At 42.1% G+C, this 63,913-nt stretch overlaps 1 protein-coding gene across 4 annotated transcripts; it reads left to right on the plus strand.

The window, feature by feature from the left end:
* Positions 1–37,533: 37,533 nt before the first annotated feature.
* On the plus strand, positions 37,534–44,488 carry LOC148869463 (zinc finger BED domain-containing protein RICESLEEPER 2-like). 4 transcript variants are annotated; one of them, XM_088973366.1, is made up of 3 exons: positions 37,550–37,765; positions 39,968–40,059; positions 42,336–44,488. In XM_088973366.1, exon 3 carries the CDS (start codon positions 42,353–42,355, stop codon positions 44,378–44,380), a length of 2,028 nt encoding a protein of 675 aa, XP_088829492.1. In that variant the 5' UTR covers positions 37,550–37,765; positions 39,968–40,059; positions 42,336–42,352; the 3' UTR covers positions 44,381–44,488. The 4 variants fall into 4 exon arrangements, with proteins under 4 accessions (XP_088829493.1, XP_088829492.1, XP_088829494.1 ...); XM_088973368.1 differs by having other exon boundaries at positions 37,551–37,765; positions 42,366–44,488; XM_088973367.1 differs by lacking the exon at positions 39,968–40,059 and having other exon boundaries at positions 37,534–37,765.
* The last annotated feature ends 19,425 nt before the right edge of the window (positions 44,489–63,913 follow it).

Here is a 63,913-nt window from a genome sequence, read left to right on the forward strand (position 1 = left end):
TGCATGCATACATGCATGTACATGCAGCACATACGTGCAAAAACACTTATACGCACAATGATTAGATTAATATGGTAATTAAGCAAACTGTTGGCATTGGCATGCTTTAATTAACCATGTATATATTCTAATGGAATAAGGAGGCTGTTAGGGGGTAAAACCTCATATAATAAGGACCTTTCTTGATTGATTTGAGGTCCCAGCAATGGCTACTAGCTAGACTCATCCCCCAAATAGCACCGGAGATGTCACCGAAAGAAGGGTACCATGACATCCAAAATAGGATGGTGGTGTGTAACACACTAAGCTGCTTTACTTTCCTTTCCATATTTTCATGGCACAAGGGCATCTACTAGTTTGCTTTTTCTTCCCTTTCTTTCTCCAAAAGTAGATATATGGATGCAATCAAACCTGATATCTAAACTTTTTGACCTGAATGATGTAAAATAGTTAAATGGACATGCTTTATTTAGGTTGTGTTTGGATAAGCTCCACGATTTATGCTTCTAAATCTCAAAAGCATAAAGGTTTTAAGTGCTCTAATACATGTTTTGCCTTCAGATTAATTATTCTTACCATTACCAAACGCTCAAAACACTTTTTGACTCAATTTTGTTTTCAACCGCCCCTTGCTCAAAAGCAAAAGCTTATCCAAATGGAGCCTTAATTAATTAACTTGCCTCAACTTTGAATCTTCGTATTAGTCTAAGAAGAAATTAAGATAGATTAATCATAAGCTATAATGTCACTGATAATCACGGATTTAAACAACCCCTAAAGTAAAGCTGAAGGCAACAACAATTAAAGAATATCCACCATCACCGTCATACTTAAATGAAAGAAGAATTGCAGTCAAGGAATTCTCAGCAATATTCGACACTCAGGAAAGTAGATAGAATCTTGCTTTTCTGCCTTGAACAGCGACTTAAATTACAAGTATGGAATCTGCCCAGTAAACAATAGAACTTGGTACGAAGAAGAGGAAGAAGAAGAAGAAGAAGAAGCATCCGTGATCCGACTAATATCTTTCCAGTCATAACATTAAACACAAAATTGTATAACCCATTTAGTTTTCTGGCCGAACACGACGTCACAATGGGTAGGATGTTGAGTGAAGAGATACGACTGCTGGTTGGACAGCCAGATACCCAAAGTTGTTGGCAATTAAGATGCTCACAACCAGATATCCCACAAGAACATTGATTCATTCCTTTGGGAGAAGTAGTAAGTTCGCGCATGTAAAGCTGTAGCTTATGTGGACTTGTACAGGAGTCATCTACTCCTATAAATGATTTTGTCAACTCTCTCCTTCTCAGTACATGTTGGTCTGGTTGTTAATTTGGGTCATTTAAACTGCTTTGTCATAAATACAGTTACTGCTACAACCATCCAAGGAGAAAGGATGAACAACTAGGATCTGATGCAGAGAACTTACTCTTCGACTAGACCAAACCTATGTCTCCTGCGCTTTATCCTCGGCCTTACACAACTCATCTGTCGTTGTCCCTACAGAGACTTGAGTGGGGTAAGTGATGGGTCTTTATTTCTTTTTTTTTTCCCTGGGTGGATCAAGAAAGGTTAGCTTCACTCTCTAAAGCTTTTTCTCTGCAATAAGGTTTCCACTTTCCATGTGGTTATGCCTTCTGAAGGATAAAATAACAGTGGTGCATATTTTGTTATTCACTTGTATAGATACTTGCTTCTTCTGATAAAGGCTTCACCTAACTTTTGTAGCCTTCATTTTAGCGACCTGTACAAAAGCTTGTGGAAACCAAATTTTGGTGGAACCCCAAATGACAAAAGGCAAAACATTCAAGTAACTACATAACAAGCAATGTGGTCCATATAATAAAGCAATAATTGGATCAGTTCATCCCCATTAGCCAGTTTGTCTGTGGATCATATGCAGTCAGGTTCCTGGAAATGACTCTGAAGGTTGTTAGTTTGTCGACTGACTGATATAGATGGTGCTTTACAGACATCCATTTAGGTCCATGAGAAGTTGAGAACTCAGACAGCAATAATTGGATGCATCTTATTGTAGTTAGAGCTTACAGCTTCTTATATGGAGTTTCAATAATTATTTGCAGAAAGAAATACAGAAATAATTGCAACTCACCACAGAGAAAAGAAAAACACAAAAACATAGATCACAGATTGAAGTGTCCAGGATCCCCGAAATCAAGGAAAGAAGAGGACAATCATTTTTACTGGATTCCCATTTTGTGGTAGACAGTTCTGCAATAGAAAGGCTAAACTCCATTTCTTTTTCTCAAAAATATCCATGCAAGATTTTACAGTATCAACTCACAACTCATGCATCACAGCTTCCCAGATACCCAGATTGATTGATGGGGGGTCTGTCATATCTCCTGCTCATACATCAGATGTTGGTTTTTATTTGGCAATGGGTTATCTTGCTTGGTATGAAATTATGAGTTGGATTCTTCAAGTATAGAAAATACTGGGTAATTGTTATTTTATCAATCCATACAGAAGGATAATCAAGAAATACAGAGTGATGGGTCCACCATATCTGATCAGATGATTTAAATCCAGAAGTTATTTACCCTTACCAGTAGTGGAATCTAATGCTTGGAAGATATAAAATATATCCAATCAGCTGACAAAGGTAAAAAGATGTTCAGAGAAGCAATTCATCAAACCTTTTAGAACGACAAGCTTCAAGCCTTCAACATCAGAAAAATAATATTCCTCATGAACCCTAACTATTCAATGAATATACTTCTGCATGAACATCATTTTTTTTGGTAGTATATTGATTGAAGAGAGAATGGAACATATTATTTAGAGAGAGAGAGAGAGACAATCCTACATAATGAAATGAAATTGCACCACTCATTGCTTAATAGAACATATATAGAATAGAACTTCAGAAGAAAAATAACACGCGAGATTAAAATATCATAACAGCCTAATTATCTGACAGCAAACATCAAATGAAAGGACTAAATTTACTCATATTAGACAACAAGGCCATTAAATTAGGGGGGAAAGAGTAAAAACTGAAAGCAAATAAACTAATGGATGAATAAACAAGTTACATATCATTACAGAAAATCGTTTACATCAATCTAGGTTTTCTGAGTTCTCCAAAATTAATACAAAACGATCCGTCTATAGCTAAATTTCCCTAGAAAATTAAATCACCCTTCCATATCCATATCCCAGATCATAAAAACCTTATCTTATTTGACTTTTGACAATTATGAAACAATTTGGGTCTTTTGAGTTCCCTTGATTAAACTATGAATTATGGGCTATTATCCAGTAATTCCTTATCAATTGCCTAACCAGAAAGGAAGGAAAAAGGAAACCATTAACAGTGATGCATCAAGCACTTTTGCACTGCAACTAGAATTATAAGCAGAGAAGTCTGCATTTAGAGCCAAGCCCCATCAGATTTGACTACTTTGTAACAAAAAATGAAAAGAAAAGAATGAAGGAAACCAAACGACCATGGGCAACAATACCATGTTAATTAAGTAGGATTATAACAGAAAACCTGAACAAATTTTGCAACAAAGACAAAAGTGAAACATCATGAACACAAGTTTATGCAACGAACCCACAAGTGAAACATCAGATCCAAAGTGTATCATCGCTGATTCAATTGTAAAGATTAAAAAAAAAAAAAAACTTCATTAACAAGAAAGAAAGCCATCGAATTCCTTAGCAGCCATGTAACATAAACCAAATTCTAACAAGCACAACACGAATTTATTAAAGTTAGTAGAATTCTAGGAGAAAAATTACTTGAACAGCCAAAGAACTGATGGATTCATTAGCAGTACAGCGAGTGCAAAGAGATAGATAATTCCAGTCTTAGAGACTAGTTCATGCAAATGAAGAAGTGAAGAAACTAAGCCGAGTTTTGGGTTTGATGGTACCAATTAAGGCAATGAGTGTGTTCGGGTTTGATAACAAAGGCAAGAGACAACGAGCATCCAGAGAGTAGAGAGTCCAGAGTTCAGAGTCCAGACCCTATCCGTATCTTCCCACAGCTTTATTGAACCGCAGTAGCCATGCATAGCCCCACTTTGTTACGCTAGGTAGCTTGTTAGCAGGATACTGATCATGCAGTTCAAGAAAGCTGTGGAAAAGTACAAACAGGATCATCTGTTAAAGTGTGCAAACACCACACTAGAGGTTAGATCTTCTCATCTCCATCTTCTCATCTCCCTCCAACCCTAAAAGAAGAGATGATAATGATGATGATGATGATTATGGCGATGATGGCAAGACAGAGAGAGAGAGAAAGAGAGAGAGAGAGAGGTGGTTGATGGGGTGAGAAGAGGAAGAGGAAGAGAAGGAGATGTAGGTTGAGAGGTGGGTTGAAGCAAGTATTTATAGGAGAATTGAGAAGGTTTCGAAACCCAATCCCGAGAAGAATATCAGGCCCAAAAACTGAACCACCCACCTTTTTTCTACCCCTTCTCGCACCAATTAAAAAAGTTGAAGACTTTTTGTTTTTGGACTCATCAACCCAGAAAAATAAATAAAAGAATGGTAAGATCACAGACATCGGTGGGGCTTTGATGCAGCCTGCCGGATCCAACGATGGTGGTAGCCCTTGTGGGGCACATGGGTTGGTCCCACATCAGATCTGTCAAATTATTTTTTGTGTTCGTTAAGTGGCGACTGACTGGTGGATTCTGATCTCTTTCTCTTTCTCTTTCTCATCATCAGCTTTCTCTCACTCACAGTCACTGATCACTCTTCACTCCCTCCCTTCTCTCTCTCAAACCCTAAATTAAAATTAAGATTAAAATTAAATTAACCTCAAACTCAAATGATTCAAAAATTAAGTTCGGCACATGCTCGCATGTGACAGACGGTGACCCACCGTCGGAGCGGGTGATCTACTACATAGACCCCGTTTTTCCCGGACGGAGGTCGCGTTGTCGGGTTGGTGTGGCGGACATTTCTACTTGTACGATGCTCTCTTACCCAAGCAAAGGAAGAGAGAAGAAGGAAGCAAGGGGGAGAGGGGTGCGCAGGTTAAGCCTCTGCGCCTTGGGATTTAGTGGGTTGCCCCATTAAATTTAGCTGGCAAACACCAATCAAGCCAATCCCTTTCACTAGCTAGCCTTAAGCATTATTACTAATTAAAATTCTTCTCTCTCTCTCTCTCTAAACACACATGCCCGACACCATTGAAGGGGTTTGTCAATTTGATTTAACCCACAACTTTGTCTTTAGTTCTTGTTCATGTTCCTTAATTGCTTCTCCTTTTTTACCCGACCCGTCAACCCATTTTAGGTTTAACCGGGTCCCCTTCTTCAGGTTGAGTGGATTTTGGTTGAGACCCTGTTGTTGCTAAGGTATGTGCCATGAATTTATATCAAAATTGTGTGAGTTTTAAGGGTTTACGTTTCATTGGATTCTGGAAGTTGAAAGGATCATCAGATGGGATTGTATGATTGGGTGACAAGGATTAATGGGCATTCATTAATTGTGCATATTTCTTTTGTGTAGACAGCTAAGTTTTGTACAAACTTCATTTCTGTGTGGTACAAGCATGCTTGTTGTCTCATTGAATCACAACAGGTCAGTGAATTCCTTTCACCTGAAGAAGAGAATAAACACTGTTTTCTAATGCTGATAGTGTGCAATTCACAAACTTCATTTATTTTCTTAATTTCTAACTGTAATGTTGGGTTTATTCTATTAAATATACAAGTGATTAATCAATTAACTGAAAAACTACATGGGAGATTGATCTCCAATTCTCAGTATGTTGGATTTCACAGTGGCACAACATGTGCATGTTTTATCTTATAAATCATGATAAAAAAAAAGAACATTATTTTATTAAGTGGTTAGGAATAAGAGCTGGCAGGTACTAATTAGGGTTTTAAATATTGCAGTTTTAGAACATGTCCAACATGATTGAAGTTTGTCAATGGATCTAACTGTTTAATGTTGTCCTTTTTCATTGTTCTTCCAAATCATCTTAATTATCTTTCTTTTTTAATTTCTTTCTCTATTTAAGAACCTTGATGACTTAAATAATAAAATTAGGGTTCTAAGGAAAGGTAAATCCTGTTTATGAGATCTGCTACACTACCCTAAAGTCACATGAATATTATGGTATTGAGATTAAATGTGTTGAACACATGAACCACTAATTAACTACTGTTCATGTGTAACATTGAGGATCTGTACCACCAAGGTACTCCATCTGTAGTGCAACTGCCCTTTAATGTATCATTTGTTTAATGCCCATCTGCCCAAGAGAAAAAAAAAAGAAAAAAAAATAGCTTGGTCAGCCTGTTTTTTTTTTTTTTTACCCTTTTGAATGCTCAAGGCTAATTTCATTCAAAATCTCAGTACCCATCTCCCTACAAATTAAATTGTTTCTCCCTTATATGTACACAGGATATGTTAAATTACTAGTGGCACATGGAAGTGCTAAACAGGAATGATCATGGCAAATTGTTGGATGAGTTTCCCCTAATTAGCCACAATAGTTTGTGAAGGAAAAATATCAATCTACAACAGAAAAATAAATAAATAAAGTATTTGATAATGTTGCTACAGCCAAATCTGGGTGAGAGGATGTGGCAACCACACAGAGAGAAAGAGAGAGAGAGAGAAGAAGGTGACTAATCCTTTCTCCTTTCATCCATGTTGTCCTTTTTTGTTTGTGTTGAGCAGTCTCTTCACCGCCTAAATTATGATGTTCATTTTAGCATTGAAAATTTGCAATGGTGACAACAATGAGATATAAGTGAGATGTAGTAGTTTGATGGTGATATTGAAACCACTATTTCAATTCACTTCAACAGAAAAAAAAAAGCTTATTATTTTCACCTTCATTTTCACTCTATTTATAGACTAGATTTTTATAAGGGACCATACATATTCTAATAAACACAAAACCAGGAAAAAAAAAAGAGCTTCCTGTACTGGTGAATATATATATTTTTCCCATATGATAAGATTATTCTGTGCTCATACCACTGATATAAATAAAAAACAAACCCAGACATACTCAATAAAGTTATTTTGTTTTAACCCTAGATGAAAAATTAAGGATATTTGGGTCATCTATAGACATAAAGCAAGGATACTCGCCCTAGTTTTTCACCTGATCAATAAACTAATAACATAGAGGTAAATACAAAACTCAAAAGAATACATAGATATATGAAAAAATATCTAAATCACGCAGGGGCTGTGTAAAATTCCCAAATAAATAAACAAAAACCCCTTATTTATACACATAGCTTAATTTACATATGTGGGGATCCGGGTTAGGGCGGACGGAGTGACATCGGGCGGGTCGGTAGGAGTTGCCACCTAATTTTTACACAAAAATTAGGAAAAAAAGGGAGAAATAGAGAAAATGTGGTTAGAATGATTTTGGAAAACACTTTAGTTTAAAAGAGGGGAATTTTAGTCCAAAATCATCTAATTGACTCTAAATCCAGTCTTTATCCAGGCTAGGTAAGAGATTAGACCATGAGCGTGGAATGAGTTAGATACCACACCCACCCGTAATCAAAATTCTGGTCTCTATTTCATTCTTTTATTCCTTAGGATTTAAATTTTACATGTCTATGTGTAATTCGGATTAGTTGAATGTGATGGCTGTTCAGCAGGCCATCAAACCAATGATAATGATCCACACCAATACGTAATAAATTTATGAGCCTCACTATGAAAGGTGCAAATCCCAGAGCCCACTGAGCAACCATAGCATTCAACTAATCCTTTGGGTGTGAAACAACATGATATGCAAGCAATTATAATCATTAGTTCTAGGTGGATGCATGAGCAATAAAGAATTATCCATGATGAGTTAGTGATAAAACATGGAAACAAACAATTAAAAGACTAATTTTAAAGCCGAAAGGACTTCCTATTTATTGGATCTTATTTATACTTAAGAACCCTATGAGTATGAGCCAATGAAAGGCTTATCCTAGTAGTACTACCTTAAAACTACTATAACAAGGAAATTAATAAGTTAGTTAAATTAAGTAAGTTAATATTGCATTAGACAAGAAAAAGGAAGACTGTATAGAACGAAAATGACCAAGAGCAAATAAGATGATGGAAAAGGCGTAAGGATCTACCTGAAGTGGAAAAGACATAAGCTTCTTTAGCAACTTAGCAACCTGGCGATCCAGACATGTTGACCATGAACTCTAAAGTCTTAAAAACCTCAACGATCATCCAAATTCAAAAGGTGATTATACTCGCTTTATGTGAACTTTCAACTATGAAAGAGTACTCTTAGTATATGCTTGGTTTTGTAGCGTTTATTGAAAAAACTTCGTTACATCAGTGCCACATAGGTGTTGGTTTTTATTGCATATGAAATCATTATTTAGTTTTTCACCATTTATCAAATAAATACTAAAAAACAGAAACACTTTGACTTCTGTGCATCAGGTATTTGGGAAAATGTCAAATTCATGTTTTCCCCAATGCACGGGAATTTGATGAAATGAGATGATGATGTGGTGTATTTTATCTGTGGTGGAAAGCAACTTTATGGGGTATTACTTGAAACGCCCATAAAATGCCCAACCAAATAGAAAAAGGCAAAAAAACATTTAAAATAGCATTTTTCAGATAAATATTTATCTAAAAAATGTCTGTCAAGAAACTCCCACGGAACCAAAAATAACGCTAAACTCACCACACAGGGAGAATTTACTTCTCCAAGTAAATAATGCTAAACTCAGCCACTCGAGTGGTTGGGTCTCTCCAATGGAGAACGAGCTTCCACTGACTTGTTCATTTCTTCTTTGAGCTTGACACCTCAAGGCTCCCCAAAACGAATTCACATCATCTGTCCCTTGGTACAGAAGATTTTCTATACCAGATTATTATTGGTCTGGTACAGAAAATGTGAACTCCCCCAAAACCCCTTATTTATAGGATTGGAGGACCAAGGTCCCGAGAAAAACAAAACAAAAAAACTTGAATTCAAAATGAAGTGGAATGAGATCAAAAGTATCATTAGGTCTCTGCTCAAAAAGCTACACTGTAAATGACCAACATACCCCTGATGGTAATACCTACTACTACACATACTAATGCCGTTTTTTATTGTACTATGAATAAGTTTGCATTGATGCAAAACTATGGCAGTGCAAATGACTTGAGTGTAAATTCTAATCTATTGTTTTAAATTTTAGTTTATTTTGTTTTAAATTCTGATCTATTGTTTTCATTTGCACTTTCATGCATTTGTACAAGAGTAAATAAAATTGTACTGCAACCAAACGCAGCCTAAGGTTCTGTTTGGAAAAATTACAAATACAATATATAACGTGCAAAACCTTGTATTTTGCATTATTTTATATATATTTGTACTCTTTCCAAATTAAGCCTAAAAGGAGAGCCAAAATGGAGTGTCTAAACCATATTACGATCCTAAGGCTGTGTTTGGTTGCAAGGCAAATAAATTATTTGCATCGATGCAAAACTACGGCAGCACAAATGATTTGAGTGTAAATTCCAACCTATTTTATTTGATTGCAATGCAAATGAAGCAAATTAAGGCATAAAGGAGAATAAAGTAAAACCCAAAACAAAAAATTAAACGAGAATTTGTATTTTTTTCATCTGCACTCCCACACATTTGTACTAGAGCAAATAAAATTGCTCTGCAACCAAACACAGCCTAATAAACAATAAGCCATTTAGCACAAGTTTTAGGGATAAATGGACACATACCCAACTTTAACCACTGGTATTAGCTAGTTCTTATTTCACCATTCATACATCGCATGGATTACTTGATCACTCAATATTTTTCTTCAACTTTCATTTATACCTGAGCTTAAGAAATTTGGGACGGAGGATTGACTAGTCAAAAAGGTTGGAATTAAGTAACATTGAAACGTTTTGAAAGCTTGTTAAGTGAATTCTGAACTATTTTTGTCTCTTTTTTAGTAAACCACAGAAAATCTTTTTTCAGTTTAAATTCAATATAAATATTATATCTAAAAATGTCAATAATATACGAGCCCTACATTTCTTTAGGATGTGTTTGATTGCAATGCAAATAAATTTGCACTGATGTAAAATCATAAGAGTGCAAATGATTTGAGTGTAAATTCTGATTTATTTGTATTTCAAATTTTAGCTTATTTTATTGATTGCAATATAAATGAAATAAATTAATAGAACAAAGTAAAGTCTAAAACAAATTTTGCATTTTTTTATATTTACACTTTATGCATTTTTACTAGTGCAAATAAATTTACAGTACAATCAAAGACACAGCCTTAAGAACCAGAACTTCGGTGATATATAGACAAGGGCAAGAAGAAGAAAAAGAAGAGAAGAAGTGAACGCTTTTTAACTATGTTAATTATTATGAGGGATTGTACAGAAAGTCATTAAAGGAGAAGTAGCATAGTAAGCATAGACAAAGGTTGTTGCCGTGGTTGAGAAGAAATACAACAGTGCCATTTAATTCTTTATTATGAGGGTACATTTTTTTTATTCGGTTCCTTCGAGCCTATCATCAGACATGTGTTGCTTTATCAGATTTAAATAAATTAATTAAAAATGGATTTATATGATTAAACAAAAAACAAATATCTATCTGTATATATAATTAAATTAAAGAAGTAGATCAAACATATAAATCGTCTTCTCTAACGATGGTGGGGTCTGGCTCAGTGTCTCTCCGACGGTTCAAGTAGCAATCTCAAACAGAGAGAGAGAGAAAAGTGGGTCTCTGATTCAGTTATTTGAAGTGGCAGTGGGACGAATTTTTTATGGGTTGCAATTAAGTTCTTTGGTAGGTGAGAGAGTGTGACCACTCATGACTTGTCAAAAGTGCTCAGGCAAGTCGGACCCACCATAGAATTTTCCCTAAGTTGGACCCACTCATGATGACTTGCCACTGAGAAGTTGGGCCCACCATAGAATTTTCCCCGGTGGCTTTAGTGCTCACTGCTCAGGCAAGTCGATCGCCATTCGCCAAAGTGCAACCCTACAAAAAAATCAAAATCATCGGTTGACTTTTAGCCATTTCCTTGTTTCTATGTGCTTGAGGCTCCTTTTGTTATTTTGCACAGGGCAATTTCAAATTGCACTATTACAGATGAAAATTCTGTTTCTGATTAATTTTTACTTGATTCTGACTTAAAACTCAAATTAAAAGTAAACCGAGAATGCAATGCATAATCATATATTTATTTTTTATATTATAAAATTTGATACAATTAAAACCAACCACCAATTAGAAATCGCCACAAGGAAACAAGGCGGAAGAGTAGAGTGCCCAATTGATCTCATATTACCTTAGAGGTTGAGCTGCCCTAACTCATCTAACGCTACTCAACTTGACCGAAGTCAAGCTCACCCAAGCGCAATCAACTTGGCTGAACTGTCCTGGTTTGGCCGATTTGACCTAAACAAGCTCACATAAACCCAATTAATTTGGCTTAATTAGCCTAAGCCTGGCTCAGTCGACTTAGCCCAACTCACCTAAGCCCAATCAACTAGCTGAACCGACCTAATATCACTAACTCACGACACACAACACACGGCACACTTCATTTAGATGGTGTTTGGAAGCGTAATCATTTTTTGGAACTGATTTAAAAAATAAATAAATAAATAAAATGCCCATGCTTGTTAGACCCGTTTTTCACAAAAAAACACCTTCATATGTTTGGTAGGCTGCATTTGGATGCGATGTAAATCAAGAACATCAATTCAGTTTTATATGCGTTTGGAAAGAGGGTGTAATTATTATCGACATAAAACTACACTCCAGTTCAGTTTTACGTGCGTTTGGATGGAGTGTAGTTTTACATTGATAATAGATGTAAAAACTCATCAGTTCTAAAGTTTTACATTGATAATCAATGTAAAACTTTACACTCTTCCACCCATCACTATTTTCAAAAAAGCAACAGTCACTTTCTGATTCAGTGTAAAACGTCATAAGTATATTTTTACAATAATGGCATTTTACAATGATTCCAAACACAACCGTAGTATTTCTGCCACGTATGAGCAACACTAATGCTGTTTGGTAAGGTGATTTTCATCAATGTTTTTCATGTATGTGCACATACATGTAGCACCACATCATTCAACCGTTGGGGGCAACGGTTCACCAATGCGTGAACGTCAATCATGCAACGGTTGGGATGCAGTTTAAGATGCATGCCCATTTTTCAGCATTTTTCAAGAAAACGCTTGAACCAAACAGTCATGTAAGCGGTTGTTTGTGAAACCGCCTACATGAATCTAACATGGCACTGTTTTTCAGAAAAATGCCCACGCTTCCAAACATCCCCTTAATGCCTACGTAACACCAAACCACATAGTGCCAGCTCAAGCAGTGTAGGCAATAAGTGTAATTTGATGTGGAAAGCATGATAAAGCCCTTTAATTTTGCATTCAATGGCCACATCGCCTATAAATAGGCAAAGTGGTAGAAGGAATGACTATCATACACTCCTACACTATCTCCTATCTCGACACACCTCATATCATGTCTCACCAAGCTCTATCTCATCTTCTCCACTTTTGATGTTACTAACTTGACCGTTAGAGTCCATGCCCATAGGATATTGCCTTGGGGCCTCTAACATTCTCTTCCAGTCACAGGTGCTCCATAGTCGAGGTGACACCCTCTCAGCCAAGATCTTTAGTAAAATCTTTGTTGCAAATTTTGGCCACAAAAGGCACCACATGGGGACTTAAATAAAATCCCATTTCACCCAACAAGCAACCAACTTGCTAACCTGAACCTACCACCAAACGGAACCTATACAAGGCTGACTTGTAACAGTCAACCTAAACTGACCTGTCGTCTAAGGCTAACCTAGAGCGGTCGACCCAATGCCATTTCTTCTAGTTAACCTAACAGCCACCGCATCAGAAGGCTCAACTAGCAATTGCCTTGCCAAGCCGTGGCAAAACTAACCTGAGTGGCAGCCAACCTATACTAACTCAACCGAACACAAGGCAATGCTAACTTGTCGGCCTAGCTAGAATCTCCATACTCTAACCATTTATAATGGGTCTTATACAAATTTCTACTGTCCTATTCTCCTATAACAACTAACTATGATTTTGGTAATGTGGCAGTTGTTTTTGTTTTGAAAAATAAATAAATAAATATATATATGGCGAAAATGCCTACAATCATGGGTATCTCCTTAGATTCATGGTTAGGGTGCAAGTTAGGTTGAGGATTGGTGGAGTTGATATCAATCCTAAAGTAATTCAAGTTGTTGAACCCCCAATCTTTACAGCTTACCCTAACCTCAGATTAGCTTGATTTCATCAATATGTTTGGTCTCTTCTTGATTTCATGAATGTCAGACCCTAACCCAATCTTCTTCTTCTTCTTCTAATTTCATTGCACCAATAAACGATATGATCAATTTACAATTAATTAACATGAATATGAGAGAGAGAGATCTGAACCCCATGAAGCCAAAAAGAAAAATCCCAGGCAAAAGAAACCATTAAATCGCCAATGGGCACCTTTGCAAGAGAGTGAGCCATGTGATTTCCAGATCTGTAAACATGATGAATTGAGATCAATACAAAAGAAGAGAGTAGTTTCCTATAATCAACAACAACAGAACGAATTTGCCAAAGGGAGGTGGAGTTATACTCCTCCAGGTACTACTGGACAATGTCTAGAACATTTCCCTCTAATAATCTAAAGTCACCGAGTTGAAGTAGCTGAGCAAGAAGCAAATCCTCTCTAAAAGCAAAAACTTCGTCAGCCAACGAACCACTACAACAATTAAATCTTAGACATTTGCTTGGAAGGTGAGCACCATAATGGTCTCGGAAGACAATACCTATACTACAGTGAAAAGGAGACGTAGTAGCATCAATTAATATGAGTCATGTTTGGAGAAGATGGCATCACATTAATGCCCCAGATGCATATCTCAGCATGTATTGGGAACATCTCTCTTACTTATCATTAGTACATATTCTCGAGTTTAAACCAGCCCCTCAAAGGGGCACTTCACAATATCCCACAGCACATCCCTGCCCACATACCGTGGGGATGTGCTGTGGGGCGCTCCCTTGTGGGAAGCTCATTTGAACTCCATGTTCCCAATATACAGTTGGGATGTGCGTGGGGTGCTGATTTAAATTTGGGAAAGTTGAAGTTAACATTGGAGACTCATTATTTGTAACCGAAAAATCAGCAAATAGAGTCTGGTTTGCTACGTCTAGAGGTTCCATAATATCATGTCAATGTCCGGAAAAATAGGATCTTTTGATCCATCCAACCCAAGGTTTTTAAAAACGAACCAAAAACAGAACCGGTCAGGGGACCGGTTTCCAGTTAAATTGTTCAACCCTCTGGGTAGAACGGTTCAACCCATGACATCATAAATAAATTAAAAATAAATAAATATATATATATATATATTTATAAATAATAAAAAATAGTATAAATCAAATAAAAAACAGAAAAATGCAATAAAATACAAAAAATAAAACTATCTAAATAAAAAATAATATAGTACAAAATACATAAAAATTATAAAAACAAAATACAAAAAATTTAAAAAATACATAAAAACACAAAAAAAAATACAGAAAAAACAGAAAAGTAAAACCATAAAACTTCATTAGTAAATCTCTTTCTCTCTATCATTGGATGGTGGAGTAGCTATGAATCCTCCATCTGCTTCGTCTGAAATATGAAACAAAGCCCTTAGAAGTGGTGTATCTACGAGAAGCAGAGCCACCCAAGGCCATTGCCACAGTTTCAATGCAGATGATCGAGTCGCATATCTTTCTCTCCACCATAGCTTGACCTATGTGATTAATCATTGATGCCATCTGTCGCACATTGATGAGCATGGTGTTGCCGAACACTTCCATATACATCTCTAGAATGCTGCTTAGAGGACCCAAAATCCTTATTGATTGTCGCTACAAGTGGCTGCAATTGTTACTGCCGCTAGAAACCTGCACCTGCTACTTTAAAATCATCGCTGCAAACTTGTCGCCCGCCATTGCAAACTTGGTCGCAAGCAAGTTCACCGTCCACCGCTGCAAGTGATAGCCGCCGCAAGGCCTACAACTCTTACTACTGCCTATAAGTTCATCGTCGATCGGTGTATGTCGCTGTCGGATGCCGGAGGTGCTGGCCGCCGCAGGTGGTCGGTTGGGTGTGAGGGTTGAGATGAGGGAACTCGAGAAACCCTAAAACTAAAGTGGCTTAACATTCAAATTGGGTTACTGGGTTGGGGAGAAGGTATTTTATATTTTGTTTTTTTATTTAAAACATTGAAAATAAAAAAAGTAACCCGCAAACTGCTGTCTAGGTCGAACGGTTTAATGATCCGACCACCCGGGTCAACGGTTTTCTGACTTTTTCAACGGATTTTAGAAATTTCCGATTTTTAATAAAATCAGACCCAGGGGCTGACCGGTTACTGGTTTTTCCAGTCCGACCATCCGGTCTGGTCCGGTTTTGAAAACCATGATCAAACCACCCACTCATTGCTTAAATAGAAGAAGAAGTATTTGAGAGAAGGCACACCAAACCAATGGATTTTCATTGCTTATATAGAAGAAGTACATTTACATTAGAACTTAAAGTCCATGATACAATTATATTTGGACTCTAAAAGATAAGAGAAATCTATCCGATGGAGCATGTTGTCGATGTGTTGGAGGAGGACTCCTTATTGGATTTATCATCTATAATACACCCCCTCAAGCTCAAGGGGCACACTATAACATTGAGCTTGCTTCGTAAGGTGGACAGCCGTGGTGTTGGTAGAGCTTTAGTAAGGAGATCCGCCAACTGATGTTGAGTGGAGATGTGACGTACAAGTTACTGCTTATGAGTGACTCTATCACATAAGAACTATAAATCAATTCCCATGTGCTTAGTGCGAGAGTGAAAGAGAAGATTTACAGCGAGATATGTTGCCCCGACATTATCACAGTACAGAAGTGAGGGAGAATGAGAAGAGAAGCCTAACTCTCGTAGGAGAGATTCAACCCGTATGAGTTCAGCGAGACAGTGTCCGCAAAGCACCGAAATTCTGACTCGGTGCTCGAACGAGTGTCCGCAAACCCACCAATGAACTTTTGATCATCAGGGCAGGAGGCCTAGTCTACATCACAGAAGTGTATAAGACAAAGATGGGTCGATGGAGTTAAAACCAATCCCATGTCTATGGTGGACTTGAGATATCTGAGTATCCTTTTGACAGCTATCATGTGCTCATCAGTGGGAGAGTGCATGAATATTGGCAGACGCTATTGACAACAAAAGAGACATCCAAACGAGTTAAAGTGAGATATTGTAGAGCTCCGGCGAGACTTCTGAAAGATGACGGATCAATGAGAGGTGTGGCGTACCCATGTTTTTGGAGAGTTGTTTCCCAGCAGCCAAAGGAGAAGAGACACTTCTCCAAGCTTACAACCATCCTTATTGAATCGTTTGAGCAGATCCGGAAGGTACTTCCGTTGTGATAAAGAGAATCCATCATTGAAAGGAAGTACTTCAAGACCAACCCAAGGTCTCTTATGGCAAAGGTACGACCCATGGTGGATATGAGAGAGGCGATAGCTACATCATTATTACCGGTGACAAGGATGTCATCGACATAAATAAGGGTTCGTTTGGTTTGTAATCATAATCGGAATCTAAATCCTCTAGAATCCATATTATGCTTGGTTCATACAGGAATAAGAATGAGAATTAAAATTAGCAGGAATGAGATTTCATTCCCAAGGGAGGGGAGAATGATATTCCAGTAGGAATGGGAATGAGATTCCGATTCTGTCCAATCAAACAGTTTAGAATCGGAATAGCTCATTCCATTCCTATTCTAAACCCCTATTCCTGCAAACCAAATGGACCCTAAGAACATAGACGATGGAGTTGTGCTTGCGATAAATGAATAAAGAGGAATCAGACTGAGAACCCACGAAGCTGGAGGATGGAAGGAAGTGAAGTAACTTGTTAAACTAGGCCCTAGGAGCCTGTTTACGTCTGCATAGAGCTTTGTGAAGTTTGCTAACATAATATGGTCGGGTAGAATCGACAAACCCTAGGGGATGAACCATGTAGACATCCTTGTCACTATCGCCATGTAAGAAGGCATTGTGAACATCAAAGTGTTGAAGGGACCATTTGTTGGAGAGAGCTAAAGACAAGATGCAAGGAATGGTTGTGTGTTTAACCACTGGACTAGTCAACGCTGGAAAGCTGAGAGAACCCTTTGGCCACCAAATGAGTTTGTAATGCTCTATAGGGCCACCAGCACACTTATTTTGAAAACCCGCTTATTGTCAATAATGTTCATACATGGTTGTGGGGGAACCAATTCCTAGGTCCCATTGTGCATAAGAGCCTCAATCTCAACAGCCATGGCGTCTCGCCACTCCTTTATTTGGGAGGCAGTGGTGTAACTGGTTGGCTTAGAATCTGCGAGAGATGTAAGAGAGCCATGGGCAGAGGATATCTAGTGGCGAGTTGTGCTCTCGGAAGAAGAGAACCATCTTGAGAGCGGGTGACCATGTGATGAGTCGTAGGCGCAGTGGAAGTAGGGACCCCAATCAGATTGAAAAGATTTGATGGTGGTAGAAAACATGTTTTGAACAAGAGTTTTGAATGGTAAGAAGTTACCAATAGCTTCTGATTTTCGAACAAGGAGATAGATCCAAGTAAAACATGAAATATCATAAACAAAAATATCCATTGAAAGAAGTAACTAGGACCAGGCCCTAGACATTAGAATAGACTAACTAGAGGGGGGAGGTGGACCTATGATGAGAAGAACAAAAACATAACCTATGGCTCTTTGTTGTTTGACAAGCATCACAATTTTTTTCTTTAGAAGAAGATGACAAAACAGATAAGGTATGAGACGCCAAGACTTTATGAACTATATCTGCAAGAAGGAAGGGTGACCAAGCCGAGCGTGCTACTGATCCATTGAGGTGCGCTCCCCAACAAGTGAATGCATTTCTTGATCTTGCAGTGTATCCCACACTTGGAGACCATCTCTAACCGAACCTTCACAAGAAAACCATTAGAGTGAAACTCAAAGTAAACATCATTTTCACAGGTGAACTGAGCATTAGAAAGTAAATTCTTGCACAATTCAGGAACATGAAACATATTGTTAAGTATAAAAGGATCGCTCTTCGGTGTGAAGGATAGAAGAACTAGTATGGTAGATGGGCAAACCTGCGCTTTTCCCAATTTGAACCTGATCTGTACCATCGTAGTGAGTTGAACTGAAGATTTTTGAGTTGCGAGGTCATGTGAGTGGTGGCTCAGTGTCAGATCAAATGAGTAATACTGTGTGTTGGGAGCTGTGCCAGCTTGGTATGCGGCTGTCTAAGGTGGTGCTTATTGTATTTTTGTTTTAATTTATTAATTAATCAATAATTATTAGAGATTAAACTACTATTTGAGATTATATTATTTATTGACTAAATTAATATATTTTTAGTACTTATTGTATTTTTGTAATTATTGTATTTTTTCATTACCAATATATTTTTAATAATTGTGTATTTTTGCTATAAATTTTCAATAATTATTAGAGATTAAACTGTTATTATTTATCGGAGATATGACTATTAATTTAGCTAAAATTATGAGTGTTCATGAGTTCGTTCGGTTTGGTCGTAGGTTATTTGGCCAACCAAATTGATATGGTCAAGTTGGGGAGTTGGTCAACTGAAACCAAATGACCTTTTTCGAAAATCGATCCACTTAAGTTGTATTGGTTTGAGTTGGTTTTAACAAAAGGTTAGTTGGTTCAAAAGATTTAATCTGAAAAATTAAATTTAAAATTAAAAATTACAATGCAATTATTAAAAAATAAATTTAAAAGTTAGATTTATGAAATAAAACATTTTAGACTAAGAAATATGGGAAATTTCTCACATTTTCATATTAAAAATGATATTTATATATAAAATATTAATATATATCTATGGTTAGGTTGTTCGATTTTGGTTGGTCTACAAATGGCCAAAGTGAAACTGATCCAATTTGGTCGAATTGAGAAATTTTTGAACCATAACAAACCTAAAATACTAGAAATTGACCAAATTGGGTTGGTTGGTTTCATAAGTATGATGAATAAACCTAACTGAAATTAATTATTGTTATTTTTGTATTATAAAAAACTTATTAAAAATAGTATATAAAATATAAATAATTATTAATTATTTAAAAAGTTGAAAATATAAAAAATTTGTATACTCTTATGTATTGGAAGAGAACTCCTTGTTGGAGTTATCATCTATAATACTATTGAGCATGCCTCAGCCGGTAGTGAAATGTAGATTACCACCTCTATGGGCTTTGTTAAAATGAAGGGTGATGGAGCGCGATCCGGCCGGTCTTAGCTGTCTGCTGCCTTGCTTCCGAACGGGGTAGCAGGGAACCTGAAACGGAGATGGGGAAGCTCCGGGGGGAACCCGGTGTAGAGGCTCCGAAGCTCAAGTTAGAATCCTTCAAAAGCAAGGTAATACCAGATAGCGCAAAGCTTGCATACCTCTGCTGTCGAGGGACAGGGGGCTCTTATAATCACTTTGTGCACTTGTCCCGGGGCCCTTGTCAGGTCAGGTATGATTACCCTTGGGCTTGTCAATTCGGTCGTCGTCCTTTCTGCTAAGACAAAACCGTCACTGCCTAACCGTCATCTAACTGGAGATGGCGGTGGCAGGTGGCCGTTTAGGATGCTGCCGCCAAACGTCAGATCCCAAGTTAGTCAGGCGCGGCGCCCTTGGGCACGAACTTCCTTAGTGTCAGGCGTGGTACGACTTGTTTGGTTTTGGTGCCAAGTGATGCAAAGTGCTGAGCGATGCGGTCTTGAGCTCGGAGGTATCTATAGGGCAGGTCAGTTCGACGAGGTGTATCCCGAGCTGTACAAGGTGGGTCAATTCGGTGAAGTGTATCCCGAGCTGTTACAAGGTGGGTCAGTTCGGCGAAGTGTATCCCGAGCTGTTACAAGGTGGGTCAGTTCGGCGAAGTGTATCCGAGCTGTTACAAGAGTCAGTTCGGCAAAGTATATCCCGAGCTATTACAAGGTGGGTCAGTTCAGCGAAGTGTACCCTGAGCTGTTACGAAGGGTGAGTTCGGGCCCCCGGTAGGGAGTTCAGTCCGCTCGTGTCCCCTTGTTCCCGCCTAGGCTTGGCCCCTTTTGCCAAGCTGTTGTTTCTGCCACATGTCACGTAATAGAGAGGTCGGGCCAAATCCTCCTTCATCAATTGCCCCCCACTCCTTGCGCCGGGGGTCTTGCCATGGTGCGGGGAGTTTTCGCGAGTTGCAGGTGGATTTGTCCCGTCCTTCAAACCTTCTTTGCGCGAGATGCTTTTGCTAGGGTTCTTTCGGTTTCCGAGAAGGCTGGAAACGTGCTTAATCAAGAACGCTGGTGGTTGTGACAGCGTGCGTTTTAAATTTCAAACCAAGTCGCGCCGCTGGGACGTGACAGCAGGTCATTTCAAAAAGGCGCGCCACTGTTGTACGTGCGCGGGCGTCTGTCAAAGAGACGTGTGGCGCGTGAGTTTCGAAAAGACGCGTGTCGAAGTGACGTCGGTTTCAAAAATACGTGTGCTGATGTTTCGCTTTTTTCGGAAAGACGTGCGCCAATCACGTCTTGACCTTAAGGGTTGTGCGGTCAGTAAGAACGTGGTCCGTCAGATCGTCTTCGGTCTGCACGGTCGATTCTTGGCTACTGTAGCTATAAATAGTGGGGGACCCCGGTCGGTTTGTCACTTCTGCGGTCTGTCTACTGAGTTCGCGTCCAACCTTTCATCTCGCGTCCAAGTATTTTCCAGCTCGCGTTAAGGCTGGTTATACAGTCTTCACGGTTCTTTGGCTTGTTCTTCAAACTTTCCAGTGAGTACTTTCCTGAATCCATCTTTTCCCCAATGTCTAGCTTTGATAGCTCAGACGATTCTTCGAGTAGGGCCGACGTAGGTTCCACCAACCGAGCCGTGTCCCCCGACTGCCTCAGTGATCCTGACGTGGAGCTTGAGGACTATGAACTAGTAGGCCGAGTCGCTTCGGGCGGTTTGGCGTCTACCTCCCGCCGAGGTCGAATGCTAGACAGGTTTGGTCCTTCGACCATGACGCCTGAGGGGCTTCAATCCATACTTTTGTCTTACAATCTTCCTGGGGGGTACACATATTTTATTCCTTCGGGTAGCTTTCCTTGGGAACGCGGTTCTGACGAAATCATGATTTTTCGAGAGCAGCTCGCTGCGGGGTTGCGACTTCCTTTCCATCCTCTTCTCGTCGAAGTCATAAACCACTTCGGTGTCACCATTGGTTAGCTTCATCTGAACTCTATTCGGAACCTGGTGGGGACAGTTTCCCTTTTTTTGTGAGCAGAACTTCCCCTTGGACTTAGAGATATTCTCCTCTATCTTGATGCTCAAGAGACAGGCGGGTTCTCTTCCTGGGGGGAGACGAGCGTATTACCTTTCTCCTCGCCAAGGTTTTAAGCTTCTGCACGATCTTCCTAATAAGGTCCCGGCGTGGAAGCGGGACTACTTCGGTGTGCGAAGTGCACAAGGATGGCCCTTTCAGACCGGGTGGGGTGAGGCCGCTCCCGATTTAGGCGTAACTCTCGATAAAGAGACGGTGAAGGGCCTCCGGCAATGGGCACGACAAGGCTTAAAGTGCCACCACTACTTAACGGAGGCCAAGTTTATTGCAGTCGGCCTGAGTTCGGGTAGGTTTCTAGCTATGCGGTTCTTGCTTGCTCTGTTCTTTTCGTTTTTTCTGATGTCGAACTCGTTTCTACAGGTGTCATGGACGCGGAGAGAACTCGTGGGGGGCGTTTGTTCCAAGGTATGAAGAGGAGGAAGCGGGTCGCCAAGCGAACTCATACCGAGCTGCCCCTGGATGAGGAGCCCCAAGTTCCAGACCATACGTCGGAGGATCTGCCCAGAGAGCCCGAAGTGACTCCACCGGTGCACGAAACTGCCGGGGCGCCTTACGCTGAGACCACTCATACGGGCGCTCCTGCATACTCAAGTGCTGCTGCTCACTCCGGGTCTGCTCATACGTGGGTTGGGTCCTCAGGCTCGGGAGCTCAAGGGGAGTTTAGGAGCGTGTTGACACCGAACTACACTCTTCAGAAGAGTAGGGGCGCTACTTTCCCTGAGGAGGTCGCGGCGTGGACCGATCTTCCCTTGAATCAGGTCGCTTGCCGCGCCGTAACACATGCCATGGTGGCAAGTTAGATTCCGTCTTCCTTTTTTTATTATGTTGCTCCTGGTGTTATTTGCTCACTTGTTTCTTTTGGTAGGTGAATTCTTCAATCCATGCCTTGGCGGTCCAAGTGGAGAGGAGCTCGCGACAGGCGTGAGCTGCTGAGGCTACCGCTCATGCTGCTGAAGAAGCTTTCCGTGCTGCAGAGGCAAATACCCGGGCTGCTGAGGCGGCTGCTTACACTACTGAAGAGGTTGCTCGCGTCACGATGGCCATGCAGGCGAGGTCTCAGCGTGACGCCGAGGCCATGGGGGTAGTTGTCAAGCATATGGCGGACTTGAAGTTGGATTTGCAGCATCAAGTCGAATATCTTCAAGAGGACATCAGGGAGAGAACATAGATTTTTTCCCAAGGTATTGAAGATGCCAAGAAGAAGGCAGTTGAAGACTACATTGCCTCTCTGTGTTTTGACGATCTGATGGTGGACTCTTATAGGAGGGGGTTCAAGTTGAGTCGGTGGATGATCTAGAATACGTACCCCGACCTCGATGTAAGTGCCATATCCACTTCGCGTATAACTCAGGAGATGGCCAATGCTGCCGATGGCGAGCCAGACTCTGAAGGAGAGGCAGGGCCTTCGGGTGTTGTTGAAATGCCTTCCGATGGCGAACAAGTGGCTCCGGGCATGTAAATTTTTTTTTTATGGCCGATGTACTATTTCTTGCAATGGATTGTCTTTTTCCCCGTGTTCTTCTTCCCCGAACTGATTATGTCTGCCACTATCCGGGTTATTAAATTTCCGTGGCCTGTTCTGCCCCGAACTGGTTTTTTGCCGAGCTGATAATATGCTCCTTTGCTTGCCGAAGTTCCTCTTGGCTTGCATCGTGGCACATAGGACCTGATTTCGTCCACTTCGCTTGGTGGTTTATAGGTAGTATCACCTTAAGTTCACGATGTTCCACGCTCGAGGTACTCGTTTGCCTTCCAAGGTTTCGAGTTCGTATGCCCCCCCAAGCGCTCTTTTTACTTTATAGGGCCCTTCCCAATTAGGTCCAAGCTTGCCCACACCGGGTTTGGGCACCATAATCTTACGAAGGACCAAGTCGTCGACTCGGAAGCTTCATTGCTTTACTTTGCTATTGTAGTAGCGAGCTACCTGCTGCTGGTATGCCGCTGTTCAGATGTGCGCGAGGTCCCTTACCTCGTCCAGTAGGTCAAGGTTGGTACGTAACTCGTCTCCATTCGTCCGATCGTCGTATGTTTCTATCGCAATGTTGGTATTTCGATTTTCGTCGGGATCACTGCTTCAGTGCTGTAGGTGAGGTTGAAGGGGGTTTCTCCCGGGGATATTTTTTCGGTAGTTCAGTGAGCCCATAAGACACTTGGTAGCTCTTCGGCCCACAATCCCTTAGCTCTATCCAAACGTGCTTTTAGTCTGCGCAAGATGGCTCTATTCATTACTTTCATCTGACCGTTTGCCTGCGGGTGCGCGATTGACGTGAAATTTTGCAAAATCCCCATGTTCTGGCACCACTCTTGGAACTTGATATCCTCGAACTGTTTGCCATTATCGGAGATTAGTACCCGAGGTAACCCGAACCGACATACTATGTTCTTCCAAAAGAAGTTCTGTATGTTTTGAGCCATAACAGTTGCCAGAGGTTCGGCTTCTATCCACTTCGTAAAGTAATCTACTGCAACAACTAAGAATTTTCTTCTGCCTGTTGCTGGTGGGAATGGCCTCAGGAGGTCGATGCCCCATTGAGCAAAGGGCCACGAGCTGGCGAGGTATTTGAGGTCGGAGGCAGGTTGATGGTGGATATTGGCGTGCTTCTGACACTTGTCGCATTTTCTGACGAGCTCGACAGCTTCTGCCTTCATCGTTGGCCAGTAGTATCCTTGTCGAAGTGCCTTTTGGGCGAGTGCTCTGCCCCCCAAGTGTCCGCCGCACAGGCCTTCATGAGTGTCGCGGAGTACGAACTCGGCTTCGGCAGGTCGCAGGCAACGCAAATAGGGGAGCGTGTACGACCGTCGGTATAATCGTTCGTCTATTATGACGTATTTGGATGCCTAGCACTGCACCCTCTTGGCCGCATTGCGTTCTGCAGGGAGAGTTCCGTCTATCAAGAAGCACGCGAGTGGATCGATCCAGCTCGGCTCTGCCTCCAAGACAGGAGCGACCTCCTCTGTCCCCCCGAGAATACTAGGCCGAGGTAAGTCCTCTATGTACCCAGTTCTCATATTGTTGTGACTTGTACTGGCTAACCGGGACAGGGCGTCGGCCTCAGTGTTTTCTGACATCGGGATTTGCCTGATGATGTGTGACTGGAAGTTGAGCAGGGCTTCTTTTACTTTGGCCAAATATGCGATCATGGAGAGATCGCGTGCTTCGTACTCGCCGGTAACTTGGTTCACCACGAGCTGAGAATCGCTGCAGATGACCAAGTGTTTTGCCTTTACCTTTTGCGCTAGGTCCAGCCCGGCGATCAGTGCTTCGTACTTTGCCTCGTTGTTGGATGCCGCGAACTCGAAGCATAGTGCGTATTCTAATTTTGTGCCGCCTGGGCCGCACAAGACTATTCCAGCTCTGCTGCCTTGCCGGTTCGAGGAACCGTCTACGTGAAGGATCTAGGGCTCCTCATCCCAATTCGTGCTTCGCCTGACCAGGAGAGATGCCACACTGGCTGCTACTTCACGGGGTTCAGACTCTATGGGCTAAGGAGCTCTGGGTTCGCTCGAACTGGGGACCTCGGGCTCGACCTGTGGGGCTTCGTGGCTGAAAGTGCACTCGGCAATAAAATCTGCCAAAGCTTGGGCCTTGATAGCGGTTCTTGGTTTGTATTGGAGGTCGTACTCGCTGAGTTCGATGGCCCATTTCGTCAGTCGACCGAAAACCTCGGGTTTGAGTAAAACTTGTCTAAGAGGTTTGTTAGTTAGGACGATGACGATGTGAGCTTGGAAGTATGGGCAGAGTTTCCGAGCTGCTATTACTAGGGTGTATGCTAGTTTTTCTATCTCCAGGTACCTTGCCTCTGCTCCCTGCAAAATTTTACTAACATAATAGATGGGTCACTGGACCCGGTCTGTTTCTTTTATTAGTACCGAACTGACCGCCTCGTCGCTTGCCGAGAGGTACAGTTCTAAGACCTCGCCCACCTCGGGCCGGGCTAAGGTTGGCACACTAGCGAGGTAACCTTTTAGTTTGTTGAACGCGAACTGGCAGTCTTGGGTCCACTCAAACCCTTTGCCTTTGATTGCCTTGAAGAAGGGTAGGCGGCGGTCTGCTGACTTAGACAAGAAGCGGCTTAGAGCAGCTATGCGGCCATTTAGCCTCTGAACCTCTTTTACTTTCCGAGGTGGTCTCATATCTAGAATGGCTTTTACTTTGTCCGGGTTGGCCTCAATACCGCGCCGATTGACAATGTAGCCTAGGAACTTGCCCGAGGTGACGCCGAAGACACATTTGTTGGGGTTCAACTTCATGCTAAACTGACGCAGGATTTGGAAAACAGAATCTAAGTCTTGTATTAATTCTTGTGAAAACTGAGTCTTGACGACCATGTCGTCTACATAGCACTCTATCTTCGTACCAATCAGGGGCCGAAATAGCCTATTTACAAGTCTTTGGAAAGTCGCCCCGGCATTTTTTAGTCCGAAGGGCATGACTTTGTAGCAATACAGGCCGAACTCGGTTATGAAGTTGGTTTTTTCCTCATCGGATGGGTCCATCCTAACTTGGTTGTAGCCTGAGTAGGCGTCCAGGAAGCTTAGCAACTCGTTTCCCGAGGTCACGTCCACTAGGCGGTCAATTCTGGGGAGGGGGAAGCAATCTTTCGGGCAAGCTCGCTTCAGGTCGGTATAGTCGACGCACATGCGCCACTTGCCGCTTGCCTTTTTTACCAACACCGGGTTGGCCACCCAGCTCGGGTAATGGACTTCCCTTATGAAGTTTGCTGCGAGGAGCTTCTCGACCTCCTCGTCGACCACTCTCCAGCGTTCTGGGGCTAAGTTGCGTTTCTTCTGTCTAACGGGTCTGACTACAGGGTCAGTATTAAGTTTGTGAGTTATCAGTATGGGGCTAATGCCGGGCATGTCGGCCGTGGACCAGGCAAAAATATCTAAATTTTGAAGTAAAAAACTCACCAGTTCGGTTCGTAGGGGATCCTCAATGAAAGCTCCGATCTGAAGTGTGCGAGCTGGGTCCGTAGCTGAAGTCGGGATTGCGACAGTTTCCTCGATGGGCGAAGCTCGTTCCTCACCTTGCTCCGCAGGCCGCTCCAGTTCGAGGTCGTCGGCCGCCTTGGTTTTTCCCTTCAGGGCGGCAACATAACACTTGCGGGACTCGAGCTGGTCGCCCCGCGCTACCCCTACACCGAAGTCCATAGGGAACTTCATGCCCAAATAGTAGGTGGAAACCGCCGCCCGTAGGATATGCATGATCAGCCGCCCTATTATGGCATTGTATGGGGAGGGGGTCGCGACTACCAGGAAATCATGGTTGAGTCTGACTGCACAAGGCCATGTGCCGACTTCCACCAGGACGGTTACTTTTTTGAGGGGCCTGACTTCCTCTCCGCTGAAACCCACCAGGGGAGTGTTCGCGGGCTTCAGCTCGCTCCTCTGTAACTGCAGTTGATCAAATGCTGATTTGAAGAGGATGTCCGCTGAGCTGCCCGAATCTACGAGTACGCGCCTGACCTCGAAGTCGCTGATCCTTACTTTAATATCCAGCGCGTCATCATGGGGGTAGTGGACTCCTCGTGCGTCGTCCTCCGTGAAGAAGATTGGTTCTTCGGTCTTTGGTCTCTTTGGGGGGTTCCGTTCTTCGAGGGCCGCTTCGCGAACTGAAGTTCGGGCTGCTGCCGAGGTACCCCCGCTACCACCGAACCTCCCACTATTACATGGATGGTTCCCTGAACTGGCCTCTCTTCCGGAGGCTGCTTCTGCAACGGTTCGGCAGGTCTGTTGCTAGACTCAAGGGCATCCTTTTCGTGCTCCCCTTGCCGACCTGCCTTATTGTTATTATTGTTGTGCTGTACAAAGTTTCTCAAGTATCCGCGATGGATGAGCCCCTCTATCTCGTCCCGGAGGTTATTACACTGTTCGGTGCTATGACCATGGTCTCTATGGAAACTACAATACAAATTCTTATTTCTCTCATTCGGATTTTCCTTTAGGCGAGGTGGCCGCTTAACGTACGGGGCATCTTTGATCGTCATTAAGATCTCCGTCCGCCTCGTGTTTAACGGCGTGTAGTCCGTCCGAACTGCTAGGGGTGCCCGGAACGACTGGTTCGGCTTCAGCTCCCGGGTCGGGATTTTTTTATTCACCGGGTTTGAGAGCTCGTCTTCTCTCTTTCTTTTCTCGTTCCCGCCCACGGTTCGTTGGTTGATTTCTTCCTCTGTCCTCATGAACTTATCCGCGAGTTTGAGGAATTCGGCCACGGTTGCGGGTTGGTTGGCCACCATGTGCCATTTGAATTCTTTGTGCGTCACCCCTCTTTTGGCCGCCGCTAGCTGTACTGCGGGGTCCAACCGCGGGATCTGCAAGCATGCTTCGTTGAATCGCTTGATGTAGCCCCGGATGGATTCTCCTTCTCTTTGGACTACTCCGAAGATGCTTTCCTCTGTTCTGGGGCACCGTTGGCTGGTGACGAAGTGTGTGGTGAAGACTTGCACGAACTGGGCCCAACACTTTATCGACCCGGGGGCCAGGTTCCTGTACCAAGTGCGGGCTATCCCCCTGAGGGTGGTGGTAAAGGCCACGCACATGCACGATTCTCTTGCCCTGGCGAGGTGCATTTGGGACTGAAAGGTGTCAACGTGGTCGTTGGGGTTGAAGGACCCGTCGTACTTGTCCAGAGGTGGGAGCTTGAAGTCTCTGGGTAAGGGGACCGCCAGGAGTTCCGATGTGAGAGGGGAAGGAACCGAGAGAACCGGGGTAGCCCCTACCTCGTCCGAGCTCGTGTCTTTGCCTCTGAATTCCGACAAGGCACGGGTGGCGGTTCGGCGACTTCGCCGGCGCCTTCGCCATTGAGCGGGCCTTGTACTGGCGCTGCTGGCCTCCGTGTTACCGAGCTCAATGGGCCCAGAATGCTGGTAGTCTACCGCCAGGGCGCTGAATCGGTTTTCGGTGAGCGGGAGCTCAGGCTTGGAGCGTCGGGGTGCCGACCTTGCGAGCGAGTTCCCGACCCGCCTGCGGGTTGCGAGGCGGGGATTACATTTTTCTCTCTTCGGCCTGGGGACGAGGCCTGGCTGTTGGGGTGGTTCTGGGGCAGGGAGGCCTTCGCCTGGTGGGGGCGTCCATCCTGCGGGTAGGCCTTGACCGGCCTCGGAGCAGGGTGGCGAGGTGGAAGTAGTGGTTGGTTCAGTGGCAGTTGGGGGAATTGCTGTTGATAGTGATACTGGGAGATGTTGTGCAGTACTTGGTGTTGGTGAAACTGGTGCTGCGAGAACTGTTGCATTTGGGCTTGCATTGCCCGCATGCACTGCATCAGGTCTTGGAACCGGTTTTGGCTAGCTGCCAGGGGGACGGCAGTCGGCAGTCGGTTCAGTGAAGGTTGTCTCAATGGGGAGAGGAAAGGGGATGCTTGTGGTAGGAGGGTTTACGGGTGCCACTGCTTGTGGCGCGTTCAAGCTGGGGATCCCATCCGCTGAAAGGGGGATGGTGAACTGTCCAACGCACACTACGGGGACTTGAAGTTGCTCCCCGGTGGCGTTTGTCTCCGTGCCACGTTCGGTGTTGCTAGAGGAGGCCATGAGTGTTGGGTTTTTTGAAGAAAAGGGGTTATCGAAGTTTGGAGGGAGGCTTTTTGAAGCGTTTTCCCACAGACGGCGCCAATTGATGGAGCACGATCCGGCCGGTCTTAGCTGTCCACTGCCTTGCTTCCGAACGGGGTAGCAGGGAACCTGAAACGGAGATGGGGAAGCTCCGGGGGGAACCCGGTGTAGAGGCTCCGAAGCTCAAGTTAGAATCCTTCAAAAGCAAGGTAATACCAAATAGCGCAAAGCTTGCATACCTCTACTGTCGGGGGACAGGGGGCTCTTATAATCACTTTGTGCACTTGTCCCTGGGCCCTTGTCAGGTTAGGTATGATTACCCTTGTGCTTGTCAATTCGGCCATCGTCCTTTCTGCTGAGACAGAACCGTCACTGCCTAACCGTCATCTAACTGGAGATGGCGGTGTCAGTGGTGGTGGCAGGTGGCCGTTTAGGGTGCTGCCGCCAAACGTCAAATCCCAAGTCAGTCAGGCGCGGCGCCCTTGGGCACGAACTTCCTTAGTGTCAGGCGTGGTACGACTTGTTTGGTTTTGGTGCCAAGTGATGCGAAGTGCTGAGCGAGGCGGTCTTGAGCTCGGCGGTATCTATAGGGCAGGTTAGTTCGGCGAAGTGTATCCCGAGCTGTTACAAGGTGGGTCAGTTCGGCGAAGTGTATCCCGAGCTGTTACAAGGTGGGCAGTTCGGCGAAGTGTATCCCGAGCTGTTACAAGGTGGGTCAGTTCGGCGAAGTGTATCTCGAGCTGTTACAAGGTGGGTCAGTTCGACGAAGTGTATCCCGAGCTGTTACAAGGTGGGTCAATTCGGCGAAGTGTATCCAAGCTGTTATAAGAGTCAGTTCAGCGAAGTATATCCCGAACTGTTACAAGGTGGGTCAGTTCGTCAAAGTGTACCCCGAGCTGTTACAAGAGTCAGTTCAGCGAAGTATATCCCGAGCTGTTACAAGGTGGGTCAGTTCGTCGAAGTGTACCCCGAGCTGTTACAAGAGTCAGTTCAGCGAAGTATATCCCGAGCTGTTACAAGGTGGGTCAATTCGTCGAAGTGTACCCCGAGCTGTTACGAAGGGTGAATTCGGGCCCTCGGTAGGGAGTTCAGTCCGCTCGTGTCCCCTTGTTCCCGCCTAGGCTTGACCCCTTTTGCCGAGCTGTTGTTTCTGCCACGTATCACGTAATAGAGAGGTCGGGCCAAATCCTCCTTCATCAAAGGGTTTTTCATCGATTCACCCAACTCATAAATTTTTATTGATTTATAGTTTTATGGCTCTGATAATAGTGATAGGTGATGAGAGAATTTATCAAAATATACAATGGGGTTTTATATCATAGGTAGACGTTTTGATAAATAAAACTAAGAAATTGATAAAAATTTATGAGGTTTGTTGATGCTGCTATTGGAAGGGATAAAGATCTCAATGGGGTTATTTGTGTGTAATCATGCCAGATCGTTTCTCCTTCCCTATGCCAACCCATTGCCTCTTTGCCAGTCTGATGTTGCATAAGCTAGCCAAGGCTTTCTAGCTATATGGAGCCCAAACTTCTGGTGGTGGAGGCTATACAGAGTAATAGCTGATTATTGCATAATTTCTTTGTCTCACCTCTGACCTCCCTCAGTTCCTGCTCTCTGTACCCATACAGGCCAATGTTGCTATATACTGATCACATAGTTGCTCGTCATGGCCTCTCACTTTTTAAGGATACACACATGGTCTGTAATACCTGATTTATTGTCTCACACTATATTTCAAGAATGAGCTTGATGAATGAATGAATCACCTTTGGGCATTTTCAAAAACATAAAAAAAAAAAAAAAAAAAAAAATCCAAGCAATCTCCTCTACCTACCTGCTGGATGGGTTGGATCAGCCACCTATTCCAGATTCTACGACATGATAGAAATAGGATATGCCATGTAGGGAAGCTTCTTACTTGATCCATCCAATTAGAAAACCTTTAGATTGCATTTGGTTTGCGGAAATAGGGGTTTAAAATCATAATCGGAATGGGCCATTCTGGTTCTAGCTGTTTGGTTGAATGGAATCAGAATCTCATTTTCATTCCTAGTAGAATGGCATTCTCCCATTTGAGGGAATGGTCATTCTCTCTCCTTTCCTTGGGATTGAAATCTTATTCCAACTGATTCCAATTATTGTCTATAAAAATAAATCATTCTGATTCCAATTACAAACCAAACAGACCCCTATTGTAATTTTCTATATTTTGTCTTATATTTTATATTAGTTATTGGACTCAAAAAAAAAATCAGGCTTGAAGGATTAAGAATGCTGTCTCATCCTTCATATCCAAGTATTGTATAAAAAGTGAAGCTCGAGCTCATGTGTTGACCCAAGATGGGAAAGCTCCCATTGAATAGCCTCGAGTAGGGGTGTCAATTGGACTGGATTTAGTCCAATCCGGTCCAGTCCAATGTGAGTCCATTACAAATGGACCTAGTCCAATCCAATCCAATGAATATTTTAGACCGGTCCAGTGACTGCTCAATTTGTTCAAATTCCCATTAATTTAAATTGGTTTCAATTCAAACTTGGTCCATTGACACCTATGTTATGTTGTTATGTTCTATCAATGGACTATATATTGATTCAATCCAATATAAATCCATTATAGACTGACCAGGTCCAATCCAATATGTCATATTAGTCTGTCTAATCCGTTCAAATTCAATATATTTTATTGATCCATCCAAATGGATTTTACTTAAACTCCGTTCAAGTCAAAACCGGTCCATTGACACCCCTAGCCTCGAGTCTGGATCTGTTACCAAAACATCTTCCAACATGATCATCTATATATATAGCTGCACACTCAAACATGCACATTAATGGGGTCATACTTTTGATACTAAAATCATGTCATTTGAGATGTGTGGATGTTGAAGTTGTGTTGGTAGCATCTTGGTGGTAAGCACCAGTAGATTCAGACTCGATTCTCACATTCAGGTGTGTTCAGTGCCATATCTGGATTGGTAAACTCTTGGAGATGGGACGGGCTCCCCACAGCCCATCCCTTGCGTGAATTGGGAACATCTCTCTATGACAAGCACAGGAGATGCTCCCAATGCAACAGGGAGACGGGCTATATATGGGGCACCTGTGAGGCGCACTCGGAATTCAAGCTCTTGTTGAATGTCCCTGAGAATCCTGCCATGCCTAGTTTACATTAACATGAAATTCAGAAAAATAAAAATCAAAAGACCTATTTTCTACTAAGTGATGGATGAATTCAATTTTGGTCAGTGGAATATCCGTTCAAACAGTTTTTGTAACATTGCATTAAGAATATCTCCGTAGAGGAGCGGAGCTGGGATTTTTATTAAAGGGGGCAAAATCTAAAAAACATGAATAAAAGGGGCCAAAAAGCTAGGAAATATGAGTAAAGGGGTTAAAATACAAATGGAATTTAAATAGATTTAAAATACATTTTAAAAACATAGGGGAGGCCATGGCTTCCCTTCACCACGCCTGACTCCTGACTCTATACTTATATGAGATATTTGTTATAAGAGAGTGTTGGAACGGTTGCATCGACTGAAACAGATATCATGATGGACACTATTCTTTACTTGACAAATACAGCTGGTGGGCTTCTACATTGGCATAGCATGTGCTTGTTTTATTTTACCTTAAAAGCCAGAATATCACAAAGAGTAGACGTATCACGTAGTAGCTAATATATTTTATAAAAGGCCGGTGGTTTAGAAATAAGAGCTGCAGGCAGATACTAATTAATGGATATATCTAACTGTCAATGTTGTCCCTTGGATCACTTTCCTATGTTCTTTCTTTATTTCTTTTTGATGACTTGCTCAGGGAGGTTTCTCTTCATTATATAAGGTAAGAAATCAATGATAATATAATTGAATGCTCTTCTTAATTTGTAGCTCTTGTTTCACTGAGGGATGTTTGTCACTGCCCACCATCTGTATTTGTCAATTCTTTCAAAGACATTGACAATTTCAAGGTTGATTAGAGAGAGAGAAAAAGATATTGACAATTGCACTGGTTCTGCATCAATACAAATTTATTTGTATCGCAATCAAATACAGCCTTAAATGAAACTTTCATATATTTATTATTTCTACTGCTACATATTTTAGACCATAACAATAAAACATCCATAGAAGACTATCCTCCATTCGGTTTATTGACAAGCTGTGAATCCTAATTACAATCTATTTATTTTATACTTATATATAGGTGAAAATGCAATAAGAAAAAAATCCAACTTTTAAAGAATATCTATATATATTAACTATATATGGAATATGTCCTTGACATATTTTGATAGCTAAAAACCATCAATCATGAACAGCTGAAATCCTCTATAATCAAGTTAAAAATGAAATCTTCTGTCTAGTTTATTGGGAAAAATCACACTTGACACCAGTCAATTATCTTTCCTTCCTAATTTCCTAACGTAATTTAAAATTATTTTATATGATTTATTAGATTAATTAGGGCTGTAATTGGGTCGAATTCAAACCAGATCCATCCATATCTGAATCCGATCTAATAACTAAATTTTTAAATTCAAGTCCAATCCGAAATCTGATATGTTTGACTCAAATCAGATTTAAATTTAATCCAATTCTAAATATTGTGTCTAAAATGAAGAAAAAAATTAAAAAGGTTTAAGAAAATTATTTATTATTTTATTTATACATATATAATAAATTTATATAAATATAAAATAATCAATTTATTAATTTTAAACTTTATACACACATAATTATATATAACAATAATATTTAATTGAACTCAAATTTTAATCAGATTAGATGGGATTAAATCAGCATCTAATCCCATTATTAATCATAAACAAGTTCTAACATCCAAATCCGGGATAATTGGACCAAATGTTGAATTGTGTATCAAACTTTCAGAGTCCATCGACAGCCTATGATTAATCATCAAAATTTTCCTTAAAACCATTTGGTAGGCATAATTACTAAGGAAAAGTAAACAAAAATAATAAGTCTTAAACACAACAAAGCTGAAATAATTCTAAATATACAAGTGTCACAAATATGTCATAAATAATCAAAAAAGAATTTTAGATCCGAACTATAGAATTAATTAATAGTAAAATAAAGATTGCATATAAACATTTGCAACCATCTTGACATAAGATGGTGATACTTACATGAACAGTGACAATAACCAATCAATTGTTTGGTAATTTAAGAGAGCAAGGTTATTGAATTCTTCTTTCTTTGTTTCAGTACTGATTAACATTTCTATTTCTAAGAGAGAGAGAAGGATGTTGATCCCTCAAATTCAGTTAAAAGTTAAAGCTCAAATGGAGATTTCTTTCTTAAATATTTTATTTATGGGGTGGGTGCCATATTGACATTTTCAAAATAATAGGCTTCTGAAAACTTTGGAGGGTAATGGCCCATTGGCCCCCATCCGCCCCTGGTTTGGGCCCCCTTCTTTCAACGCTTTTGAGGAAAGGAAACCCTTAAGAGTGAAATGGACATACACCTAACCAATTCAACTTGTATTAATTAAACATGTTCCTCCCAACATTGAATTGCTTTTCCTAGTCTATAACAACAGTTCATATAAGAAAAAGTTGGCATCTTTCTGTTACTACTTTTAAAATGTTGACTAGCATGGACTTATATCTACCCATTTGCTTTATTTCTTAATTTTAATTCTATGGAGTGTGTGATTTCATTGTCTCTAATTTGGGTTTAATCAAGCATTGAAATTTCGATACATATCGGCTGATACATATTGTATCGTGGACTTTCCGATATGTTTCTATAGAGGGTGTTTCGGGGTCTAACCTGGTTCAGGGGTAGATGGGCCTTAAACCGACCCATCTGGATCATATTGAAAAAAACTAGAAAAAAAGAACCAAGCTACAATACAGTCTGATACACCCCTACTGGTGTATTGAACTATATCAAGATTTTGAACCTTGGGTTTAACTAATGTGTCAAGCCTGTTGGTAACTAACCACCAAGGATCAAAATAGCAATACACCCCAACATGCCAGAAAGGGTGTATTGATACTTTGAACGTTAAGTTGTTTTTTTTTTATTATTATTCAAAAATTCAGCTTAGGCCTATTTTTTGTGTTTTAATCATTAAAAAACAGTTTCTTAAGAGAGCATTTAAATAGGTGTATTGAAAACTACAAGATACCATAGAAGCTATATCATATTGAAATTTTAAACCTTACTAACAACTAACCTACTTGTAAGCTATATATTACACTCCAAAATCATTTTAATTTCATACACATCCAAACAGGGTATTAGCTATTTTCTCTGAGTACGGATTTCTTACCTACGACAACTCTATGCACACACGTCCAAACAGGGTATTAGCTATCTCCAATGCATGGAGATAATATTTTATGGGTAGGCGTGGATAGAGTTCTTATGGATAGGAGATCCGGAGTCATTTTCTCTTTGGAGGATGGTTTCCTTCTCTTTTTTTTTTTTTTTTTTTTTTTGCCTTTTTGTTATTGATAGAATGCAAGGATAACTGAAGAAATCTGTTGGAAAAAAGGAATATGTAAGGGGCTTTGTCATGCCAAAAGCCCAAAACTCCTAAAATCCATGGATAGTCTATTGCTTTGAATGTCCATTACTTGAATATTGTATTGGATCTGTGTTATTGAAATTTAATCCTTGTCCCATTGGCTTTAGGGTGGCATTTGATAACCACTGAGATCGGAATTGGAAGAAGAATGCTCAGAAGATAGTAAACTTAAGAATTTAACATTCAGCATTTCATCAACTGGGGACCTACTTAATTGCTGAATGATGAAGCAAAGTCGTTGATGCGATAATTTTATCCCTAAACTTTTCGTCAAATACCAACAATACCCTGGGATTTAAACCCTTCAAAATTTGGAAATCTTTTGATTTGTCAAAATCCCTCTTGAAGTTGTCTACTTGTAAAGTTTTGAGCATTCAAAGTAATGGTTTTTGTCAAGTTTTCTAGGTGTTTATTGGTTGGAATTTGATCAAACCCAGGAATTAAGGGAAAAGATGACTAAAAAAGCAATGTTTTGAATACCCAAGGCCCTATTTGGATAAGCTTTAGCTCTTGAGCTTTGGACAAAAATGAGTCAAAATGTGTCTTGAGCATTTGCTAAAAGCTGATTTTTAAAATATAACAATCTAAAGCCAAAATATTTTTGAGCCCCAAAGCACAAAGCCTAAATTAGACTTTGTACTTTTGGACGTTAAAAGCAGAAATCCTGAAGTTTATCCAAATGCAACCTAAGTTTGTGGTCCTAACAATAAGCTCTACAAGAATTCGGCAAAAAGTACTCTTAGGAGAAATTTACATAGAAACCGGAAAAAAAGCAGATACCAAACCACTTACAAGCTTAGGATTCTTTCTCTTTCTTAAAGCTAATTTGTCTTACTTGTCCCTCCAAAACATTAGGCAGATTTGATCCCTACAAGAACCACAAAAGAGTTTAGGGCCCATAATTGATGTTTAAAGGCCCACATTTAAATGAACCCAACTTAAGTGATGAATTAGGACTATTATCTCAGTTCCCAAAAGGGGCTTACAAGTTGCAAGGAAAAAAAGCTTCTGATCAGACGATTCATATTCATAATATATGAAATCTTGTGTTTGAGACCATTGGATGGTGATCTTCATTCCATGAGCTCTAAGTGATAAGTGGGCTCGCAGACCCACTTGCATATTGCAACTCCCATGGTCCTATTCAAGATTCTTCCAAAAGTCTTACTAAAATATTAAAAAAAGAAAATGGACTTATGACCCACACTCCATGGACCCAGGCCCACCACCATCACATGCATATCTTAGGCTTCGTCAAGCAGATTTCCCTTTAGTTATTGTAGCATTAATTTAAGCTCTCAAGCATCATCCTTTCTAATTCTTTCTGTACTCTTCGGGCATCTTTGGCCTGAGAGTGAGAGGAGTATAATTGTTCCAGTAAGGAAGCTCGTGTACAGAGAGGGTAGAAATCTACCCTTAAATGGGCAGGCCCACCTAGGTAATTTCCCTGCATTTAGGGAAAATGGGCCATTTGATTTCTTAGGAGGTCCAAATCAATGGACCGGAGAGTCCGGTTCTGTAGCGGTCTATTGAAATTGGAATCATGGAGCCTAAGGAGAAGTCCCTGTTGCGCCTATGGAGAGGGTACCCTTGTAGTTCTGGCAGCACCGAAGCAGTGCTCTTTGTTCTTTCGTTTTCAAATGGAGCCAAACTGAGAGAGGGCCCAGAGAAACCATCATTTCTAGGCCTGCCCAATGAAAGCCTCGGGATTGCTGCTGCGAGGAGGTGCAATGGACCGGATGAAGCCCAGGACCAGTACGCATAAATTAGCATTACCACTCTTCTCTCACTCTCACTCCTATCAGATCTGGACAATTCACGGCTAGGTCCAATGGGTATTTATTAAGAAGATGTAAAAAGTGGACTACCATAAGGGGTGGGCCCCCACCGGTGAATTGTCCAGATCTGATGATCGAACTGGTGGGCTACATGTACGGTTTAGGGTCCATTAAGGGCTGGATACACTATTGGACCTCAAGTCCAAATCCAATTGAGCTTTTATTTCCCTCTTTCCTTTTTTCTCTCTCCCAAAACCAGGTCTACGGCTTTAGGTCCAATAGGTTTCTAGGCTCAAGCCCATTAACCCTCTCCCTCTCCCTCTCCGTTTCTCTCTCTGCAAAACCCTAGATCTCGGAAAGCCTGAAAGAAGCTCGGCGTTTGGGCCTCCGATAGGCAGATCCATCGTATCCCCCTCAGTACATCTCTGCCGTAAAGAACGGTGCAGGTGAGAACTGTAACCCCTCGCTCTCTCTTTATTCTTGTTTTACGGAACTTAAATGTTTGGTTTAATGTTGCTCTTGATGTCACGATCGTAACTTTTGTACGTTTCCTTGTGATCTGTTCGTTTTGCGGTTAACGATATTCTATTCCCTTCGATGATCTGAGTCTCTCTCTTTCTCTCGCTGTGTCTCTCTTTCTTTGCTTTTCTCGGCCGTTTTGTATGGATTGGTTTATAATTCTGTTTATTTGGTTGTTTTATGTGAAAGTTCTGAGAAGGTTTATAATCTTTGATCTCTGTAGAGAAGATGACCAGGCCATTGATTAGTTCCCTGTGATAAATTAGCAGAAAAAGATGGATCTTGTTAACCCTAACTACAGGAACCATTCGAGGCTTCTGATGATTTCGTTGGGAGTGTTTTAGCTAATATTAGTAGAGGTGAAGCCCGCGGCCAATCTGACAATGTATGAGCTTTCTCGTGGACTTCGTCTTGATCGAGTTCATAAGCCCAAGCCTGGCTGGAGCGGTCGTGGGCTTTGGCCGAGGGTGGGTTGCCGACGGAGACTATGACCTGAGACTTCCCTTTTTGTCCAGTGGACAATCATATTAGATCATGGATTCATTGTCAAAAATTGAAAAGAGAGCCCTCAGACAAAAGTCTGATCCGAGCCAGCCAAGGTTGTGGGAGCGTTTCCTTCGGGCTTGTTCATTGTTGTCTCTTTGTGATCCAGCCCGCTTAACTCCCTATCTTCCTGCCGGTGCCAGATATAAATGAATATGGGCCTTACCAGCCCACGAAGAATATGATGGCCCGGCCCGGGCCAGGACCCAGGATGAGCTAGGTCTTAGTAGTCTAGATCAGTGTCCGACTCTTTAAAGTGCTGACGTAAATAATGATGTCACTGACAATTGATGGGGGATTTTGGGATTCTTTTGTGAGAACTCGTGGATTTGCAGTACAGTGTCAGGGACTGAGATCAAGTAGCTTGTTTGGGAGGTGCTACTGAGCAAATTAATTGGATCCTGATGTTAGCTTGATTGGTTTTATTTAGGGCAGCCAGTGCTCAGCTGGACCTGATATTCAACCATGGCACTACTGAGCCTTAATGATCTATAACATGGTGCTTTTATGGAGTTTGAATTGAAAATATTCTCTGATGATATGATTTGGTACTCCCTTCAAACAGGCAGGTGCACTGTGCTTACAGATATGGGCATGTGGCCTGCAATTATATGTGCTTATGTCTGTCCTTTATGAATTTCAGAATTTCAAACTTCGATTATTTGGATTTTGAAGTTCTTCGGTATGGAACTAACTGGAACTCTAAATGATGGTGAAGGAATAATGGGAATAAAAAGGCACAAAAGGTTCCAGCCAAAGATCAGTGTAACCTTGGTACAAGACATGGGTGCCAAGTGTATTCAGCTATCTGAAGGATTTTTGCATATTGGTATTTTCAAAAGCACCTTAGGCTTACGGGCAAGGCGTATCTTGTGGGGTTTGCTTCACCAAGCTTGTCTCTATATTTTAATCTACTAGCCATAGTTGTCAAGGTGATGCCTAAGCGACAAGGCGCCCTTGGAGGCTCGCCTCGCCCAATCACCTAGCAGTTTTGTATGGTGTCTTATAAAATACTTTTATATTGTTACTTTTTTGAGTTATAATTATAAAATAGACATTATTAAACAAAAATATTCATTTTTTGTGTTTATAAACTAATTTCTTTTTATTATTTTCTTATTTATTAGGGTTTAATCAACACAAACATTGCTAACTGCTGTATTGAACCCTCAAAGGCTTCAGAATTAATGAGGCTAGAACTGCTACTAACCCTAAATTTGATATCAAAAAAGGTCTTTTTTTTTTGCTATATTGTAGGTTGTTCCTGTGGTGTTTAAACAGTTTAGCCTATGTAGGACTTGAACATATGAGGCTAGAACTGCACAATGATTACACCTCTAACCAGTTGAGCTAATATGATTTTTAAGATGTTGTTAGAATTAATGAATTTGTTATTGCATAGGGGTTATTTACCATATTGAGGTTGTACCTATGATGTTTAAAAGTTTAGATTATGTAGCACTTTAACATATGAGACTACAACCTACATGTTAATGACACAATTCTCTAACCAATTGAGCTCAGAGGCTTTTTAAAATGTCGTATGTCTTTCATAATTTAGATTTGCATATTCTTGTGTAATGTAGGGGCCATTGCTTGGCATAATGGTAAAATCTCGGTCACGCTGGTTCAAGTCTGAGAGCATCCACTTTCTGCCAAAAAAAATGCCAAAGATTAGGTTCGTATCCAGTCTACCCCTTCCAAGACCCCAGATGGCTAAAACCATCATTGGTTGATGGCCCTTTTATGTTCTCATGCAATGTACATTAAGTTTTTCCTTTTTCTTATTTTTTTCAACATGATGTCTCACTTATTTCAGGCACATGTCTTTGTGCCTCAGGCTTTATTGATGCCAAGACCTGGTAACACTGCCAAGGATTAAGTATGCAGATTGACCAACACAAACCCTCCCCCCATGTCCAATTGGAGCATATAATCTCCATGTTTTGAAAGTTTACAATGACTTTGGTCAGGATGTATAACAACAATGTTTCATAAAGCAACGTCAAATCTTTTCATTTGGATCAGATGAAACATTTTGAATTTCAACTGTATGATGTCAGTTCTGTACTGCTTCTGCCCTTGTTTTAATAATAAGGGCATGTTTTGAAAGTTTACAATGACTTCGGTCAGGATGAATAACAACAATGTTTCATAAAGCAACATCAAATCTTTTCATTTGGATCAGATGAAACATTTTGAATTTCAACTGTATGATGTCAGTTCTGTACTGTTTCTGCCCTTGTTTTAACAATAAGGGTTTCTATTGTACTATTGATGTTGAGTATTGTTAAGGCAACCAGTTGATTCTCCACACTAGGTTTCATCCATTCCATTCTTAGTAATTAATTGGTGATCCATTTTTTGTTTTTTCTTGTTTCTTGGTAATTTATAAAAGTCCATGCTACTCCTAGAATCTGCTCTTTTAAGCTCCAATATGATCTCCTTTTCTTTTGTGCCACAAACACCAACTCAAACAACACCCATTCACAAAATGAGCCTATCTTAGGATTTAAGATTGCAATTTATCAGATGGTCAAGATGGCCAATGTCATGTTCTGGCACTGGATGACTTGAGTGGGTGATTGCACTGTATATATTTCTAGGTGGCTGATCAATATGGACAGTAAACGTGACACTGTTTTCACATGATAATTCCTTGGCCAAGCAATTTATTGGCTTTCAGATTATCTAAAATCACTAATCTTTATGGTTAGTATATATAAGACCAAGACTATCGTGCTAACTTTTTTTATCAAGGCATAATTGGTGTTGTAAGTTAATTCTTTATTGGAAATAATGTGTTGTACTCGTGTATGGATCTTTCTATAATTACGAAAACCATTGGAGGCTTCTGGTGATTTGGTTGTTGTAAGTTCAAGGATTGATCTGCTATGCTATTATTTGAGGTTTATCTGGACTGCCAGTCTGCATCTTGATCAAGCTCAGAGAATTTTTTTTCCTCCAACTTATAGAAGTTAAGAAGTGTTATAATACTCTGACCATGCTCAATGCTGAGCACAACTGGAGCAATTGTGAGCTATGGCATATGTTGAGACTTGAGATGCCTGGTAGAAATCACAAGATTTCTCCTTTTTCTCCGGCGACATGTTAAGTAAATATTAAATTACACAAATGGTTTTAAAATAAATTAAACAAAAGCAAAAAGAACTTTAATTCTCGTAGTATTGTGTCAAGCATTACATATCAGCAATTGTTGCAAGTCATGGGATGGCTTACTAGTTAGTTGGAGGCTCCCTGGTAACATTGCCAATTAGTTAGTATGTTAATTAACACCGGGACTTGGCCCATGGCCTCCAAGTTGAGCATATCATTTCCATATTTATGTGAAGTTGATAACTCAATGTTAAGAAATCAAAATCAAATCTTTTTGTTTGGATCAATTGATGAGTGTAAGCATTCTGTTGCCTGGGAGAACTACTGCTTGGACAATAGTGATTGTGTTATGAATTCTTGCCTATAAAAAATGTGTTTGTGTCACTCCTGTGCTCTTCTAATTCTCCCTTCCACACCTAACCTCCTTAATCTGGAGGACCAGATTTTGCATCAGCAGCTTTAGTTTAGGTGGTCAGTTGGCATCCTTCCCATTGTAGGAGGCACAGATGCAAATCCATGTAAAAGCAGGTATTCCATTTTGCCAGTGTACCCCATGTCCATCCATACTACTATAACCCCAAACTACAGTTCTATCGTATACTTCACCCCTGTAGGGGCCAGTGCTGCATTCAAGTTCAAAATGAAACATTAAAATTTTATATAATACCAAAACATAATGTGATTAAACTGTTCAAAACATAACTTAAAAAAGATTGAGTGATCGACTTTGTATGTCCAGCTACATATATTGTTTTTACTTCGGGCCAGTATGCACTGATTGTATAGTTCCCCATCACCCTATGACACTGTCGTTTATTTATTTACTTCCAAAATCAGGTGCTTGAATTTCCACGATGATGGTTGCAGCGAGTGAAAACAATAATGAGCTAGCTATAGCTAATCCAGAGCCGCAGGCACAGCCTAATAACAAGCGGAGGCGGAAGAAGTCCATTGTGTGGGAACACTTTACCATTGAAGCTGTGGGTGCTGGATGTACCAGGGCTTGCTGTAAGCAGTGCAAGCAAACTTTTGCATATAGTACAGGATCAAAATTGGCAGGAACCAGCCACCTCAAACGACACATTATGTTAGGGACCTGCCCAGCAACCCGTCGTAATCAGGAAAAGAATCAATTAACACCATATAGCCCCACCAAAACTGGTAATCTTACTGATCCACCACCAAGGAGACGCTACAGAGCAAGTCCCGGCACACTAAGCTTGTTTGATCAGGACCGATGCCGCCATGAGATTGCTAAGATGATTGTCATGCATGAGTATCCACTTCACATGGTAGAACATCCTGGTTTTGTAGCTTTTGTTCAGAATCTTCAACCTAGATTCAACATGGTAAATTTTAGCACTGTCCAAGGTGATTGTGTGGCACTTTACCTTAGAGAGAAGCAAAATCTTCTGAAGGTTTTGGAAGCGATTCCTGGGAGGATCAGCCTTGCCTTGGACTTGTGGACCTCAGATCAAACCCTGGGCTATGTGTTTGTGGTGGGGCACTATATTGACAGTGACTGGAAGTTGCATAGGCAGATTCTTAATGTTGTTATGGTACCATCTATTGAAACTGGAAATGCATTCAATTATGCTGTTGGCACTTTCCTTTCTGATTGGAGTTTAGAGAACAAGCTATTTACTGTAACTTTGAACCAGCAGCTCTTGAATAACAGTGTGAATGGAGATATTAGAGGTTACCTCTCTGTCAAGAACCCACTTATGCTTAATGGGCAATTATTAATAGGCCATTGCTATGCCCATGTTTTAAGTATTATTGCACAAGATGCACTAGTAGCACTGCAGGAAACCATTAGTAAAGTCCGTGCAAGTGTAAAGTATGTGAAGACGTCAGATACCCATGAAGAAAAGTTCATCGAGCTTAAACAACAGCTTCAAGTCCCAAGCACCAAGAGCTTATCAATTGATGACCTGACAAAATGGAATACGACATATCTCATGCTAGTTGCTGCCTTGGAATTAAAGGAAGTTTTTTCTTGTTTGGATACCTCTGATCCTGAGTACAAGGATGCGCCAACCATGGATGACTGGAAGCAAGTGGAGACCTTGTGCATATACTTGAAGCTTCTGTATGATGCAGCTAATATATTAACCAGTGCGACATATCCAACTGCCAATATTTTCTTCCATGAGGTGTGGAAAATACATTTAGAACTGACACATGCTGCGATGAGCCAGGATCCCTTTGTTTGCAACCTTACCAGGCCAATGCAGGAAAAGTTTGATAAATATTGGAAGGATTGCAACCTGGTCTTAGCACTTGCTGTTGTTATGGATCCTCGATTCAAGATGAAGCTTGTAGAGTTCAGTTTCTCAAAGATATATGGTGATGATGCAGGGGAATATGTCAAGATCGTAGATGAAGGAATTCATGACCTCTTTCTTGAATATGTATCACAACCGCTTCCTCTAACGCCAACTTATGTGGAACGAGAAAGTCCCCTCACTCCCAAGACAGAGGTATCACCAGGTGGTACTCTTCTCTCCGCTGGTGATGGGCTTTTGGATTTTGATGTCTATATTTCTGAGATATCGAGTAGCCAACAAACAAAGTCAGAGTTGGATCAGTATTTGGAAGAGTCATTATTGCCCCGGATACAGGAGTTCGACATATTGGGTTGGTGGAAACTCAACAACCTCAAATACCCAACACTTTCCAGGATGGCCCGAGATATTTTAGTAATCACAGTTTCACCTGCAACAGCTGATTCAGTATTCAACACTGAACTCAAAAAGCTTGATCCCTACCGGAGTTCTCTACGTCCTGAGACAATTGAGGCCCTTATATGTGCGAAGGATTGGCTTCCTCATGGAACGTCTTCTGACTTTTCCAAGGCAATCATAAAAATGGAATTTTAGATTTTTGTTTTGACGCTCATCTTGTAAGCTTCTTGAGACAGTAGTTCATGGAGTTTTCTGCTGTAATATGTGTTCATAATTATCCGGTAGTTATTGTTCTCCCAGTAACTCCGTTTTTTTTTGCTTTGGGACCCTCAGATAACTAACATAGGATTTCTTTTCATAGGATTGTATGAAAGTTGCATACCCACGACCACGAAGCTTGCAGTTAAAAGAAGAGAGATTTACAAATATGGATCTCTTTGAGTTTCATTTCACCAATTTAATTTTTATAAACATGGAAATGCAAAGAAATGCTTAAATACTTAAGAAATGCGTGGGAGTCTTAATAGATTTCTTAAAAAGATGGTATAATAGTTTTGTTTAAAAAAAAAAAGGAGGTACTAATTTCATTTTGAATAATTGTTTTAGTACATTGACGTTTAACTCACAATTTGATAATCCTTATAAATTGACATTTAGGTGATGTTTGGCAATGATGATGATTCTTCTTTACTGATTTTTCAAAAATCAATGATTTTCGAAATTGGTGTTTTTTCAAAAAAATCAATAAATTTTGCTAATTGGTATCATTTCTACCATGTGAGCAAGTTTTGAAAAATCGGCTTTGAGTCTGTTTGGTACTGGTTCTCAGGCTGATTGTTTTTGTATTAGAAGTTACTATACAATGCCATATTGGATGGCATGTCATCCTCAAAAAATCGGAATCAGCTAGAAATTAGAAAATCACAAAAAAAAAAAAATCCCTGATTGATTTCAAGAATGGATTTGTGGTCTATTTCTTGAAAATCATCAAAATTGGCCAACCAAACATTTCAATGCCAATTCCTCTAATGCTAGCATAACTCTAACATGGCAGTGGTTTTCAAGAAATCTATCATCAATGTCAAACATTACCTTAGCAAAAACTACTTTAAACTAACTAGAGTAAACTCACACATCTATCATCTTCTAAAGTCTTAGACAGCCACAAAGGAACGGTGCCCTCAAAATGTGAGCAACCCTATTACAAATTTACAACTTCTAGGAATAAAATCAAAGGAAATATCCAAGCTCACTAAAGCATACTTGACATCTTTTGCAAGAAACACAAATTTCTTTAGCTGGGGATTCAAATTCCCTAAAATAAACAATCAACACAAACTTGCAGTCACTTTTATGACCACTCTAGACAGGTGTCTTTTTTTTTAAGAATCTTCGTCATCAAATCTTTTGCACTTTTCGGGGACTTCTGTTGCAGCCATTGCCTAGTAAAATGAAAAAAAAAAATCAGACTCAGAAGATTTACTTTATATCTTTTAAATGTATATTAATATTATAAAAGATATATTATACATTTATCTATATGTACTGTTAAAAAGCGTGGATCATAAAATTTGAATCAAAGTTTTAAATTTCGATACGTATCGGACCGCATCAGGACTTCCCGTCCCTACAAGGAGTGTTTCAGAGTTTAACCCAGTTCATGGATAAACAAAACTAAAGAGATGAGCTTCGATTACAATCAATATTTTGAACGCTAGATTTGAATGTAATTATAAAATGTCCTTGTATCTTTACCATTTACTTCTAAGCATGCATGTCAGGTGCCCCTGCACTGGTAAATTATAAAGACCGGTCCATTGTTAATTACAGTTTTTAGGCGATTTGATAACGGCTGCTAGGTGACTTATTTTTGTCTTTTAACGAAATAAAATATTGAATAAAATTTAGCCATTATGGAGCTCGCAACCTCCTTAAAAATTTACTCACTAAAAAGAAAGTTCAGTCATTACAATTGTTATCAAACAGCCCCTTGGACTACTTAAATAAATACATTTACAAATTAAAAAATAGTAATAAAAAAGACTGTTTTAGGCTACTAATAAATGTGTATATATGTTTTATATAAAATTTATGTAATTTTTATTTGTATATTTTTTGTTTTTCACTATTAATTGGATGGAGATTGCAAAATTTAAATCCAATTATGTGAGCACATCATATTGGGCTGAAAGTTTTTGGTATCATTTATAGGCCTACCCACTTGGTTGGACTCTTCTTTTTGTAATTTTTATTTCTTAGTATATACTCTTTTGTATATTTATCAAAAAATGTAAGATTTAAAGAGAGGGAATTGAATAAGATGAAAATTGTAGTTCAAACTATATTTTAAACCTCACAATTAAATATGGATTAAATTCAAAAATGGGTATTTTTGTCAAAAGAAAGTTCAACAATCTTATTCATATTTTTAATAGTAGGGTAAACATGGAGTTATAGATGTTTTCAATTTTTCTATAATTTTTTATTTCTGATGAAGGATGATTTGACCCGATCTATGAAACGGCGACACGTGGACACTGACCCGGCGTAAGCGACATAAAGCAACTCGCCACATCATATCGCGCAAAAGGAGGAGCTCGCCACGACGCGAGCTCCGGGTTCCCCGAGCTACCCCCAAAGGGATTCCAAGGTAACTTCAGCTCACAAGCTAAGAAAACCAGCTCGCCCGAGCTCCCAAGCAGACAAGTCATCCCAATGACTAATTCTACTAAAGGTACTCCTGAAGTATTATGAGCTCGCTGCAAAGTAGCTCGCGAGTGAGCCGCACGAGCATTCCACAGGAAGCTTCTATCTGACAGGCCGTACCAATCAGGCTACGCCATATCCCTTACTAACGGCACAGTCCCTGTCCTTTCATCAATCTGCGCCCATGTCTCTCAGTAGGCGGAGGCATGCCAGTCACTTTGGGGACATGTCACTCGCCCGGGTAAGGAGTACGTTGCAACGGCCACCTGCACAGCCTGGCAGGTAACGACTGTCGCAGGGGGCCCAGTGGCGGTTATTCCTGATCTCATAAATAGCGCCCCTATAAAAGCCCTCAGGGCAGAGGAGAAACTTCTTCTTGAGACCTCCAACCACTCGAATATAGAAAAAAAGCGCGACCTCCACTCTTAGCCTTTGTTTTTCCCTTTACTTCCTATACACAGTACTAACTTAAGCATCGGAATATTCCCACCGGGTAAATCCCCGAGAATCTTTCCTTTCATCTTCTCAGGTGTCGTTCGTTGCCAACAAGGAGCCAGTCAGCAGTCAGCTAGGAGTGCCCGGATCGCGCTACATCATTTAGCACCATCTGTGGGATACACTTCAAAAGGCCTTTCTCTCTAAACTCTTTCAGTTCCTTCTTCTTCCTTGAAACAATCCAACATTCATTGCTTCTCCTAGCAACGTCGGACGAAACACAGGAATGGATAACTCCAGGGAACAACCCCAGCTTCCTACTGTCTGTATCGGATAGTTCACCGTCCCCCTCTCAGCGGACTGAATCCCCAACTTGAACGTGCTTCTCACAATGGCACCTATTATGGCCCCACTCCCTACTACAGTCGGAACGACGTTCACCGAACCTTCAGTTGTGCCCCTAGTGGCTAGCCTGAACCAGTTGGAGGACCTGATGCAGTGCATGAGAGCCATACAAGCCCAAATGCAACAGTTCCAACAACTTCAGCTCTATCAACAGCACGTGCTGCACCAGGTCTCCCAGTACCAGTATCAGTAGTAGTTCCCCCAGCTGGCCCAACCTTAGCATCAACAGCCTCAGCTCCAGCCTTAGCACCTGACCTCGCAGCAAGCCAAGTCCTGCCGCCAGAGCGAACACTCTGGCCGGAGAGGCCCCCCAAAATCTCCCAAAAAACCAAGCCTCCCCCCACGGCATACGGGAGAGACCGGCTACCCCGATCTCACTACGGGCGGACAGGTAGAGAGGACCCCAGCTCAACAGGTCAGTGTCGCCTCGACAGTCAAAGTTTGGAACACCGATTCTCGAGAACCGGTTCGAGATCCTAGCAATAGACTCCAAGCAAGCCCCTTCTGTCCATAGCCATCACCAGCAGAGGTGAGCAGCACGAATGCTGAGCCGTCAGAAAGCAAAGGCACCGACGCCAAGCTCGCCGATCAGTCACCCACGATTTGCCCGAGCTCATGGGCAAAGAAGAGGTAGGCTCGGCCGAAGCCAAAGCTCCCCTCCTCTCAGTTTCGTCCCCCTGTCTTCCAAACTCGTGGCGGTCCCAATGCCCAATGATTTCAAACTCCCCCCTATTGACAAATATGACGGGTCATTCGACCCGAGTGATCATGTGGATGCCTTTCAGTCACAGATGCACCTGGCGCGAGCCAGTGAGTCGTGCATGTGCATGGCCTTCTCCACTACGTTCAGGGGAGCAGCCCGCACATGGTACCGAAACTTAGCGCCCGGGTCAATAAGAAGTTGGGCGCAGTTCACACAAGCCTTCACGTCCCAATTTGTCACCAGCAAGCAGTGCCCACAAACTGAAGAAAGTATCTTCAATGTAGCACAAAGGGAGGGAGAGTCCATCAGGAGCTATATCAAGCGGTTCAACGATGCTTGTATGCAGATACCACGCCTGGATCCCATCGTATGCCTTGCGGCAGCCAAGAAGGGCGTGAAGCACAAAGAGTTCAAGTGGCACATGGTCGTCAACCAACCCGCGACCATAACCCAGTTTCTGAAACTTGCGGATAAGTTCATAGCCACCGAAGAGGAGATCAACCAGAAGGGTGAGGGCACACCCAAAAAAAGAAAGAGAGAAGGAGAACCTTCCAAACACGAGGACACCTAAAGAAAAAAGGAAACAGCTTGGGGTGCAAAGCCGAGTCAACTGTTCCGAGCTCCTGCTCTGGACTGAGCTGATTACACTCCAATGAACGCAAAACGGGGTGAAATTCAGATGGCAATCAAGGATGCCCCGTACGTGAAGTGGCCACCCTGTCTGAGGGGGAATCCCAATGATAGAAATAAGAATCTGTATTGCAGCTTTCACAAAGACCATGGTCACAGTACCGAGAGTTGTAAAAACCTCCGCGACGGGATAGAGGAGTTCATCCGTCGTGGATATTTGAGAAACTTTGTACAAAATAATAATAATAATAATAATAATAATAATAATAATAGAACAGTTCGACAAGGGGAGCACGGAAAAGACGCTCCCAAGTCCAACAGCAGGCTGGCCGAACAATCACAGAGGCTGCCTCCAAAGGAGAGGCTTGTTCGGGGGACCATCCACATGATAGTGGGAGGTTCAATCATTGCGGGTTGCACTTCAGCGGCAGCTCGGACGTCGTTTCGTGAGGTCACCCGGGAGGAGCAGAACCCCCCAAAGCGGCCAAGAATAGAAGAGCTGGTTTTCTTCACAGAAGACGATGCGCGAGGGGTCCATTACCCCCATGACGATGCGCTCGTGATAAAGCTGAGAATCAACGACTTTGAGGTCAGGCACATACTCGTCGACTCAGGTAGCTCGGTCGACATACTTTTCAAAGCTGCGTTTGACCAGCTCTGGTTGCAGAGAAGCGACCTAAGGCCCGCAGACACTCCTTTGGTAGGCTTCAGCGGAGAAGAAGTCCGGCCCATTGGAAAAATAACAGTACCTGTAGAGGTCGGCACGTGGCCTTGTGTGGTCAGATTCGAGCACAACTTCCTAGTGGTAGCGACCCCCTCACCCTACAATGCCATAGTAGGTCGACCGATCACCCATGTCCAACGGGCGGTGGTCTCCACTTACCATTTGGATATGAAGTTTCCAACAGACTTCAGGGTGGGAGTAGCACAGGGCGACCAGCTTGAGTCCCGCAAGTGCTACGTTGTCGCCCTAAAGGGAAAAACCAAGGTAGCCGATGACCTTGAACTGGAGTGACCCACGGAGCAATGCGAAGAGCGAGCCGCGCCCACGGAAGAAACGGTCGTGGTGCCGACCTCGACAACAGACCCAGCTCGGACGCTCCAGATCCACGCTTCCATCCAGGAGCCCCTACGGTCCGAACTGGTAAGTTTTTTACTTCAAAATTTAGATATTTTTGCATGGTTCGCGGCAGAAATGTTCGGTATAGACCCCGGACTCATAACTCACAAGCTGAACACTGATCCTGTAGTTAGGCCCATTAGACAGAAGAAACGCAACCTAGCCCCGGAACGGTGGAAAGCGGTCGATGAGAAAGTCGAGAAGCTACTCGCAGTGGACTTCATAAGAGAAGTCCAATACCCGAGCTGGGTAGCCAACCCCATTCTGGTAAAGAAGGCCAACGGCAAGTGGCGCATGTACGTCGACTACACCGACCTGAACCGAGCTTGCCCGAAAGACTACTTCCCACTCCCCCGAATCGACCGTCTGGTGGACGCAACCTCAGGGCATGAGTTGCTAAGTTTCTTGGATGCCTATTTGGGCTATAACCAGATCAAGATGGAACTGGCAGACGAAGAAAAGACTGCCTTCATCACGGATTTCGGCCTATACTGTTACAAAGTTATGCCCTTCGGGTTGAAAAACGCAGGGGCAACCTTTCAGAGGCTTGTAAATAAATTATTTGTGTCATTAATCGGCAGAAAAGTAGAATGCTAAGTGGACGAAATGGTCATCAAAACTCAATTTTCACATGAATTAATACAAGACTTGCATTCTGTTTTTGAAATTTTGTGTAAGTTTAATATGAGATTAAATCCAAACAAGTGTGTGTTCGGTATAACCTCGGGTAAGTTCCTAGGATACATCATTAACCGACGCGGCATTGAAGCCAACCTATATAAGGTTAAGGCCATCTTGGACATGAAACCACCCCGAAAGATGAAGGAAGTTCAAAGGTTGAATGGCCGCGTAGCCGCCCTAAGCCGTTTCATGTCTAAATCGACAGACCACTGTCTACCGTTCTTTAAGGAAATAAAGAGCAAAGGGTTTGAATGAACCCAAAATTGCTAGCCCGCGTTCAACGAGCTCAAAGAATACCTTACTAGCGTGTTGACCTTAACCCAGCCCGACAAGGGCAATGTTTTAGAACTCTACATCTCGGCGATCGACGAGGTGGTCAGTTTGGTACTAATAAAGGAAGTAGATTGGGTCCAACGACCCATCTATTATGTTGGTAAGTATTGTAGGGAGCAGAAACGAGATACCCGGAGATGGAAAAACTAGCATACGCATTGATAAATGTAGCTCGGAAGCTCCACCCATACTTCCAAGCTCATACTGTTATCGTCCTTACCGAAAAACTTTTGAGGCAAGTATTGCTTAAGCCCGAGGTCTCTGATCGGTTGACGAAGTGGGCCATTGAGCTCAGCGAGTACGACCTCCAGTACAAGCCGCGAACTGCCATTAAGGCCCAAGCCTTAGCAGATTTCATAGCCGAATGCACATTCAGCTCCGAAGTTCCCAGTCCAGTTGAGCGCGAGGCTCCCACCTCGGGTGAGCCCGAAGCTCCCGGATCGGTCTAGTCTGAACCCCGTGAAATAGTAGCCAGTGTGGCACCTCTCCTAGCTAGGTCAACCGCGAGCTGGGATGAGGAGCCCTAGATCCTTCACGTAGACGGCCCAAGCGGCATGAAACTGGAATACGCGCTACGCATCGAGTTCGAGGCATCCAACAATGAAGCAGAATACAAGGCACTGATAGCCGGACTAGCCTTAGCCACAGAAGTAAAAGCCAAGCACATCGTTATCTGCAGCGGCTCCCAGCTCGTAGTCAATCAGGTCACAGGTGAATATTAAGCTCGCGAGCCGACCATGGTCGCCTACTTAGCCAAAATTAGAGAGGCACTGCTCAACTTCCAATCACACTTTATCAGATGGATCCCTAGGTCGGAGAACGCCGAGGTCGATGCCCTGTCCAAGTTAACCAGCACTAGCAACATCACCATGAGAACCATGTACATAAGGAATTTTCTCAGCCTAGCATTCTTGGGGGGTAGAGGAGGTCGCTCCGATCATTCGAGCAGAGCCAAGCTGAATTGGCCCACTCATGAGCTTCTTTACACAGGACCCTCCCTGCAAATTGCAATGTAGCCAGAAGGGTACAACGCCAGGCAGCTAAATACATTATGATAGACGAGCGGCTATACAGGAGATCCTACACACTCCCATACCTGCGTTGCTTGCGACCTACCAAAGCCGAGCTCGTACTCCGCAACACTCATGAGGGTCTGTACGGTGGACACTTGGGGGGCAGGGCCCTTGCGCAGAAAGCGCTTCGGCAAGGGTATTATTGGCCAACAATGAAGGCAGACACCATCGAACTCGTTAGAAATGTGACAAATGTCAAAGACATGCCAATATTTACCACCAACCCGCTGCCGACCTCAAGTATCTCACCAGCCTATGGCCCTTTGCATAGTGGGGCATCGATCTACTCGGGCCATTCCCGCCATGGAGAAGATGAACTACCCAGTGTCCTATGGGCCTACCGAACCACGGAGAAGACCGCCACGGGAGAAACACCCTTCATTCTCACCTACGGCACCAAAACAGTGATTCCCGCAAATATCGAAGTACCTACGCTGTGCCTAGAAGCATACAGTGATCAAACAAACGAAGATGAGCTATGTACCAACCTCGACCTACTCAACGAAGTAAGGGACCTCGTGTACATTAGGATCATAGCCTACCAGCAGAGAGTAGCTCGGTACTATAAAGCCGAGGTCAAGAGGCAAAACCTCCGTGTTGGCGACCTAGCCCTTCGTAAAGTTATGGTGCCTGAGCCCGGTGCTGGCAAGCTCGGGTCCAACTAGGAAGGTCCTTACCGAGTGAAACAAGTGCTCGGGGGAGGAACATATGAGCTCGAGACCCTCGAAGGGAAACAAGTGCCTCGAGCATGGAATATTGTCAACCTGAGGCAATATTATCTGTAAAAATCAAGCGGACTACGAGTCCCTTCCAAAGCATAAGGGCCAAAAGACCGAGCTCACATGACCTCGGCACAAGAAGACCCCAGCTGCCACTTCGGCCTGGGAGAAATTCAAGAGCGGTCTACGGGTCCCTCCCAAAGCCTAAGGGCCAGAATACTAGGCAAATATGACCTCGGCACAACAAGACGCAGCCGCCTCTATGCCATGGGCAAACTCCGCGAGTGGGCCACAAGCCACTCCCTCAGCCCAAGGGACAAAATACCGAGCTAACAATGACCTCGGCGTGAAGAAAGACACTTCAGTGGTGAACGCAAGGTATGAAATATCAAAAGCATAAGCAGCTCGGGTTTAAACCCTGCGAAGCATAGCTCATCCCGATATGTTGGTAGAACTGAATAGCCAACCAATGCTTAGCTCGGAGATACGTTGTAATCACTCCGCGGTATACCACAGGGGCCTTAAACGCGACAAATCGGGATAACGCCTACCAAAGAGCCCTACTTCGAGTATGTAACTTTAACGGCTCAAATGATGAGATTGCTTTAGTAAAAACAAAGGGAGCTCATCATACTCAGAAGAAGGAAGAAACTTTCATTGACAAATAAAGAAAATAACAAGTGCAGTAACCGAGCTAAACAACTCGGGAAAGGTTTAATCATCATAGGGCACAACCGCCCAACCGAAAACTTGTGAAAGACCGGGTTTATGGCACCCGAAAGCCACAAAAGTTGAGAGAAATGCCACCTCAAGAATCCGCCTCCTCATCCTCCGGAGAATCAGGCTCCTCTTCATCCTCTTGGTCTGCTGTCTCAGGAGACAGACCCTTCACAGTAATGCCATCGAAGTTGAGCCCGGAGAACTTCCAAACCAGCCACTGGCAGAGCTTAAACCCTGAGCGGTAGAACCCAAACTATACTCCGCCTGGAGGTCATGAAATTCCTAAGAGTCCTTAAAATCCCAGACCGCTTTCTCTCGCTCAGCCTCCACCATCTGATCAAAGTTTCGGGTCTGATTCAGAAGAGTAGACTCCAAGTCCCACTCTTGCTGCCTAAGAACCTCCCTCTCCCCCGCCATCCTCAACGATTCCACCCTATAGTGTGCGCTCTCTTCAGTAAGCCGAGCGATTTGAGCCTTCTGGTTGTGGACGAGCAGCTCCTGAGACTCGCTCCCCTTGCGGGTGTGATGGAGCTTGCCCCAGATCCGGTCGAGCTCAACCTGAAGCTTCTGGTTGGCAGCACGCTGGTCGAGGGCATCGACGCGATGAATGTGCATCTGGAGAGCCATGGCATGAATGGCAGAATTTACCTATCGGCGAAAAAGAAAGATCAGAAGACAGCGGAAATGGGCGAAACAAGAGAGGAAGAGGGAAAATGGTCACTTACCACCATGCAGTGAGCAAAGGCGAACGCGGAGAGATCCCCGGGCTCCATGTTTCCCCATTGAGCGATTTCATCATTGGTGATTGCCTTCCGACTCCTCTGACGAGCTACCAGATAATCATTTACCCCTTCCTAGTTTCCCACTGGGAATCGGGGGTAAGGACGGGGCTAAAGGGGGTTAAAGGGTACCTCCCCCGGCTGAGGGAGCTCGCTTCCCCCAGGGTTAGTTCCACTAGTCCCCTCAGGAGGGGGCCTCAGAACCTCGGGCGAAGGAGAAGGCAGGACTGACTCGGCAGACCTGAACTCAATGCTTCCTGAAGGGGGGTTCGGTCTGGGCGCGTCCTCTTCACCTGGCGTCTCTGGCTCCCCGAGAGAAGGCGACGCGAATCGACACTAGACATGATGACTTCCACAAGACCACAAGGCATTAGTCCAACAATAAACAAAATGCATGTGTACACAATAGTCACAAGGCACTACGTGACCTAAGAGACCGACCTACCCGGGCTTAAGCCTGCCTGCACAAGCTTCTTCTCGGCTAAGTAGTCCGAGCAATGGAAGCCTACTGACGCCCAGGACAGCATCATTTTCCGAGTCTCAGGGTCCAGCTCGGCCCCGGGGTCCTGGATAGCGCCCCTCCAAGCCGTGGGAAAGGGCCACCCCTCGGGGTTACGGACCACAAAGTAATCTCGCTTCCAAGCAGGAATCTTATTCGGCAGCTCGTATAAGAGCTTATAGCCGCGACGGGGGGACAAGTAATAAAAGCGCCTCTCCGGAGGAGCCCCAAGAGCTGCCTTATTTATGCAAAGGATAGAGGCAAAAATATCAAGGTCCAAAGGAAGTTAGTACTCGTGACACAGGGATATAGTCCCAACCAAGTTCTGAACAGCGTTGGTATGAAGCTGGTCAATGGTGACATTAAAATGATTCAGCACCTCCACTATCAAGGGGTGCAGGGGGAGACGCAAGCCAGCCTCGAGCAATTGTTGAAAGATCACTATATCATTGGGACCATGCTCCCAGGGAAGTTGCTAGTAGGGAGGCTGTAAACCAGGTCCCCATAGAGGTGAAAGTAGCGGATCAGAGACCTGAGTCTCTCCGCTGTCATTAAGGAAGGGCCAAAAGTATCAAGCTCCGTCCCCCTAGAAGTAGATGCCATGTCGCTACAGGCTTCCCGAGCCTCCGGGATATGCTTCCAGGCTCCTTCCGAGCTCGACGGAGCATCAACATCCTGGCTATTGCCTCTATGATAGGTATGGCGTGGGTACCTAGACATGGCTAACGGCGATTAGGACTCACCAGAGTAAGACAGAACGGAGCAGACTGAGGAACTCGAGTAGGCTAGGCGAAGTACGTGACCTCAGAATCCAAAAGATGGCATGGAGGAAGATAGGGCCCGAGGGGGGCCCCCGTCCTTTCAAACTAACGGCCCGGATCAAAGCAAATCCAATGGTCCGCAGAAATCCTGACTACATGCCTTCTGAAAACCAAAGGCAATTGACGGCACATCCTCCACGATTAAGGTAGTCGCAACCGCACAACGTTTGGAATTAAAGGCCACCTCAGTACGCTTTCGGAATCTGAAAAGTCAGGGAAGTCAGAAGATCTCTTGATTCCCGCAAACGCATTTAATGAGGGTAGTCAATCAAGTTTGAATTTTGGTCAAATCAGTCCATCGCGCTTCATAAACTCCCCGAGCTAAGGCGATACTTCTAGCCCGAGGAGTGGGGGGCAATTAATGGAGGATGATTTGACCCAATCTATGAAACGACGACACGTGGACACTGACCCGACGTAAGCGGCAGCTCAGCATTGCAGCCCAGTATAGCTAAGTAACGGGCTAATAAAGCAACTCGCCACATCATATCGTGCAAAAGGAGGAGCTCGCCACGACGCGAGCTCCGGGTTCCCCGAGCTACCCCCAAAGGGATATTCCGAGGCAACTTCAGATCGCAAGCTAAGAAAACCAGCTCGCCCGAGCTCGCAAGCAGACAAGTCATCCAGATGACTAATTCTACTAAGGGTACTCCTAAAGTATTCCGAGCTCGCTACAAAGTAGCTCGCGAGTGAGCCGCACGAGCATTCCGTAGGAAGCTTCTATCTGACAGGTCGTACCAATTAGGCTGCGTTGGCGCAGTCACTGCCCTTTCTTCAGTCTACGCCCACGTCTCTCAGTAGGCAGAGGCATGCCTGTCACTTTGGGGACGTGTCACTCGCCCGGGTAAGGAGTACGTCTTAACGGCCACCTGCACAGCCCTAGAAGGTAACGACTGTCGCAGGGGGCCCAGTGGAGATTATGCCCGATCTCACAAAGAGCACCCCTATAAAAGCCCTCATGGCAGAGGAGAAACTTCTTCTTGAGACCTCCAATCTCTCGAGTATAGAAAAAAAGTGCGACCTCCACTCTTAGCCTTTGTTTTTCCTTTACTTCCTATACACAGTACTAACTTAAGCCTCGAAGTATTCCCACTAGGTAAATCCCCGGGAATCTTTCCTTTCATCTTCTCAGGTGCCGTTCGTTGCCAACAAGGAGCCAGTCAGCAGTCAGCTATGAGTGCCCAGATCGCGCTACATCAATTTCTCCGTGTGTAAAAATAATATTTTTATTTACACTTTTTTTGTTTAATATGATAAATATAGGATATTATACATGTGCCCAAATATTTTTTTCTAATTATATATTTTTTTGTTTGTTTTTATATTTTATTAATTTTCATTATTTAATTATGATGTTAAAGGTTGATAGGTGTTACCCAAAAGTTGAACTATTGATCTTCGCTAAACATGAAAATAATTTTATTTTTTATTTATTTTAGATTATGCATTTCATTTTCATCATCAATAAAAGTTTTCTTGTTTATTACACTTGTTTTTAATTTGATTAATTAAAAAAATATCATAAATGTGTCTGTTTTTTCTACATTTTTGTAATTTTCTATATTTTCATTTTCATCGTCAATAAAAATATTCTAGTTTATTTCAAATGTTTTTTTAATTTGATTAATATAAAATATCATAAGTGTGTCTATTTTTCTACATTTTTATAATATTTATTTCTATTTAAAAAACTTTTTTATCTATGACTACATGGATTGGCCAAGTTGATTCAGATAGTTGAATTGCTTAATCATCACTTGGATAAAGAATTGTTTTATTTTTGAGTAAGTTTTAAAATATATCAGTTTATATTATTATAAGCACTAGATATATATTTATTTAGTAGCATTTATTAGTAAAAAATAACTTAAATGTGGGATTTAATAAGAGAGAATAGGAGTTAATACCTTAAATACAAGAGTTAATTAGAGAAGATTAAATGAGAGGAAATGCATTAATTGAAATTACATTTTCAACATTCATAATTAAATATTGACTAAATAACAAATGTGGACATTTTTATCAAAAAAATTTCACACCCTCATTCCTACTTTTTATAATAGTATAGATTTAAAATTTGGATCTTCATTTCTATTCTCCACAATCGTTCTTCCAAAATTGTTTACTCAATTTATAAATGCAGAATTTGTGTCAACCTTGTATTCTAATCACATTTTCCCAAAACAAAGCTACATTGTGACGGTCTGATTGAGGTTAGTGACATGCACTTCTATATTTGCCTTGGGTTCAGTGTAAGTCATAAAAGTTAAGGTAAATTGCTGAAATATCCCATGTACTTTCAGGCAGTTGAGGTTAAATACCCTATTTTATGCTAATAGCATTGTCCTCCCCTTAACTTTTTAAGATTGTTGCATCTACACCCTCTAAAGCACAAAAAATGTAGATGCAACAATGTCTAAAAATTTAGGGGAGGGCAGTGCTATTGGAATAAAATAAGGTATTGAACTGTAAATGACAGAAAGTATAAGAGAGGTTTCACCAATTTACCCTTAAAGTTAAATCCAAATATCATATATCATATATGATTAATAGTTAAAATTTGCACATATTTTTATACTAGTAAAAGAAAAAAAAAGTTGAGATTAAACAATTCCCGCTTCTCCTTCTTCATAATTAAGTCATGTTTATGTATATAATAATTGAAATTACATAATGCCATTAAAAAGCTCATTTCATCAAGTTACAATTAATTTAATTTTTAGCTGTTAGCTGAAGTTAATATGAAAATATAGAATAATGTCGTCATGTGTTAGAGAGACAGCAAAGGCTTTTGAGGTAGGCATAAACAGCAAACTTTTCCCCAAAACACTCGATTTTTTAAAAACTGAATGTAGCATGGGTATCCTTTAAACACCATCCCGTGCATGGCACGGGTCTCTTCTTTTTCGGTAGTAGATTTCTGTTTTGTAGTTATTGTTGTTTTAGTTTGAACTTTGAAGTATACAATCTTGAGGGCTCGCATGCTGTTGTCTGAAAAATTGAAATTCAGTTATTTGGATTGGTGTGGATTCACTGCATAATTCCATCATCAACCCACCTAAGCAGACCCGATAAACCAAATGCTTTTGTCTTTTGAACTAGAAATAGAAGAGGCAGAGAACATATGAACCAGAAATCGAGTATATTTGGGTTCAAATTCGGATTTTGGCATCAACCTCAGCACCCGTTCCCCTTAGCGTTGGTTCACCTTCCATTCTTCAATTATCAACCCAATGCCGGTTTGTATTCTCAAGTACGTTATCCTCTAGCCATGCCATTGTCGATTCATCTCCCTCCTTGCACAACCTTCTTCTAACTGATACCTAACCTCCATCCATAATCTCCCTCCTCACATCAGATTGCCCCATTTCTGCACGCCCCACCTCTGCACGCAGCCACCTCTCAAGCTAGCAACCTTATCAACCTTGCATGTCCGTAACTTCTTCTCTATGACCTCCTCCTTCTCCATAACTTCTTCTCGGTAATCTTTTGCTGGCCTAGCACCTCCTCCTCCTCTGTAACTATCTCTCTTCTGTCTCAAGTAACACCGCCAACACAACCCCCCCCCCTTCTCTGTAACTTCTCCTTCTCTCTCCAACATATCATCCACGTAACCCCTGAAATTATCACCCCATATTCCATTACACTCATAGCAGGTGGATAGATTCTGCTACAGTAAAGATTCTTCCACCTTTTCCTGTAGATAAATTCTCTCCCCCGTACCACCCTACATTCCGCGATCCCCACAGGACCCCATCAGGAAGTTACTGCCTCTCATCCTCTCGTGAAAATCGAATATCCCTCATACCAGTATGTCCTCAAAGGGAAAATAAATAATATCCGCCACAGATTCCATGCATGCAATTGCGAACATTGAATCCCTCTTCTCACATGCAGTAAATGTAAGTAGTGACCTCCAAACTCCTTCCTTCGAACCTATAGAGAAAGCTATTAATGTTATAGCCAAGGGGCAGATTTTCCCGCGCCAACAAGTAACTGAAGACACCTTGGCTAACCATGTGAGCATTCAATGGAAAGCTACAGATCCTATTACGGTTCGATTTATTGAAGGAGAAAGTCTTAAGTTATTGTTTTCTGATCAAAATGACAGATGAATTGCATTAGAGGAGGGCCCATGGTTTTATAGATCCAGCTGGATACTTCTTAAAGAGTAGAGTGATTCATGCATTGGCACAGTTGAGAAGGTATGGAGTCAGAGGCTATGGTTGCAAATACACATGCTACCCAGAGGGACATTCGGGGATAGCAGGGTTTGCTCTCTCGCACAAGTAGCAAGAGCAATAGTCCCCAATTAGGAAAAAATTCCAACAGGCCGCTTAATCCAGGGTTTGTATGTTAGCAAGAAAATTATTATCGATCTTCGCAAACCCCTTTGCACAAGACGCTTCATATTATATCAGGGCAAGCCGATTTCGCTCCGTTTTTGTTACGAGCAACTCCCTCGTCTCTGTGCAAATTGTGGCCTCATCAGCCATGTTTGGACGAACTACAAGCGACTTATCTCCACAACTGTGGATTACAGACAACCGCTTAAAGAGAGAACCATCGACAACCCCGGTGAAAGGTTGAGGGCAGAGTTCCGCACAAAGAAACCCTTCACTCTCCCAGTCTTTAACCTGAACAGAGCCAAACCAGACTCTTGCAGAGTCCACCATAGTGAACATGGCTCGGATGAGGATTCTAAAGACGGTTCAGGTGGTCGGAAAAGACGTTGTATCAACAACTCCAGTGAACATCTCACGCTCATCTCCAGTAACTCGCGCATGCATGATAATCCACTGAGTCCCTTCCAACCAGCACTCCCTCCAAGTCAACACGTGGCCGTCATGCAAGTATTTCGAACCTGCATGCTAATCATAACCAAACCAAGTGGCCTAATGACCAGAAACTGGATATGATAGCCCACTACCTTACCAAAACAGGGGGCTTATGCACAATCAATTTACTTACTGGGAAGAGAAAACGTGGTCGCCCACGTAGCTACTATATGGACCCTTCCTCCAACACTCTATTAGCAGTAAAGGATGGACAAGTGGCTAACTTCTTTACCGGACAGTTGGTCCCCCAGAATACATACTATCCAAAACCACTCTCCGTCCACCTATACCCTCATCCGAACCAGACCCAACACCCCCTCCCATCCCTTACACCATCAATCCAGAGGCAGTCACTTACCCGATGGAGCGCTTCTTGGAGGATTGCTACTACACCAATGACTTCACCAACCTGATTTTCTCACACTTTGAACCTACCCAGGTATGCTCCACCTTGCATTTTCTTTTTAATTTCTTATATTTATTTATAATTACGCATTCGGCATTCATCATTTTCTTTACATACATTATGAAAATACTTGTCTAGAACATAAGGGGAGTTAATGACTCCAAGAAAATTAGAGAACTCTCCAAACTGTGCCACAAAGAGAAACCTGACATACTGTAATTTATCCAAAACTTCACCACTAGTTAAAAAATTAGGTTTTTCACACCATGCACTTTGGGAAGCAGTTGGTTTATCCAGAGGTCTATTGTGTTGTTAGTCGAATCCCTCAGATATAGAAGTTCTCCAAACACACCCCTATATAATCCAACTGCAAATAAAAAATTGCCCCCCAAATCAATCCTGACAACTTCTTTTTTATGGCCACCCGGTCAGGCATCAAAGGAAAATATTGTGGAGTTATTTAATTCAACTGCAGTCATCCACAAGTCAGCCTTGGCTGTTAATGGGAGACTTAAATGATATATACAGCGACAGCCCCATTCTAACTAAAGCTCTACCACACTTCATCAGCACCTTCAACCAAATAGGTCTGGATTTCATTGGCCCATCTTTCACTTGGACTAATGGCCAGCAAGGTACGCAAAAGTCTTGGAGAGACTATTTAGAGCTTTAGCCACTTCCTCATGGTGTTCTCTCTTTCCCCACACTATTCTTCACAACCTCCCCATCACCTCATCAGATCATGGTCCCATTTGTATAAATACCAACCCATCCCCACCACTCAGAAGACCTCAATTCCATTTCTTACCTTTCTGGACCAAATACCCATAATGCAAAGAAATTATCACCCAAATTTGGGACCAAAAGATTACAATTCAGTAGCTCATCAAGTCACAAAAAAAAAAAAAAAATTTGAAAGAATGCAAATCCCAACTTCAAGATTGGAACAAATCCCACTTTGGTTTGATTTAGGACCACATTCGAACACTCTCTAATAAAATTTCCAGCATCCAAATGTCCCATGCTAACGAGGAGTACCATTATTGGCTGCTCAAAGAAGAGCAATTATGGAGACTCAAATCCCGAGAACTCTGGCTTAGAGAAGGGGACAAAAACACAAATATTTTTTTTACTGAATGGCTAATCTCAGGAAACACCAAAAATAATGTGGAATGGTTAAAAGCAGCAGATGGTTACTGGACATCTAATCGGGGAACCATAGCTCTCACTTTTAAAAATGTCATCTTGAACACGGGAGGCCAGCCGGAAAGCTTTAACCCAAATCTTTTAGAGAACATTAACCTGCCCATGCTATCTACACAGCAAATTGAAGCTTTACTCCTCCCCCCAAACCTTGAAGAACTGGCTTCAGTAATAAAAGAAATGAGTCCTCATAAATCACCAGGTCTAGATGGCTTCACGGCATATTTTATCAACATTTCTGGGAAGTGCTCAAACATGACATCCTCTCCATGGTTCAAAACTTCTTTAACTATGAACACTTACTCAAGGAAATAAATAACCCAAACATAGTCTCCATCCCCAAAAATAATAAGCCAGTGGACACTTCCAGCTACCGGCCAATCAGCTTATGCAATGTTCTTTACAAAGTCATTTCCAAATGGATGGTGCTTCGTTTGCAACCTATTCTGCAACAGGTGATATCACCCTTTCAATCAGGATTTCTTAAGGGCAGACACATCACAAACAACATTCTCATAGCAAAGGGGATCCTACATAAAATGCAAACTCAGAAAAGAGCGAAAGGTTTCATTGCTCTCAAACTTGATATGTCTAAGGCTTTTGATAGGATGGGCTGGTGCTTTCCATATCATGTCTTACAAAAAATGGGCTTCCTAGCAAAACGGTGCAACATGATTCATTAGGGCATCTCCACAGCCACCTTCTTAATCAAAACTGCGAGAGAAGCATATGAACATTTTCATTTGAACCGGGGTTTAAGACAAGGTGATCCACTATCCCCATATTTATTATCATTAGTATGGAGGTCTTCTCGTACTTCAGGCTTCCAACTCAGGCAGCATTGAAAGCGTCACCCTTTGTCCTAATGGCACTCCCATCACACACCTGCATCATCTTCTGTAAAACGGACATGTCACAAGTTAGAGCTCTGGTCAACATCATCAAAATGTCCGAATCCTTATCTGGCCAACAAATAAATTATGTCAAATCCAGTATATTCTTTAGCAAAAATGTCCCAAGTCAGCACAAAAAATTCTTCTCTCACTCACTAAAGGTCAAGTCATCTATGGCAAGATCTAAGTACTTGGGCTCTCCTATACTAGTGAATAATAGATTGCAAACTTCTCATAAAGAAGTAATTGACCGAGTCTCTTCAAAGATCAATGCGTGGAGTACCAAGCTATTATCACAAGCTGGAAGAATGACTCTCATCAAATCAGTCCTATAGTCAATCCCTACCTACACCATGTCAACCACCATCCTTCCAAGAGCTGTGACATCCAAACTCGATAAATCAAGTAGAACATTCTGGTGGTCTAACTCCAAAGATCACACACATCACACTATGGCCTGGCGAAAACTGTGTCGCCCTAAAGCTCAAGGAGGGCTAGGCTTTCGAACAAGTGCTGAAATGAATAAAGCCATGTTTGGCAAGCAAATTTAGAGTTTGCTCACAGAGATGCATGGGTTGTGGAGTAAACTAATAAAAGAGAAATACTTCCCTAATACTTATCTTTTTGCGGCCAAGAAAGGACAAAGAAGCTCATGTTGGTGGAAACATGCTCATCGGGTCTCTAATACCATGAAATCCAATCTACTATGGGTTGTCAAGTACGGTTTCCAATATTTCCGTTGTAGCTGATCATGGGATCCCATC

Source organism: Nelumbo lutea, chromosome 2 (genome assembly GCF_056320005.1).
Source record: "Nelumbo lutea isolate HS-2025 chromosome 2, American lotus-T2T, whole genome shotgun sequence".
Classification (NCBI taxonomy): Eukaryota; Viridiplantae; Streptophyta; class Magnoliopsida; order Proteales; family Nelumbonaceae; genus Nelumbo; species Nelumbo lutea.

What these genes read in the sequence shown, in the direction of transcription:
- LOC148869463 (XM_088973367.1), top strand. Translation starts at nt 42,353, where the DNA reads ATGATGGTTGCAGCGAGTGAAAACAATAATGAGCTAGCTATAGCTAAT.